Source organism: Rhincodon typus, chromosome 29 (genome assembly GCF_021869965.1).
Source record: "Rhincodon typus isolate 14 chromosome 29, sRhiTyp1.1, whole genome shotgun sequence".
NCBI classification, from domain to species: domain Eukaryota; kingdom Metazoa; phylum Chordata; class Chondrichthyes; order Orectolobiformes; family Rhincodontidae; genus Rhincodon; species Rhincodon typus.
Genome location: NC_063360.1, coordinates 6,447,342 through 6,519,430, shown reverse-complemented (window position 1 = coordinate 6,519,430; position 72,089 = coordinate 6,447,342). Strand labels below are relative to the sequence as shown.

Here is a 72,089-nt window from a genome sequence, read left to right as displayed (position 1 = left end):
CGTTCTTGGTGATGGACAATGAAGTACCTACCCCAAGAGGCCTTGCCTTGCTCAGTGCATCCTCCAAATGTTATGTTGGAGAAGTATTGATTGATGAGATGAGGGAGGACGGCATCTAGTAATCAGCAAGAGGTTTCCCTGCCCATATTTGACCTGGTGCCATGAGGCATCATGGGGTCCAGAGTCAACGATAAAGGACTTTGAGGGCAACTTCTTCTTGACTGCATATCATTGTTCTGCAGACCTTTGCTAGGTCTGTCCTGCCAGTGGGACAGGACATATTCAGGGATGGTGATGGCGGTGGTGATGTCTAGGACATTCTAAGTATAATGCTGAGAGCATGACTACGTCAGACCACTGTCTGACTAATCTGTGAGATAGGTCTCCCAATTTGGCACTAGCCCCTAGATGTTAATGAGGACTTTGCAGAGTCAACAGGGTTGTTTTTTGCCAGTGATTTCTGGTGGCTAGGTCAATGCCAGGGTGTTTTGTCTGGTTTCATTTCTTTGTTTAGACTTCACAGTAATTGATACAACTGAGTGACTTGCTAGGCCATTTCAGAGGGTGTCAGAGTCTCGACCGCATTGCTGTGGTTGCTACAACTACTACCACACAGAAGAACAAGAGCAGCAAATGCATGGGAACACCACTACCTGCAGGTTACCCTCCAAGCCCCAAGTCATCCTGACTTTGAACTATACCACTGCTCCTTCTTAACCACACTTTGAGTTCACCTCCATCCCAAGGACTGCAGCAGTTCAAGATGACACTCATCACCTTCTTGAGAACAATTAGTGATGATCAATGGTTGGTGGCCTAACCAGCAACATCCTCATCCCATAATCAAATATTTTAAAAATTACTGAAGTGCAAATGTTAATTCAGTTCATCACCTGGGACTGTCTCTGTACAAATTTACCTAGCCTTTGAGTCCTGAGTAACCACCACCCTGTATTCGTCCTTGTACACCCATGTCACCAGCTAATGAGACACTGAAAACGGGTTTTCATTTGTCAATAAAACTGTAAATATCCTCAAGATGCTGAATTGCATTTTAACATTAAACTAAAGTCAAATTACTAGTAAGCTTTCCTTGGTAGGAAGCTTTGAAATCAAAATTAAGTTAGGAATGCATTAATCAACTATATTGCCCTTGAGCATCGAGAGAGCATGAAAGCATTGAGTTCGACTTTGTTTTGCTTCGCACATCTCATTGGATGATTTTACCACAAGCTAAAGCCAGAGGCAATGAAATAAAGGTCAAATGTCTCAATTTCTCAACAATTTCTGAAAGTTCAGAAACAGATGGAAGAATTGTAAAATACAAAAATTGCCACATCTTAATTTATGCTCCAGTAAATAGTAGCCCTTTCTAATTCCTTTTCAAAATTGCAGGCAACACCACTGTCTCAGTGAGTACCCTAATTGAGAGGCTGTGGAAGTGTCTATGTGACAGTGAAACTACTATATTAAATAATTCCTGCGGCACAACTCCAAGTGGATCTCTAGTATTGGGTATAAAGTATCCCATCCCTGTGGTCTCACCAAACCCGATTTCAGCAGCAATTCCTTAAGTTTACACTCAATTGCTAGCAAATTTATCTTCCTATTTATTTTCCGTACTTGCATTGTAACTTGAAGATTCATGTACAAAAGGACACCTAATTCTACAGATTAACAATATTAACTAACCACTTTGCTTTTGAAAAAAAGTATATTATTCACTTTTCCCAATTTCACACTATTCATTATACTTTGTCCAATAAATTAACTAACCTACATAATTTTGCAGCCTCTTTACATCCTCCTCACAACTTACTTGCCTACATAGCTTTATATCCTCATCAAGCCTTGGAGGTATGGCACACAGTGTCCCTCGAGTGACAATGTTACTGGAGTAATAATCCAGGCTCCCAGACCAATTTTCTGGTGACGTGACTCAAAGCCCACCATGACGGATGATTTAATCCGAATTCAATAATAATCCGTAATTAAATGCTCATCTAACAATGACCTTGTAACCATTGTTGATTATCATAAATACCCATCCAGTTCACTCATGTCCTTCAGGGAAAGAAATCTGCCAACTTTACTTGGTTTGACCTACCTGTAAATCCAGACCTAAGCAATGTGATTGACTCTTAATTGCCCTCAAATGTTCAACAAGACAAGACATTCAGTTCGGGGAATTCAAAAGCAGACAACTAATGCTGGACTTACTAGCAATGCCCACTGAGTATGTACGAATGAGTGACAGACAGACAGACCGACCTTTCCTCCTAATGGTTATGTAAATGGCTGGGGCCCAAGTACTGATTTTTACCATAATCCATGGGTCAATTCTCACTCCATGTAAATGAAATGTCCAACCATGAGCCCTAAATTTGTTAATTATCTAAATATTCAGATATATTATACCAACTGGTTCCCTTATCTACCTTTACAGTTATAACCTCAAACTAATAGGTGTTTTTTGATCATGATTTCTATTTCAGAAGATCACATTATTGTTACAAACAAAATCACTGGTCCAAATATTTCAGTATCGAGATGGTCAGAGAGGAGACAGATTGGGAGCTGTGCATCAGGACCCTGCACGAAGTCCCGATATACATACATTGAAATTGCCTAAGATTTAACCTTTTATGGGTTGATTTTTGCTATCCAGGACACACTGACCTCAATATCTTAAACTTGGGCCATATATCCATTTAATACCTGGTCTACTTCAGCCAGCATAACTCAACCAAACACAACAGACCTATAACTGACCCAAACTGACACACTGCCACTCCTCCCCACCCAATTATCCACTTGTTTTGTTACAAACTGGTAGGAAGGGGTGAAATAGCCCAAAAGGTTTCAGTTTTTCCAATTAAAGTCTTTCCTCCCCCCCACAAGAAACAATAAAGATACTTTAACAAGGTTTTCCTGAGTGAAAGAATAATTCTATCACCTGATAACTTGGAAATTTAACTAAAAGACAATATCAAGCATATGATTTTTATGAAATCACGTGTGCCCACACACACTTAAGAAAGCTTAGTGTCACGTAAGAAGAAACATAGTTTAGAGGCCTCTTGGGGCGTCCTTGAGGCATAAGGTTTTAACCAGAGACCAAGGTTCATCAGTTGGTGTTAGAACCAGTAACAAATTTGAATTCTTTATGTTCTGACAATTTTTCCCAATCAGGACTGTAATGAGGCATTTTTGCTTCTTGAAAGGACAAAAGAAAATTCTCATCTTGTGTTCAGTGCACATCCTTAGTTTCAAGTCATGTTTCTGTCAGCTGCTTGAGATAGTAGCTGGTTTGTGCATTCCATGTCTATGGAAGATGTGACATTAGGCTTGTTAATTGTAGGCAAGTTCTCTCTCTAACATGTGAACTTTCTTGAAGATATGAATCAAAATAGCAGAAGAGGGCCTTTCAGAGGACTTGCTGGTTGGTATCATAGCCAAGCTGAAATGACCAATTCCAAAGGGCAACCTCATGTAATCCAAGTTGGTTTTGTGATACTTGGCCAAACCTGTACAGTCAGTTAATCGATTTGACCATTTAAATCTGTTTGTGGTCCCTTAATAAAAGGCATTTCAATCCATGGTAGTCCCAGTTATTGAATTGGGCAACGGAATTCAATAATCAACAAGTCCATGTTTAAGGTATTGTGACAATCCGTAACACACATACATTGATTCAATAACCTACTCTCCTACTGTGAGAGTTGGACTTTTAAAAGCTTACCCGAATATGGTAGATGCTATCATGAAAGCAGGTATGTCCTCCATTCCATTTCTTCCTTGGAACTCATTTATCTTTCTCAGGGTGAAGCTGTACCAACCCAATGATGCTGTAGTTGAGGTTGGAAGTTACAGCTGAAAAATTTGTACAATGGCTTGTTACAGAAATCTTCATATCCTGAAGATCTGTGCCATTATCAAATTTCAAGTGCCCTTTCACCTTGTGCTAACAGGAGATCCTAGCATCTGCCCATAAATTATGTTGATTGCCAGTTCCCAGTTTTCTCTTTCCCTCCTTTACTGCATATCAGCATCATGTTTGTTACCTTCTAATCCACAGTAACCATTTTAGAATTTCAAAAACTCTTAAAACCTGTGCAAACAGAATTGAGCTATTCCCCTCTCCCCCAACCTCCAGTGATTCCAAACAAGTTGACTTCTGCAATAAAATGCAGTGAACGGTAGACAGCTACACAATATAGTGCAAACGTGCAACGATCCCAGTCATTTACAACAGTCCCACACAACGTTTGCATCTCCATTCTGGAAATGTATTAGGCATCATTATATGCAGCTGCAAAAAAATACATCGTGTAGTAATTAAAAGTTTGCTCTCTGTAAGTGTAAGGTACATCAAGCTTCTGAAAATAATTCACCACCAGAAGCATCATGATTTCAATTTTCTTGCCCAATCCTACGTGCAGGATTATTGAGCCTGGGCAAAAACCTTCAAATAATTCACTCTCAGGTATGTTACGGAGATGTTTTGTGTAGTCATAACATGAAATCTCAACTTGTATAATATGACAAATCAGAATATGATTGATTGTCATGACACTGAATTCCAAAGAATGATTCTCTCTTAGCATAATTACCCAACTGAGATTGAGAGAGATCTAATGCTTGTTTGCCAAAAGAAAGCAACACTGCAGTGGAAATTTGAGAAGCTTTGTCATGAGCCATGTAGAATGTGATAGCAAATGGGACTAATTTTAAAATGGTAAGTAACTAGAATTAAAGAATAATGAGCCATAAAGCCAAGTCTTTATATTGCTTTGATGCAGAATGATTAAATGCTTATTTTGCATCTTTCAATCACATGCTGTAGTTTGCTCTCTAAGAACTGCAGGCAAATTAGATCACAGTTCATCTACTAATGTGCTTCCCTCTCTCACCTATCAAAAAATCAAACAAGTATGCCATGCAATGAAGGTGTATGGTGAGTGAAGGTATTGATTTGTCATGGGATGATACTAAATCATTGGGGAGCCAAGAAATCATTCTTTAAAATGTACATCTTTGATTCTGTTTAGATGTCTGTCTTACAGAATCAAAGTACATTAAGCTTAGATGAAATGGAAAAGAAGCATTTGACTATTCCTCACAGAGAGTCACAACTTCAGACTTGAAGAAACAGATGCTGATGTGATTACTTAACAGTTAAGTTTAATGGGTAGCACTATGTTCAAGTCCCAAATGAGGAGCGAACATGTAACTTAGTCAGACAATTCAATGCAACAGCCCTGCATTATTAAATAACAAGAACTGCCGATGCTGGAGTCAGTGTGGATAACAGTGTGGAGCTGGAGGAGCACAGCAGGCCAAGCAGCATCAGAGGAGCAGGAAAATTGACATTTAGGGTCAGGACCCTTCTTCAGAAATGGGGAAGGAAGAAGGGAGAACTGAAATAAATAGAGATAGGAGGGGTGGAGCTGGGGTAGGTAGGCGGGATGGTGATAGGTGAGTGCAGGTACGCAGTGGTGGGGATTGGTCAGTGAGGTGGGAGGAGTGGATAGGTGGAAGAGAAGATGGACAGGTTGTGTTGGGTCAAGGAGGCGGGGGTGAGAGGGAGGGTTGGTCATGGGATGAGGTGGGGAGATTTTGAAACCAGTAAAGTCCACATTGAGACCATTGGGTTGAAGGCTCCCAAGACAAAATATGAGGTGCTGTTCTTCCAGCTTCCCGGTGGCATCATTGTGGCACTGGAGGAGGCCCAGGATGGACATGTTGCCCTGGGAGTGGGAGGAAGAGTTGAAATGGTTCGCGAATGGAAGGTGTTGTCGTTTGTCGCGTTTCCCTTTTGGAAAGGGCTTTGTGTTTGAATATTACCATCAAGTTTAATTTTGAGTCATCTACAGATAGAACTGGATCTTTTGAATAGTCATCTTCTAGTGCACAGTTATTTCATCAATCTTGGCAATATCTGTTGGCCAGCACATCAAACAGTTCCATCCATATTTCCAATATGGATCAATTGATACACATTCTTCTCAACATCAGTTGACAAAAGTGGAATTTAATGGCATAGTCATCGCGTTCAGGAGCAGTGTGAATTTTTTTCAAATGAGATTTCAATCTTGCTTTTTCATGCATCATCTAGAATTGTGAAATACCCTTTTTATTGGGTTTGGTTGCCACTGAATTGTATAGCTACATGATTGGTAATACAGTAATTTTGCTGATGCTCATTAACCTTTTCTGCCACATTTAAGTTTACATCGAGTTACATATTGATTTTATTCTATCTCAAAGGCATCCCATTAGATCTATGGTACATATTAATCTTGTCAATTGGTTGGGATAATGCTGCCAGAATTGGCAGGAGGTAAATTTTTTTTTTATTTGTTCATTCACGGGATGAGGTCATCGCTGGCTAGGCAGCATTTGATGCCCATCCCTAACTGCCCTGAGGGCAGTTCAGAGTCAACCACATTGCTGTAGGTCTGGAGTCACATATAGGTCAGACTAGGTAAGGATGGCAGTTTCCTTCCCCAAAGGACAGTGAACCAGATGGGGTTTTTTTCCCCGACAATCAACAATGGTCATCGTTAGACTCTTAAATCCAGATTTTTTTTTAAAAAATTGAATTCCACCATCTGCCATGGCACAATTTGAACCCAGATCCCCAGAACATTATCTGGGTCTCTGGATTAATAGTCCAACAACAATACCATTAGGCCTTCGTCTCGGAGTAACATTCTCACACATGCTATTGAACTAATAAACCATAGCAATTGCCTGTAATTAATAAACTGCAATTGTGGTTTGACTGTTCAAAACTTCGAGTTCACATTTACAGGTATATAAGAATGTGGAGACAAAAAAAAAAATCACCTCACAACTGGGGGAGCACAGTGCCTCAGTGGTTAGCACTGCTGCCTCACAGCACCAGGGACCCAGGTGGATTCCACCCTCGGGCAACTGTCCGTGTGGAGTTTACACATTCTCTCCATTTCTGCATGGGTTTCCGCCAGGTGCTCTGGTTTCGTCCCACAGTCCAAAGATGTGCAGGTTAGGTGGATTGGTCATGCTAAATTGCCCATTATGTTCAGGGATGTGCAGGCTAGGTGGGTTAGCCATGGGAAATGTGTCCTGGGGAGGTGGGAGGAAATGCTCTTTAGTGGGTCAGTGTGGACCCGTTGGGCCTAATGGCCTGTTTCCAAACTGTAGAGACTCTATGATATGTAACATTATGTGTTCAACTTTTACCCAAGGATATGCAGTAATCTGATGGATCATGCGATGCTTCGGAAAGTATTTCAGCCTTCTTCAGTTTAATTATGTTACAAAGATCTTATTCAAAATCTAAGTATTCTTAGGCTTGCAAGTTACTATCCAATAACCAGTACTAGGAAGTGCACGTACATGGCTGTCAAATTAAGGAGTGGTGCTTGTTGTGAAATTCTGCTTAGTGGAGAAGTCAGTCAATGTTTGCTATCTGGGCTCACGTTAAATCATGACTTGAGTTAGGCAACTACAGAACCGTAAGATTAAATATGATTGTACTGACTGGAGGAGGCAGCTTGAGTTGTCAAACGTTTACTCCTACTCCTATTCCATATGCACTTGGGCAATCTATTTGATTGAGTTCTGTACTATCAAATGACCACTGAATTTACATACCCGAGACAGAAGTACAAATATCAAATTTGGGGTAACAACATCATTCGATTTACAGGTTAACCAAGAACAATGTATTAAATGCAAAGTTGTGCCAGTTTTCATTTCCAAATGCTAATGCTAAAGTGAAACAGTTCCAAAACTGAAATGAGCGCTTATGCAAGACAAGATTGAACAGACTGATAAAAGGGTTACTAATTTACATTGTGCCCTATGCTGCACTTGGTTTGTAGTGCACAAATTTCTGTCATTTTTTTTATTTGATCAGTTGATGCTGCTGTATGCCTTCCATAGATGACCACACCATAACCTGTACCTATTTAAAATATACCTGCACCATAACCTCTCAGAAGTGGAAGCAGTTTGGAAACACAATTGAAGGCATCACTAGTCAAGTAATAAATCCCTCCAGCCAAGTACTATCTAAAAACAAGGGATTTGTCCTTGCACATGGTTCCAATCTTGTTTTCAATTCAACTTCATTCCACATTAAAACAGGTTGAGAGATTTGGTGAATTCAAACTCAACTCCCAGCTACCCCACCAAAAACCAGTATCCAAAAGGAGATGGCAAATTGAATGAAGTGAATCTGCAATTAGTTGATCTAATGTGCATCTATTAAAGGCTTCCAAACAACTTACCCAATTTTCACACGCAACGTGAATGTCTGGAAGTGTTGCAAGGCCTCGATGCCAACTTGGACATACACAGCAGTTAATCTAACAAAGGGACTGGGATGGGCATCCTTAAATAATGTGACTACATCAAAAAAAAAACATTCTTAATGCCAGGTCTAAATTTGTATACAGCGAACCTATTGTGCAGCATGACCAGACAGTCTTACTTAAAAGATAGCTAAAACTGCCAAAATCTGTAAAAGATAATGATAAAATTTGCAGGAAAATTAGAGATACAGTATAAAAACTATAGAGTAACAATAATTCAGAACTCTATTTGTTATTAATTTAAATTACTCCAATACAGAAATAGGTTATCTTGGTGTTGATGTAGACATTTGGTCTGAAGTTCATTACAGAGCCAATTGGACACCAAGGTTTCAAGCAGTCTGATTCCACCTTTGCCAGTTGCCAAAAAGAAGAATGGAGACAGTGACTAGAGAATGGAGCTGGTGGCAGGGACTAAAGTTGCTGGCTTTGGTCTTTCAAAGCAAAGAAATTTCTGCTTATCCAGAACTTTACGTTAAACATGCAGTATAGCAAGTTAGAGGTAAACAAACTGATGGCTGTGTTGTAGAGCTGAGTGTTGCCAGTCTAATTGTACAAAGTGATGCTGTATTCTTAGATGATGTCACTATGGAGCAGCACGTAGATGGAGAACAGATCTTTCAGTGATGATGCACGAGTGGGAAGACAGCAATTATAGCTTGGTCACCCTTTGGCTACAATTGGCTGGCTAAGAATGGGACTGGCTAACTAATGGGAACTGATGCCTAACTCAGTCAGACAATGGAGAAGGAAGACTGGAGGAGGGTAATATGGATAATCTTGTCCAACGTCCCTGACAAGCCAGGAAGGACAAGGAGTTTACTTTGGTCACAATTAACTAGCATGTTGTTTTTAAACATTGAGAAGAACTGTTGTGGAATGGTCCCAAAAGTGGGAAACCTTTTGGAGGGATTCAAACATGGAGTTCCATGAAGTTGAGCAGAGATTTGTAAGGCAAAAACTCATTCAAGAAATTGATACACGAAAGGGAGTTTGGAGATGGAACATAAGTTTGCAAGAACGAAAAAGGACATTGCAGTTAACTGCATCCCAACTGCTACCCACTCTTCAGTCACTAATTCAGAACGGATCCTCAGTGAAGACTTTATTTCCAAGCCACGAGTGTAACAATATTTATTATGGCCATCTAGAAAAACTTATTTTTCCTCACCAACTCAGTTTTCTTTTTTAAGTTCATTCATGGGATGTGGGAGTCACCGGCTCAGCCAGCATTTATTGCCCATACCCAACTGCCCTTAAGAAGGTGGTGGCGAGCCACCTTCTTCACTGCAGCAGTCCATTAGGAGGGACCTCCACAATTTTGACCCAGTAGCACTGATGCATGCTTAAAAAGTATTGATAACCATTAAACTCCATTGGTGAAAATAAAAATATTGAGAATGTGTTCTCCAAGCAGACCTAAATTCAGCTTACAGTGATCCGTTTGCAGTTGACATATAGCACAAGGTTATTGTTCAGTAAGGATCAAAGAGAATTGAACGGAAAGCTATATTAATTGCTCAAGTTTCCTGTCTACATCATGTTCGCTTGGAGACAGCATCCGAAACGTACAAGAACATACAAAAGTTATCAACAGACTGGTAAGCCTTCTGGAGTCTGCTCCCCTACTCAATAAAATCTTGGTCGATCTGTTTGTGGCCTTAATTCCACTTTCTGATCTAACTCAGTTTTGAATATATGCAATGACACAGCATCCACAGAATAACACCCCCAGAGAAAAACCATTTCTCCTCAACTCAGTAATAAATGAGAGACCCTAGTTCTTATATTTGGTTCCCTGGTACCAGGTGCCCCCCCCCATAAGGGCAAACATCCTCTCAGGATTAATCTTCCAAGCCCACTAAGGATCTGATGTATTTTAGCAACATCATCTCTTTCTTCTGAACTCCCAGGATGACAGGCCTAGTCCACTCCATTTCTCCTTTATCCTCATCCCTGGAATCCTTCTGAATTCACTTTTACAAATCTACCAAAGAATGAAGTTTTTAAATCATAATTTAGCATTTTATATCCTTCATTGTCTACATTCAACTCGATATTTCACAGGAGAAAAGCAAAAGAAAGTTGAAGGTTAAAAGAGATTATTTTGTGTACAAACAAGCCAACTTCCCTGATATATGTTAATACTGTGTCAGCTTTTAAAATATCTTCTCCCCAGCCCTGACCAAGGGATTAAAAACAAAACAACAGTGGCAGCATGGTTACAAAGCTATCCAAGTTGTAAGAAAGCCAAGTAACTACGAGCAGCAGTCACCATAATTTATTTCAATTACACTTTGAAGGGCTAACATCATTGTCTTTCCCCTCCCTCCCAGTCACAGGGATTTCAGCTCAGCATGATAATAATCTCGAGTCATAGAGCATGGAAACAGACCTTTGGCCCAACTTGCCCATGCTGAGCAGGTTCCCTACACTGAACTAGTCCTATCTGCCTACATTTGCCCATATCTCTCTACACCGTTCCTATCTACGTACCTGTCCAATTGTGTTTTAAATGTTGTAATTGTATTTGTGCTGCAACATCCTGGCTGAGGTTATCATGAAGGACTCTCCTCCTCAATCTTTTCCCTCACCTGAGATGCGGCACCTGTAAGGTTAAATTTCCACCAGTTGTTAAGACCATGGCTTTAATTTTTACGTCTCCCTCACAACTTTGTTCCTTCACCATCAAACCTATCCCATTCTCTGGTCACTGTTGCAGCAAGAATTAACCATTTTTAACCTCAGCTGAGCTTTTGACATGATAACTTCTTTATCTCAAGGGCTGCCAGTTTCCACCTACATACACTGTCCGCCTTCAGTCAATTTCTGCTGAAACTTTCAGCTATCTTTCTCTACTCCACTATTCTAATGCTTTCTGGTCAGCCTCCATGAACTTAAGCTCACTCTGAAATCTATTCCTATATCCTTGTACAAACATCTGTTCACCCATCACCCTTGTGTTTGCTGACTTACATTAGCCCCTACTTCTCAAGCATTTCTAACTCAAAATTCTCAGGCACGTGTTCAAATACTTTTCTTTCGTCTCTCCCTTCCCAAGCTTTAACTTCTTCAAGCTCGACAACCTTCCAAAAGTTGTTTCCCACCTCCCCCAGCTCCAAATGTGGCCTCTTGCATATCCCCCTTTGCACAGTCAATTGGGCTTCCAACCAGATTGTCCCCAAACTCTGGAATTCTCTCCCTAAAACTATCTGTTCTCTTTCACCCTCTAAAGTACACCTTAAAAAAAAAATCACCAAGCAAGTTTATCTTCTCTCCCCAGACCTTTTTGGGGAAGGTCAATTTCAGTCTGATTACAAGGGTGATGTGCCTTTCAATGATTTCCTGCATTTAAAAAAAAGTGCTGTAAAATTAAGTAATTTGTAAAGCATTACACTAAGCTGAATTAAACACAGCCCTTCCCCGAATACTGACAGATCCAAAGCTTCAGGTGTCATTCATTAACAATCAGAAATAAGACCTGTTGATTTTTCTCTCCGCTAACTCTTAAATGTGAAGTTAGCCCTACCATTAACTGGAAAGCGTTAAATCTGGCACCTTTCAGGTCTGTATGGTGGTATACCACATTTTACACATTATTATTTTAGCAACAGTTTCAAATAGGAACCAAGGCTGAGCTTTAATAAAATCTTGCATTCAAAATAACAGCATTGTCATACAAAGAGCAAAGAATAAAGGACAAGCTCAGTGCCAGCTCTCATATACCTCCTCCTATCTTCCCCTGGACCACGATCCCACCATGACACATCAGGCCATTGTATCAACTATGGTTACCGATCTCATTTCATCTGGTGACCTCCCCACCACTGCCTAAAAGCGGATAGCCTCCCAGACCCGCACAGCTCACTTCTACCTTCTTCCCCAAAAATCCGCAAACAGGATTGTACAGGCAGACCAACTGTTTCAGCCTGCTCCTGCCCCAATGAACTCATCTCTTTGAACCTTGACTCAGTCTTCTCTCCCCTGGCCCAGTCCCTGCCCACCTACACCCCTGATTCCTCTGACGCTTTAAACCAGTTTCAAAATTTCCACTTTGCAGGCTCCAGCCGCCTGCTCTCTACCATGGACATGCAATCCCTTTACACGTCCATTCCCCATCAGGATGGTCTTAGGGCTCTCTGCTCCTTCCTGGAGCGGAGGCCTGAACCATGTCCACCCACCACAACCTTCCTCCGCTTGGCCGAGCTCGTCCTCGCCCTTAACTTCTCTTAAGTCTTCTCATTTTCTCCTGGTCAGAGGGGTGGTCATGGATACCCACATGCACCCCAGTTACGCCTGTCTCTTTGTGGGGTACGTGGAACATTCCTTGTTCCAGTTGTATTCTGGCCCCCACCCCCACCCACACCTCCTTCTCCAATATATCGACAATATCATTGGTGATGCTTCCCTCTCTCGTCCGGAATTGGAAAATTCATCAATTTCACCTCTAGCTTCCACCCTGCCCTCACTTTCATCTGGTCTATCTCCGATTCCTGCCTTCCCTTCTTTGACATCTCTGCTTCTATTTCTGGGGATAGACTGGCCACAAATATACACTATAAACCCACGGACTCCCACTGCTACCTGGACTATACATCTTCGCACGGTGCTTCCTAAAGCCCTCCACTTCTTCCTCTCCCGAAGGCCCAAACAGTCCCCCTCCACCAACACCCTCATCCGTTTAACTGAACTCGTCCTTACCCTTAACAACTTCTTCTTTAACTCCTACAGACTAAGGGGGTGGCCACGGGCACCCACATAGGCCCAAGTTGTGCCTGCCTCTTTGCAGGATATGTGGAACTGTCCCTCTTCCGCTACTACACTGGAACTATCCCCCACCCTCCACTATATTGATACCCATTTCAGCACTGCCTTGTGCTCCCATGAGGAGACTGAACAGTTGATCAATATTACTAACACACCTTTCACCCCAACCTCAAATTCATCTGGACCGTCTCCGATACCCCCCCTCTCCTTCCTGGACCTCTCCGTCACCATCTCTGGTGATCGCCTCAAAACTGACATCTATTTCACGCCAACTACTCCCACAGCTACCTGGACTACACCTCCTCTCACCCACCTTCCTGCAAGAAGGTATCACCTACTGCCAATTCCTCCACCTCCACCGCGTCTGATCCCAAGGTAGGGCATTCCAATTCCAGATGTCCCCCTATTTCAAGACTGTAAATTCCCCCCTTCGATGATTGAAAATGCCCTCAATCACATCTCTTGCATTTCCCACACTTCTGCCCTCACATCCCCTCACCCCAACAAAAATAAAGACAGAGTCCCCTTTGTCCTCACATATCACCCCACCAACCTCCACATCCAACGTATCATCTTCTGCCACTTCTGCCACCGACAATCCGAACCAAAAACCAAAGAGATATTTCCCTCCTCACCTCTATCTGCCTTTCGTACAGATCGCGCTCTCTGCAAATCCCTTGTCCGCTCCACACTCCCAAGCCCCACCACCCCCGGCAACCACAGGAAATGCTACACGTGCCCCTACAACTCCCCCCTCACCTCCATTCAATGCTCAAAACAAACCTTGCACATTAAACAGGGGTTCACCTGCACGTCCGTCAACTTGGTCTACTGCATCCACTACACCCGATGTGGTCTTCTCTACATCGATAAGATCAAGCGGAGACTCAGACCATTTTGTAGAGCATCTGCGTTCTGTACACGACAAGCGACACCTTCCAGTTGCGAACCATTTTAACTCTCCCTCCCACTCCCTGGGTGACATGCCCATCCTGGGCCTCCTCAGTATCACAACGACACCACCCAGAAACTGCAGCAGTACCTCATCTTCCACCTCGGCAACCTACAGCCCGATGGTCTAAACGTGGAATTTACCAGTTTTAAAATCTCCCCACCTTGACTTCATCCCTCTGCCTCCGTCGTAGATGTTCAAATTAGGCCAACTTTGACAAGGGAGGTTCCAAAATGTCCACCTTCTTCCTCAACCGAGTATTCCCCAGCACCTTGAGAAGAGGGCCCTCAACCGGGTCTGACCCATCTTCTGCACTTTCGCCCTTAACTCCCCCACCCGCCTTCCCTCCTGCAACAGCAATACGGTTCCCTTGTCCTTACCTACCATCCTACCAGCATCCACATCCAGAAGATCCTCAGACACATAATCCCATCCCATCCCCTCCCCTCCCTTGTCCACCTTCTGCAGGGACGATTCCCTCCGGGACACCCTGGTCCACTATTCCTTCACCCCCAAAACACCTTCCCTTGCAACCTCCCAAGGTGTAACGCCTGCCCATTTACCTCTTCCTTCTTCAGTTTCCAAGGGCTCAAACATACCTACCAGGTGAAGCAACACTTCATCTGCACTTCCCAGAATCTAGTCTACTGCATTCACTGCTCACAATATGGTCTTCTCTACACTGTGGAAACGAAGCATAGACTGGGTGACAGCTTCACAGAACATCTACGTTCTGCTCGCAAAAAAGACCCTAAGCTTCCAGCTTGCCTGCCACTTTAACACACCACCCTGTTCCCTGGCCAACATCTTTATCTCTGACTAGCTGCTGTGTTCCAGTGAAGCTCAGCGCAATCTGGAAGACCACCACCTCATTTCCACTTGGGGACCCTGCAGCCCTCAAGGCTCAATATTGAGTTCAGTAATATAGGGCCCAAACTCTCCTATGTCCTAGCCCCCTACCCCCACATACCAGGCCTTGTTATCACAGTCACTCACAACAGGTAGTGTGTAATGCAGGCTAACAGTCCCCAATAACAGGTATTCACCCTCCTAGCCAGATCGTTATCAACTCCTTTGTCTATCCAACTGTTTTTCTCTCTTTGGGCTCTATCCTTTATCCTATCATTTACTCCCTACCCCAACACCCACCCTATTTTCTGCATATAAACCAACGTTTTCCTGCTACCGTCAGCACTGAGGAAGGGTCACCAGACCCGAAACATTAACTGTGACTTTTTCTTCACAGATGCTGCCAGACCTGCTGAGCATTTCCAGCAGCTTCTGTTTTCGTCCCTGATTTACAGCATCTGCAGTTCTTTCGGTTTTTATTAAAGAATAAAGGACACTTGTCATGAACATTAAGGATAGAGTTTGAAGGAGCTCGAACAGTTCATCCACTTTACTAACACCTTCCACCACCAACTTTAAGTTCACCTGGACCATCTCTGATACCTCTCTCTCCTTCCTGGACGATGTGTCTCCATTTCTGGTAACAACCTGGAAACTGATATCTATTTCAAGCCCACCGACTCCCACAGCTTCCTGGACTACACCTCCTCTCACCCCACCTTCCTGCAAGAATGCCACCCCCTATTCCCAATTCCTCCGCCTCTGCCCGCAAGATGAGGCGTTCCACTCCCAGACGTCATTGTTTTTCAAGGACCGCAATTTCCCCTCCACAATGGTCGAAAACGCCCTCTACCGCATCTCTCGCATTTCCCACACCTCAGCCCTTACACCGCCTCCCCGCAATAACAACAAAGACAAAATTCCCCTTGTCCTCACGTATCACCCCATCAACCTACAGATTCAACGCATCATTCTCCGCCACTTCCACCACCTGCAATCTGACCCCACTACCAAGGATATATTTCCCTCCCCACCCTTATCTCCCTCCCAGAGGGACCGCTCTCTCTGTAACTCCCTTGTCCGCTCCACGCTCCACACTCCCCACTCCCCACTAGCCCCACCACCCCGGCACTTTTCCCTGCAACCGCAGGAAGTGCTACACCTGCCCCTACACCTCCCTCCTCACCTCCATCCCAGACACCAAGAAAACCTTCCACATTAGCAGATATGCAGGTGAACATCTGTTTAATGTGGTATATTGTATCCGCTGTTCCCGATGTGGCCTCTTCTACATCGGGGAAACCAAGCGGAGGCTCGGGAACCACTTTGTGGAGCACCCACACTCGGTTCATGACAAACGACTACACTTCCCAGTTGCGAACCACTTCAACTCCCCCTCCCACTCCTTGGACGACATGTCCATCCTGGGCCTCCTCCAGTGCCACAACGATGCCATCCAAAGGCTGGAGGAACAGCACTTCATATTCCGCTTGGGAACCCTGCAGCCCAATGGTCTCAGTGTGGACTTTACTAGCTTCAAAATCTCCCCACCACTGACCTCATCCCAAGACCAGCCCATCTCGTCCCCACCTCCTTGATGTGTCCGTCTTTTCTCCCACTTATCCGCTCCTCCCACCTCACTGACCAACGCCCACCCCCACTTCCTACCTATTAGCCTCATCCCCACCTCCTTGACCTGTCCGTCTTCCCTCCCACCTACCAGCCCTCCCTCCTCACTGACCAACCCGCATCCCAACTCCCTACCTACACTCACCTATACTGGCTTCATCCCCGCCTCCTTGACCTATCCGTCTTCTCTCCACCTATTTGCTTTTCGGTCCACCTTCTATCATCGCCTCCCCCTCTCTATATATTTCAGAGTCTCCTTCCCCTCCCCCATTTCTGAAGAAGGGTCCAGACCCGAAACGTCAGCTTTCCTGCTCCTCTGATGCTGCTTGGCCTGCTGTGTTCATCCAGCTCCACGCCTTGTTATCTCAGACTCCAGCATTGGTAGTTTCTACTATCTCTAAGGACAGAGTTGTGTTGTATGGTCTTTTACTGTATTGTGTAAAATATTTCTAATAGTGTAATGATTATCGTTTTCATTCAAAACCAGGGTTGAACAAAAGTTCAATGACTCACTTTCATTATGAAGTGTTAATGGAGCACAGCACCTTATCTCATGTTATATCATTATAAGTCACATCTTTCTCAAATTTAAGTTATAAATTTCTTATCGCTAGATAAATTTAAGTTCTCAAAAGTTGCTTAATCGGCTAGCCAACTGAAACGATAGGAGCAAATTACTGCAGACACTGGAACCTGTACTGAACAATGACAGACAGACAACATCCTTGGAGAGATAGCAAGCTAACATTTCAACTGTAGATGACACTTCATCAGAGGTGACGTGAATTGTGGAGGTGCAGCATTTATGTAATGATGGAGGTCAGGGAGAGGAGTGCTGGGGGATAAAGGGTGTTGATATTTCAATCATTTAATCTGCACTGTGAGAAGGCAGAACAATGGTGCATCTGAATGCCAAACTGGAAAGAACAGACAGTCCCACTGGAGATTCGTTCAGGGGAAAAAGAAGACGACGACATAAGCAACAGAGAATGCAACAAGTAAAGCTAGAAGAAAGATAAGGAACGGGATTCCAATCACTTAATCTGTGCTATCAACACCCTTTCTCCCCCAGCAGTCCACTCCTACCAGCTATTGCATAAACACTGCCTCCTCCACACTTCACATCAGCTCTGAAGTAGTCATTGGACTTGAAATGTTAGATTTCTCTCTCTCCATGTATGCTGCCTGAACTGCTATGATTTCCAGCATTTTCTGTTTTCAACTAAAATGACACCTGGAAATTACCAACATCTTCACTATAGTACAATGGCTGCTCGGATGGAAAAGGGCAATAAAATATAGCAATTACCTGAATAAGTGCACATATAAAAATGTTTTGGCACAAGCAATGCCTACCCTTATCACCACCACTGCCAGCCCTACAATGAACTTTCCTCCCATAGGGTTTCTAATAATATCCAGGGAGGAAAAATAGGCATTTTGACACTAATTAGTATTTTTAAAAATCAATGCAGCACTGGAATAACCTAATTTTCTGTACGGCAATTGTCAGATAACAGATTAGGATGAGATACACAAGTTTATAATCCCACTACTGTTTGTAAATCCCAATTTTAAATCCCAACTGCATACTAGTCACAGGGGTATTAGCTCAAGTGTTCATACCAGACATACTGAGCATATTACCACCAATATTGCCTGGGGAATAAAACTCTCGGTTTAGTCACATGCGCTAACACCCATCTTTTATAACAACTCATTGCATCTGTTGCTCTCACCACTACTCACCCCAGCTCTAAAAAGGTTTAAAGAGCTTGAAGATAAAACCAATTGCCAGGCATTTGCTCACAGCTCAAATTTCACAGCATAAATGTCTCAAAAGGTCATAATTATGCTGAACAGAAACCCTAGTGACAACAATGATCCCAAGTGGCTCAGCTGTACAGGAAGACAGCAGGAAAATTGGGAAAGCAACAGCAACTACTTCTCCTAACTACAGAATTTGCAAAGACATTTCTGCAGCAGCCACAAATTCAGGATGGTATGTTGGTTCACTGATACCACGCTAGAGACAAAAAAAAAAACTGCACATGCTAGAATCCAAGGTAGATAAACAGGAGACTGAAAGAACACAGCAGGCCAGACAGCAACTGGAGGAAAGGAGCAGTTCATGTTTTGGGTATTTCCCTTCTTTAGGACATAGAAAGGCTGCTGTACACTAAAGGTGAGGAAGAAGTGGAGGGGTGGTGAACAGGAGTGCTCAAGGTACCAACAGCTTAGATAGAAGGAAGTTTGGGATCCTGCAGGCAGATTTTAAGCAGCTGGCAGTATACTCTATGTTTACATTCTATATTACTAAAGTGGGCCTGAATGACTCCTGGTATCACATGCTAGGAAGCAGAAAAGTAGGATGACAGTAAATCAATACATGTTTTCAGACATCATGCAACAGGGAAGGCTCTTTGATTCTTGGGACATTGGAACCATTTCAAGAGGTGGTGAAGCCAGTTCAAGACAGGGTTTAAACTAACTTAACTGGGGAGGGGGGATGGGAACCAGGGTGTAACATTATTGAGGAAAACCAGGTGTACAATGAATTGGAAGAGACAAATAACACTAGAATAAGTCATGTTAAGATATTAGAAGAAAGGGAAATGCAAAATGGTCTAGATTAGGTTTACAGTGCATGTATGGGAATACAGAGTGCAGTGACTAAGGCTGCTGAGTTGCAACCATGGGAATATGTTGTGGTAATAATGCAATCCTGGTTCAAAAAAGAGAGTTAAGACTATCAAATATACCCAAAGTGTTCAACAAAGATTGGGTGACAGAGCTGTAATGGTTGTTTCTGAAGAGCTGATTCAGGTACAGTTGAGTTACAGTCCCAAGAGGGAGAAAGATAGGACGAACAAAGCCAGAGCTCCCCATATGACAAATGGGAGAGATAGTAAAGCAAAACAGAAAGGAAAGGAAAGGAAAGGATGCATTTAACAGACACCAAGTCAATAGGGTTCTAGACAGTAAATAGGGAGAAACTGTTCCCACTAGCAGATGGCTGAAGGACACCAATTTAAGGTAAATGGCAAAAGAATTAAAGACTACACAAGGGGAAAAAAAATTTACACACCAAGCGATTAAAATCTGCCATTAACATGGAGGAAGCAGTTTCAAATGGCAGCCTTCAAACAAAATGGGAATGTTTCCAGAGTTTTGGTGAAAAGGCAGGGGAATGGGATTTGCTCTCAGAGAGCCAGTACATCTACTAAATGGCCCCCTCTGCGCCCATAACCATTCCTATGAATCTATAAGGAACAACGACAGTAACAATTTTCAAAAATATTCTTTTTCATTAACCTTCACATTTAATACTATTATTTCTACACCGCTGCAGGTACAACTTTCAGTTTTATTCAGTTTATATTGCAACATAGTTCACGTTTTGTAAACAAACTAATCCACCTTCTGTTTCAAACAATTACAACTGGACATCAGGTCTACAAATCCTAACAAATCTGGCAGAGCACACTTGCACATGGATCTTGGACAAAGAACGTAAAACTTGTCACAAGTAACAAAAGACATGCAACTTACATGCATGCCCACACCACAAGTTTAGAAGAATTGACATTTACATGTAATACTCATCTATGCCATGCTCATTTTATGTAAGCTGTTCAGTTAACAAACATATATACTTGGGACTTCCATTTCTCAGTTTAATCGTTACTTTATTCAAAATCTTCATAAGTTCAAGTCACCATACCATCACAATCTCTCTTCTACCCACCTACTTGTTTTTGGCCCCTGACTGAAATACAAATCAATGTCTGGCTGCCAACAGCTTCAGCAATAACACAGGTAAGAAAACAACAATTCGGGGTATAACAACTTTGGTTTATGGAAATGATAATGGTATAAAGACCTGGATGATTATTTTTGCTCACCATTCTTCGCCGGGAGCATGACGACCAATTACACCAGTTACCTCCAGAGAAGTTAAAATACAAAAGGCTTAATTGGGAAACTTCCATGATTAAAACATGTTTGAAAAACAAACTGATTGCTAAAACTTGAAAAAAAAACCCTTTCGAGTTTTGGGTGTAGACCCCTCGCCCAAAATCTTAACATCTGAGACGCTGAGGGAAGCTTATCCTTTTGATTATGGACAGAATCTCAATGGACTAGCCAGGCCATGTTGTAAACCGGCATTTTCTCTTTCCGACTAATCTGCATTTTCTGGTTTTGCCCCAGATTCCCGTTTGACATAGCACCTCCTGTGGAGAGGACAGCAAGGAGGGAAGGAGACACCCATCAGCAACCCCCCACTCCCTCCATTAAATAAGACGCTGATGATTAAAGCCATAATGAGGGGGGTACAAATTAAAAGCAGCCCCCTGACAGTTACTGACACTGACTCTGAGTGACCCTCTCTGGGCCTGACCCTCCGCCGCCCCGACACCAACCGGGTGCACACAACTCGAAAGGCCGCTCTCGGCCGTTACTCACCGGCAAAGGGGCCAGCTGACCACTCACTCCGGTAGCAAACTACTCAATCGGCCAAAGGATAAAGATTTTGGGGGATAACTGGTAGATGGGAATTTGAAGTCGGGGAAGGAATAGCTTCACTGAAGCGCAAAAGATAATAAACGGGGAAAGCAGAGAGAGAGAAAAAAAAACTCCAAGACAACCTAACCTGGTGAAAGACACGCGCCCTATTGCCTTTTCCTACTGGTTGTTCTTAGTGATTGACCGACAGCGAGAGCTGCCGATTGGATAAGCGCCACGTCAATCCATCCCAGGGTACCCGCCCCCAGCGGAGGTGCTTCCGCTTATCAGGCTTGGTTGCAAAGCGCGGAGCCTACGTGAGAAAAGCGGTCCTTGCGCGGCTGACATACCATTCCGCCTTGCGAAAGTAGCACCGCAATTTAGCCCTAAAGGTGTGTTCAAACGCCTGCAAAAACCTCGAGTGAGGAACCCTTATTTTAACTAGGGAATTTGCATAGTTTCCTTGTTTGTGTTCCTGGAAAATGCTTCCTCGTTGTCACATTTAGCAAAGGAGCAGCCCTTACACTATGGCTAAATATTATTTCGCCAAGATGAGTAAAGCCCCTCACCCCAGCTGCTGCCATTGGTGGAAGGGAGGCATTGGCAACATTGGGGAAGGTTGTTGTTGGCAAGGGAAAGGTAATTGGAACTTTCTTCCAGCCACCATGCAAACCTAGCGCCCCATCTTCTGGTCTTGATAGGTTAAAGGAGAGGTGGGAAGCAGCTTGTAGGAAGACACACATACAGCTCCCATCATTAATAATGACGTGCTAGAAGCATCGCCTTCTATTTCCATATGCTTAACATTCCATGTGGGTTAAATGTGCCTCACCATCTCTTGCTAAAAGGTTAACAGCATACCTATGCAACAAGTTCCTTCTGCAGGGACAACTGGAGAAAGAAAATATTTCTATATGAAAATTATCCTAAACTTACAAATGTTTTGCATTCAGGCTCATGAGGTTATTGAAGTTTCCTGAAAAAATAATAGCACAGAGAGTATGGAAAGGATCAAGAATCTAACTTCAGGCACTGCAGATAAGGGGGCAACGGTCAGAACAGGAGATGATCACTGCAGAACTGAGGGTGTACTTAAACAGCATTGGCGTCACAGCTGTGGTAGCAAAGATCAGGGCCAGAAACTTAATATCCAAGGCTACACATGAGAAATGAAATTAAATCAATAGTAAGAAGCGATATAGGGTAGAAGGCATAGAAATTGTGTGGGGAGAGTTGAGGTCCAAGCAAAGGGAAAAAGACACAAAAATATAAATTGCTGAAAAAGCTCAGCAGATCTGGCAGCATCTGTGGAGAGAAATCAGAGTTAATGTTTTGGGTCTAGTGAGCCTCAGAATACTGAGGTTCTGAGTGCTGTTTTTGTTTCTAATTTACAGTACCTACAGTTCTTTTGGTTTTTAAAAGGGAAAATCCCTGTTGGGAGTTACATACAAGCCTCTGAGCAGTCATCAGGATTTAGAGCAGAAAATAAATCAGGATATACAAAAAGCATGTAAGAAAGGTACTAAGACAATAATCAAAGGGGACTTTAATATGCAGATTGACTCAGAAAATCAGGTTGGTAGTGGATCCCAAGAAAACAAATTTGTGGAATATCAACGAAATGGTTTTTTCAAAGCAGCTTATGGTAGAGGTCATTGAGGAACGGGCAATTCTGGATTTGGTACAAGGAGGCAGACTTTATTAGGGACCTGAAGGTGAAGAAACCCCTAGGGTACAGTGACCATAAAGTAGAATTCACCCTGCTGTTCAAGTGAATTGAATAAAGGCAACTACAAAGGCATGAGGGAGGAACTGGCCGGAGTTGATTTGAAGGGGAGCCTAGCAGGGGAGGCGGTGGAGCAGCAATGGCAGGAATTTCTGGAGGCAATTCAGGAGGACCAGTAGAAATTCATCCCAAGGAAGAAGAAATATAAAGAGGAAGACGAGGCATAGCTGACAAAGGATGTCAGGGACAATATTAAAGCAAAAGGAAAAGCAAATAATGTGGTGAAGATTAGTGGGAAGCCAGAGGATTGAGAAACCTTTAAAAACCAGCAGAGGACAACTTAAAAAAAAGTATTCAGGGAAGATGAAGTATGAGATTAAGCTAGCAAGTTTTTTTAAAAAGATATATAAAAGTTGAGAGGTGGTAGAGTGAACATTGGACCACTGGAAAATGAGGCTAGAAAATTAAATTTTAAAAAAGGTGGTGGAACTGACTGGGGGTTTGCATCAGTCTTCACCGTGGAAGACATCAGCAACATACCAGAACTTCAAGAGAGTCAGGGGTCAGAGAGGAGTTTAGTGGCCATCATTAAGGAGAAGAAGCTGGGGAAGCTGAAAAGTCTATAGATAAATCAGCCGGACCAGATGGACTATAGCTCGGTTTCCGAAGGAAATGGCTGAGGAGATTGTGGAGGCATTAGTGGTGATCTTTCAGGAATCGCTGGAGTCAGGGAGAGTCCCAGAGGACTGGAAAATGGCTAATATAACACCCCTTTTAAGGATGGGGGAGGGAGGCAGGAGATGGGAAATTATAGGACAGTTGACGTGGCCTCAGACATTGTGTAAGGATTTTCACTCTTAAATTCTCACCAAAAGATTGCAAAGTACTTAAAATAGAGCTGAGTCAGCATAGCTTTGTCAAGGGAAAGTCATGCCTGATAAATCTGTTTGTATTCTTTGAGTAGGTAATGAACAAGTTAGACAAGGAAGACCCAATGAATGTGATCCATTTGGACTTCCAGAAAGTCTTGACAAGATCTCGCACAGGAGGCTGCTGAATAGGTTAAGAGCTCATGGCGTTAGGGGTAAAGTACTAGCATGAACAGAGAAGTGGCTGATTGGCAAAAGTCAGACAGTGGGGATAAAGGGGTCTTTTTTGGGATAGCAGCCAGTAATTTGTGGAGTTCCACAGGGGTCAGTGTTGGGACCGCATCTATTCACATTGTACATTAACAATCTGGTCGAAGAAACTGCAGGCATCGTCGCTAAGTTTGCCAATGACACAAAGATAGATGGAGGGACAGGTAGTTGGGACAGCCTGGGAGAGCGGGCAAAGAAGTGGCAGATAGAATACAATATTGGAAAGTGTAAGTTATGCACTTTGGAAGGAAGAGTGGAAGCATAGACGATTTTCTAAATAGGGTAAAGCTTTGGAAATCTGAAGCGCAAAGGAACTTGGGTGTCCTAGTTCAGGGTTGTCTTAAGGTTAACACGCATATTCAGTCAGCAGTTAAAAAGTCAAATGCAATGTTAGCATTCATTTTGAGAGGGCTAGAATACAAGAGCAGGGATGTACTGCGGAAGCTGTATAAAGCTTTGGTCAGACTACATTTGGAATATTGTCAGCAGTTTTGGGTCCCATATCAAAGGAATAATGTGCTGGCCTTGAAGGGGATCCAAAGGAAGTTCACAAGAATGATCCCAGTTTGTCATATGAGGAGCGATTGAGGACTTTGAGCTGAGTCTGTACTTGATTGAATTTAGAAGGATTCTGAGAAGAGTGAGAGGCCTGGATGGAGTGAATGTAAGGAAGATATTTCCACTAGTACGGCATGGATGAGTTAGACTGAAGGATGTTTCTGTGCAGTATGACTCTGTGACTCTAGTAGGAGAGACTAGAACCTGAGGGCACAGCCTCCGAGTGAAGAATGACCTTTTACAACTGAGATAAGGAAGAATTTCTGCAGCCAGAGGTGATGAATCTGTAAAACTCATTGCCGCAGAGGACTTGGAGGCCAAGATACGTTCTTGATTAATCTTGATCAGGGATTACAGGGAGACGGCAGGAGAATGGTGTTGAGAAACATAACAGTCATGATCCAATGGCAGAATATACTCAATGAGCCAAATCAACTAATTCTGCTCCTATATCTTATGGTCTTATTCTGAGCAACAAATAGGAACAGAAATATGCCATTCTGCCTGAGTCTGCTCCATCTATCACCATAATCCTTTGTCTCCTTCGTAGATCAAAAGTCTGCCTAATTCATATTTTCAATGTATTTAATAACCAGCCCCCACCAATGTGAGTTCGAGAATCCTACAGATCGAGATCATTAGTGTAGAACTTCTGTATCAATCTTATGTGGAGGATCACTGCCATGTGCAGTAGCAAGACTTGCCTAGTTTATATTCCATCCCCTTGAAATAAAAGCCAACATTCAATTTGCCTTCCTACATTCTCACAGCGCCTGCATGCTAACATTGATGAATCTACAAGGATACCTTGGTTCGTCTGTACAACATTCTGTAACATCTTTCCTTATAAATAATCTGTTCTTCCATCAAAATGGGGGATTTCAATATGCAGGTGGACTGGGAAAATCATGTTGGTAGTGGATTGCAAGAAAAAGAGTTTGTGGAATGTCTACGAGATGGCTTTTTGGAGCAGCTCGTGGTGGAGCCCACAAAGAAACAGGCAATACTGTATTTAGTATTGTGCAATGAGGCAGACTTGATAAGGGAGCTTAAGGTGAAGGAACCCTTAGGAGGCAGTGATCATAAGATGATAGAATCAGAGGTAACGGTATTACAGCTGAATAAAGGTGACTACAGAGGTATGAGGGAGATGCTGGGCAGCATTGACTGGAAGAGGAGCCCAGCAGGAAAGACGGTGAACAATAATGGCAAGAGTTTCTGGGAGTAATTCAGGAGACACAGCAAAAATTCATCCCTAGGAAAAAGCAGCATGGTACAGGGAGGATGAGGCAACCATGGCCAACTAAGGAAGTCAGGGATAGCATAAAAGTAAAAGAGAAACCATATAATGTGGCGAAGGGCAGTGGGAAACCAGAGGATTGGGAAGCTTACAAAGACCAACAAAAAAAAGAAGTAAGGAGGGAGAAGATTAAATAAGGGTAAGCTAACCAGTAATATTAATGAAGGCTGCAAGAGTTTCTTTAGATATATATAGGGCAAAACTGGACATTGGACCACTGGAAAATGACGGTGGAGACATAGTAGTGGGGAACAAGGAAATGGCTGAGGAACTGAATAATTACTTCACGTCAGTCTTCACGGTGGAAGACACAAGGTAATATCCTAAAAATTCGAGAGAGTCAGGGGGCAGAGCTCAGTGTGGTGGCCATCACCAAGGAAAAGGTGCTAGTAAAACTGATTGGCCTGAAGGTGGACAAATTACCTGGACCACATGGACTACACCCCAGAGTTCTAAAGGAGACAGCTGAAAAGATAGTGGAAGCATTAGTGGTGATATTTCAGGAATTGCTAGAGTCAGGGAGGGTCCCAGAGGACTGGAAAATCGTTAACATGACACCCCTGTTTAAAAAGGGAGTAAGGCAAAAGACGGAAAATTACAAGCCGATTAGCCTAACCTCGGTCGTGGGTAAGATTTTGGAGTCCATTGTAAAGGATGAGATTTCTGAATATTTGGAAGTTTATGGTAAAATAGGGCAAAGTCAGCCTGGTCTCATCAAAGGGAGGTCATGCCTAACAAATCTGCTAGAATTCTTTGAGGAAGTAACGAGCAGGGTAGACAAGGACAGCCAATGGATGTTATCTGCCTGGACTTCAAGAAGGCCTTTGACAAGGTGCCGTACAGGAGGCTGCTGCGTAAGATAAGGGCCCATGGTGTTAGCGGCAAGGTGCTAGCATGGATAGAAGATTGGCTGTCTGGCAGAAAGCGAAGAGTGGGGATAAAAGAGTCTTTCTCAGGATGACAGCCGGTGACAAGTAGTGTTCCGCAAGGGTCAGTGTTGGGACCACAACTTTTCACTTTATACATTAATGATCTAGATGAAGGAACTGTGGGCAGTTTGCAGATGATACAATGATAGGTGGAGGGACAGGTAGTATTGAGGTGGTGGGGAGGCTGCAAAAGGACTTGGACAGGTTAGGAGAGTGGGTAAAGAAGTGGCACATGGAGTACAACGTGGGAAAGTGTGAGGTCATGCAGTTTGGTAAGAATAAAAGCATGGACTATTTTCTAAGTGGAGAGAAAATTCAGAAGTCCGAAGTGCGAAGAGACTTGGGAGTTCTAGTCCAGGATTCTCTCAAGGTGAACTTGCAGGTTGAGTCAGTAGTCAGGAAGGCAAATGCAGTGTTGGCATTTATTTTGACAGGACTTGAATGTAAAAGCAGGGATGTACTACTGAGGCTTTATAAGGCCCTGGTCAGGCCACATTTGGAGTATTGTGCACAGTTTTGGGCCCCATATCTCAGGAAGGAAGGACTGGCCTTGGAGCAGGTTCAGAGGAGGTTCATGAGAATGTCCCAGGAATGAAAAGCTTAACGTGAGGAACGTTTGAGGACTCTGGGACTATACTCATTGGAGTTTAGAAGGATGAGGGGGGATCTAATCGAAACTTACAGAATACTGAATGGCATGGACAGAGTGGATGTTGGGAAGATGCTTCCATTGGTACGAGAGACGAGGACCCAAGGGCACAGACTTAGAGTAAAGGGAAGACCTTTGAGAACAGAGATAAGGAGAAACTTCTTCAGCAAGAGAGTGGTGAATCTATGGAATTCACTGCCACAGAAGGCTGTGGAGCCCAGATCATTGAGTACGTTTAAGACTGAGATAGATAGGTTCCTGATTATCAAGGGGATCAAACGTTACGGGGAGAAAGCGGGCGAATGGTATTGAGGAACTTATCAGCCATGATTGAGAGGCAGAGCAGACTCGATGGGTCAAATGGCCTAATTTCTGCGCCTATGTCTTATGGTCTTAACATATCCAACTTGGGTTTCCAAACATTAGAATTAAGGTTAGAAACAACTGAACTCTGGTGAAATCATACTTTCCCAAACAGCTTTGTGTGAGGGAAATCGTGTCTCACAAACAGATTTTTTTTGAGGAAGTAACCAAATAGATTGAGGGCAGAGCGGTAGACATTGTCTACATAGACTTTAGTAAAGATTTTGACAAGATTCCGTATAGTAAAGTTAGATCACATGGAATTCCGGGAGATCTTGCCAATTGGATACAAAATTGGCTTAACAGCAGGAGACAGAGGGGTGTGGAGGAGTATTATTTGGATTGGAAGCCTGTGACCAGTGGTCCACTTTTGTCTGTCACCTATGTAAATGATTTGGATGAGAATTTAGGATGGGGGAGGAAGTAAACGGACAGGTGTTACACCTTCTACGGTTGCAGGGGAAGTGATGGAGGAGTGGACCAGGGTGTCCTGGAGGGCACGGTCCCTGCAGAATGCTGACAAGAGAGGGGAGGGGAATATGTGTCTGCTGGTGGCATTGTGCTGGAGGTAGCAGAAATGGTGGCTAATGATCCTCTGGATGTGGATGCTGATGGGATGGTAGGTAAGGACAAGGAGGGACACCATCACCATTGCAGGAGGGAAGAGAGGAGTTGAGGGCCGAAGTGCGGCAGATGTGCTGGAACCGCCTGAGGGCCCTGTCAACAATGGTGCTGGGGAATCCTCGGTTAAAGAAGAAGGTGGACATTTGGAGGCTCCGTTGTCAAAGTTGGCCTCATCTGAACATATGTGATGGTAAGAGCAGGGTGGAAATTGGTAGCAGAATCAATAACTTTTCCAATTTAAGATAAGAGGGAAGTAGCACCGATGGTATTATCAATATACCAGAGAAAGAATGGATGGGGGCCAGAATAGGACTGAAACAAGAAATGTTCCATATACCCTGCAAACATACAAGCATGACTGGGACCCATGTGGATACCCAGTGGAGACCACTCTCACCTGAAGAAAATGAGAAGAGTTGAAAGGAACGTTGTTCAGGGTGAGGACAAGCTTGGCCAGGTGGAGGAGGCTGGTGGTGGATGGGGACGATTCAGGCCCTTGTTCCAGGAAGAAGCAGAGCCCCAAGACCATCCTGATGTGGGATGGATGTATGAAGCGATTGCTCGTCCATGGTAAAGAGGAAGTGGCCAGAGTCCACAAACTGGAAATTCTGAAACTGGCGTAAAGCATCAGAGAAATCACAATGTAAGTGGGTAGGGACTGGACTGGGGAGAAAAGACCAAGTCAAGGTAGGAAGAGATGAATTTGTGTGGCAGAAGCAGTTTGAAACAATGGGTCTGCCTGGGCATTCCTGTTTGTGGATTTTAGGAAGGAGGTAGAAGCGAGCTATGCGTGGTTGGGGGACTATCAACTTGGAGGCAGGAGGATGCAGTGTCACCAATTGACATGACGGCACTGACTAATTGACACAATGTTCTGATGTTCCATAGTGGAGATCATGGTCCAGGAGGAGCTAGGAGGTATCTGAGAGCTCATGCTCAGCCTCTGCAATGTACAGATCAGTGCACCCGACTACAACCGCAGCACCCTTATCAGCAGGCTTAATTACAAAGTCAGGGTTGATCTAACAGCATGGAGTGGAGTCAGTTCCCAGGAGGATCAGTTGGAATGGATATGGGGACACAGAAATTGAGACAACCTATGTCACATCGAGAGTTCTCAATGAACAGGTTGAGGTCAGGTAAAAGGCCAGAGGGAGGGGTCCAGGTGGGAGGGGGGTAGCGAGGAGTGTTGGAGGTGGGCGAAGGGGTCTATGGGACAGAGAGAGGACTCTTGTCCAAAGAAATGAAACAGGGGCGAAGGAAGAAGAATTCAATGTCACATTGTGCCCAAAATCTATTGAGGTGGGGACACAGAGGGATAAAAGTGAACTTTGCTGAGTACAAAACATTCAGTTTCAGAGAGCAGAACGTCAGGAGGGGTGGTGAATACCCAACAGGAGGTGGGGGTGGGGGAAGGGATAGAGTCAGAGGGAAGGGGAGGGGAGGAAGGTTCCAGAGGGCCATGGGACCTCTAAGTTGTTACATCTTGTGTGTCTTGATGCCTGAAGGGAAATAAAAAGCTCCTTATTAGCTCGTCAAATGAGCTGCAGAATGAGGTGGAACTGGAGTATGGTGCAGCCCTGAGCCAGCATGATGCAATGCTGTTGAAGAGAGAGGTCAAGAATGTGCATATGACTATGCATGGCACTGAGTGTGGATCTCAGAATGCAGCAAGAGCAGCTGTCTATGGAACGTTGAACATCACAACAATACCTATGATCCTGGGTGGATTCAAAGCACTAAGGATAAAACTTGAGTTGAAATCCATGTAGGGTAAGCCTAAGCTGGAGGTAGTCACTGAAGAAAGTGATGGGGCTATGGAAATGAGTTTTAGCGAATACGTCAAACACCAGGAGCAACAGGGAAATTAATGATGGTGGACAAGAAAAAAAGATTGGAATGGAAATCTTGTCCGAGAGAACAGCAGAACGTCTTCAAGGTGGGCATGCCAGAAGAGAAGTGGCAGTGAGTTAAATACTAAATGAAAACCAAAAGAACTGCGGAGCTGTAAATCAGAAACAAAAACAGAAACTGCTAGGAAAGCTCTGTGGAGAGAAATCAAAGTTAACATTTCGGGTTGAGTGATCCTTCCTCAAAACTCTAACAATAATAAGGCATTTAATGCTAAGATAAATTACCACCACCCTGTTTTTGACAGAGAACTTATCAGACTATGTGCATTAAAGGTCAGTCTAATGAAGTGTATGCATTGGTATTATGCTCTGTCTATACTGCATCGCAAGAGATTATTTGTCGAGGTGAAAATACTGAAGATGTGTCCCTAAAGTTTAGTACAAGGCTGGCTAGAAAGAAAAATCAAGACTACAGACTACATTCAAAATGATAGGTTTGAGTACTATCGATAAACTATTGATGCATCAATTTAACAGTTACTTGAGTAAAAGCCCACCAATGTCAGTGTACTTAACATCTAAAAATGAATTCTACTATATACTGCCAAAGTCCAAATTTGCAATTTGGTTATGTTGATCATTGCATTATCCTCACATGAAATCAGAAAATAAAAGGTTGATCTGTGGTCTCTTGAATGATGAAGAATCCAGCAGTGATTGGTGTATTAATTACATTCACACTAAGCTCCAAGAAATCTTCAGGCACAGTTCTGGTGCAACTTTAGGAATCACAACAAGCTCAAGCCTATCCTCTTAATGCTCCAATTAAATGGGCTCACCAGGACCTGATGAAATGGCAAATTTGAAGGTTCAAACTTCAAAACAAAAATCAAATATGAAATATTCACCATCTGTACACGCAAAAATCTGTTTGATCCGAAGTAGAACTCTTAACCTATTTGGTGCTTCTCAGATAATGAAAGCAGCCATTTGATCGTACAGTATATTTTATTTTACCAAACTTATCAGTTGATGTGACAGTTCAGCAGGAGATAATTTTTTAACAATCCAGTCCATGGTACTTTCCAACAAATGCAGAATAGATCATACTTGCTTAACTATGGACCGGTGAGTTCACTCTGCCATAGTGAGGAAACCGCCTACCATATTGTCATACCAAACCTTACACAGCACAATATCATTAATCTCAAGCCAGTATCAATTGGGGCACAAGTTAGACTCTGAACAATGAAGGAATGGAGCAGAAAATGGTGGAATGTTTACTGCCTGACAGTCAGCAATGAAGCTAGCATCAGATTAGGTACCTTTCAAAGTCAAGTATACTCACAATTGACATTTAGTCTCAATTTAAGCTCAAAAAATGTAATTTTGCCATCAGGTAGCAGGAGGCCGGAAGTAGTGAAAAAGGCAGTTGAAAACAAGTTACTGCTGAGCTGAAACAAGTACTATCATACTTCCTTTCAAACTTTTAAAGAAAGAAATGGAAATGGAGGACTGCTTGATATCTTACAAGAAACAGTGCACATTGGCACTAAACTTATATATTGTGGGACAATGCAAGAACTACATGCCAGCATGTTCCAGCTCTGATGCAGTGAGAAATAGATGATAGGTACTACAATTGCAGTGAAGCGCATATTATCCTGGCAGAATTTGTGCATTACCCAATGATAACTCAAAAGACAACATGTCCTCCTGGATGGCCTCAAAGCAAAGGCCATTTTTATACCATATAAATTCTTCATCCAGAGTCAGAAAAGGATAATTAAAGCTTAAATATCCAAAATTAACCGTAACAATCAGGAAAATAAAGAAAGAGGTCAAGATCACAAAACTCATCCGATTTTCAATGCAGACTAGGATATTTAATATTACTACCCACAAAGCTGACACTTCAGAGATTCACACAAATAAAACCATAACTGAAAAGCAAGAAACTTTATTTTAAGGCAGCATATAGACACAGTATATACCGAGTGAAAAAAAATTCTGTTGAAGTTCACAAGGTTCCACAGCCTTTTAGTATTGATTTAGCACCCTTAAACAACATTTTATAAAAAGAATTAACAAATTAGATTATGTATGGTCTAACTCCATAAAAGCCTAAATCATGTATGCAATGATGTCTATGCAATGTTGAGGTACCATACTGCATCCTTTGGTATTGCCATTGGAGAAAGAGGGTGCCTGTATGAAAAATAAATTTACAAGTACAAACATATACGTTGCAGGTCCTCTTTTGCCCAGGTTACATCCCCCTTTCACAAATTTCAATTAATAAAGGATTGCTTTTCACAGTTAACCAGGGTGGAAAAAAGACCATTAACAGTTCAATAAGTATCAATAAGTGATGAAGACCACAAATAAGAGGTTACTGTTCTATATAAAAAAAAACAGCAAAAAACCTGTATATTCCCTGTTAAAATAATTTTGACCTGCACAACTAAGTTTGTCAACAAATGTGCTATTTGCAGTTTAAAACAAAATCAGTGCTAGGAAGTCAATCACAGCCCAGCCTTCAAGAGGACTAAGGCACTTAAGTGATGGCTTAACTTATTAAGCAAAGAGAATCAAGGCTGACTAGATAGGCAGTGTTCAGCTGAACCTACACTGGCCAAAGAAAATCCCAGAAAATTATCACCACTTTGAGGTAGCAATTTTTAAAAGTTTTTTTTTGTTACACCAATAATATTGGTCTGCACATCTAGACAAGCTCCTAGACTAAAAACAAAAAAAAAGCACAAAGATTTTGAAGTTCATATGTGCTATACAGAAAGATTGCAGAATAGAAAGTCAGTTACCCTGGATTCATTCGTCAATCTTTCCTCCAGTCAAATTACACAGGCCAGAATAGCCATGTTCTTTAAAAAAAAAAATCAAAATCAGCAACAAAAAGGCAAGAAATAATCTGAAGACAAAGGCATCACCGTCCATTACCATATCCTGGAAATAGTTGGGTAAGAAGAGTCTGCAGGCATTTGTTCACTGCCATGTTGCAATTTTTGCCAATGTCATAGCGGCAAGCAGGACAGGTGTACACATCGGCCTTGAAGGAACGTTGTAAGCAGCTCTAGGGAAAAGTAATAATTCATAAACAAACTTGCATATCATTGTCAACCAGATCACCAATGCACTCTAACAGGAAATCCTTTCACAGCACATAATGATCATATTTCATACACTTTTAAGATTCCAGAGGATTTACTTAAAATGTCAGGAGGGCTGGATGCAAGACAATTTCAATCCTAAAAATACAACACAAGAGCTAATTGTGATACCAACCTGGGAAGCTATGTTTTTAGATACCAGACAGAGCAAGAAATGTATGTTCAGCGGCTACTAGATGCTGAAGGATTGATAAGACAACCAAAAAAGTCGGAGGTTGAGAGGTTGCTGAGTTTGAACTGGATAACACAAGCAAACCTGCCATCAGCAGTTTCTTGTCCCACTTTTATTCTGTTACCCAGTGATTCTATCTTGATTTCAAATTTCTATTAACCTGTGGATCAAACTTGGGCCTTCCTTGCACAGTATTACTCAACTGTACTCTTTTACCATAGTTATTCATACATTTACATTCTAATACTTCTATTTGCACAAATTGATTTTGTAGAGGTGTCATGCTTGAGTCAATGTTTCCAGACTGTTCCCAGCACCCCAATTTTAGAAAATAGGTTTCACAAAAAGCAATCCATAACCAGAATGTCACTTGTGACAAGGCAATATATGGATACATGCAAGTTTCAGGTCTCCAGAACGCAAATTTATTACACGCAAGCTTTTGGTTATCTAGATTGCTTTAATCAGTCTGTTCAAGGGGGAGTCTGTTGATAAATTTATTTGCTGGGTAATTCTTGATGTACATAAAAGCACTTGGGGCATGTGGAGGACTGGAGCAAGTGATGCATGTGTTACTGTCAATAGTTGCCAGAACAATAGCTGCCACCTAGACTTTTAATCCAGAGACCTAGGTAATGTTCTGAGGACCTGGGTTCACATACCACCATGGCAAATGGAATTAAGGGTCTAATGATGACCATGAAACCATGTGGATTGTCATTAAAAAAAAAAAATCTGGTTCACTTCCTTTGGGGAAAGAAACTGCCATCTGGCTGATTTACCTGATCTGGTTTACATTTGATCCAGACTCATAGCAATGTTGGCTCTTACATGCACTCTGAGCAACCGGGGACTAACCAATGACACCCACATTCAATGAGTGATTTTTTTTTTTAAATTTCACGAAACAAAAAAATGCACTTCAAGACTATTGGGAAAAGACAGCGTTTAGGACTAGATGGAAGCAGAAGACCAAGCTGAAATCTATCCCTTCCATGACTCTATGAAAATTTGTCATTGGGAAATCATTTAAATGCTAAAATTATAAATCAGCAGTTTAAGATGCTAAAATAAAAGAAAATAAATACTTATCCTTCAAATAATACTGATGCATTCAATAGCAAAATCTGTCTTTTCAATTCAAGGGAAAACAGTATCTAATTAAACTTTCATATAGTCACAAGACCAAATACTTGACCAAACTTACATTTAATTCCTGGGTCTGATATTTTACTTGAGACAGCTTAATGTAGCTTTCACCAGTGTGAGTAGTTTTGATTTTATTAAGGTCTTTTGTGAATGAATAACTATAAATTTTGAATTGAAAATAGCACTGCTGCAATAAAAGATACCAATCTGATCACAAATGTTTTGCGGGTCTCTGCTAGTTAAAATACAATTCAGTAGTCAAAATTATCTAAAATTAGTTTTGCTAAGTGATCTTCATTTAATGGTTACAGTACTTACTTTACAGACATTGTGTTGACAGTCTGTTGTAATTGGCTGGAATACCACTTCCTGGCAGCAAATGCACAAGAATGCTTCCTCCAATTTTGATAGGAATTTCTGGAAAAAACAAATTTCAAATGATCAACATTCACTGAATATTTACAGATCATATCCACACCATCTCACAAATATATGTTTATCAAGTCAATAGTTCAGTATTTTCACTTACAGTTCCTTAAAATGTATGTGACCCCTGGTGCAATTTAGAAACGCTAAATTCAATTATACTTGCTTAGGACTATTTCATCGAGAAAATTTTAGAAAGCACCTTTAATATAAGAATTCAGTAATCAAAAGACCCCAGGTCAAGGGAAAATTTGCCTCATAATTCCAATCTTATAATACAAAATTTGAAGCAGAAAGCAATCCTTACTGGACCATCCTTAAGGGACAGAAGTGCTTCATCCCATACTTTCTTGTTAACTTGATCATCTTTTATGAGTTTTTTCTGTTCCGCTGTCAACTTGAATGCTTCCACCTTCAGTTTTTTGGGTGTGCCTTTTGGTGATGGGGTTGACGAACACCTGTCCATACCTGAAAAAGCATTAACATTTCCCAAAATAGGTATCAAAATACAAGAACTGGACCATAAGACATCACACAGATTTTGATAATAAAAATGTCACCAAATATGTCATGTTTCCAGAAAGCATTTGGTGGCATGAGCACTCACATGCAGGGGTGTGACAGATGTTGGAGTTCCTATTCTTTGTTTATATGTTGGGTTTCAGCAACTTGAGTAACTTGCAATTTTTCACCTAAATATCCAATGCTAACATGGAAGTTAATTCTCAATCTAAAAATTCTATAAACCTCACTGCAAACTCTTAGATCAATAATTATTCCACCCTGTATAAATTTTGTTTGTAGGTATCAACTTGCAACTGCTAAAACATTTCTCAAAATTCATATTACTTATTCTTGTGGCACTCTTACTGATTTATCAATCTGCATGTGCAATTTATTAACTAAGAAAATTGTTTTCAACTGATTTGCTATCATGCTGAAATTAGGGAGGGGTTGTGAAATAAACCCAGTCTATTTGAGACGGAGAACGATAACAGCAACAAGGCACATTACAATTTCAACATTCCACAAGGAAAGATGTAAATCAAATTCATACTCATGATTATTCACATTCAACTGCTGTCTCGTCAATCACATTGATATGGTTTGGTAATATTGTTAAGGCTAAGAGAAACAGGGTTGATAGTAATTAACTTTGAGCATACATAAATAGGGAACAGCAATGATGCTGGGGATGTTATGAAAGTTGCAAGACAGAGGAGATCAATAACTTTCTCCACAAAGAAAGTCTGTGTGCTTTTATTTCCATATCACCATCCAGCTTGGATTCTATTAATGCAAACTTCCCATCTTAGTGAGTTTGTCTCTGAAGTATAAACAAAATCAGATCTTGGAGTGACTACCTGCACGCTGTTAAATTTTACCTCATTGGCATACTTGTCTAATTAATAAGGTGAATAAGGTGGTGAGAAGTCTGGTATATTTTTAACTATCAAATACTGTTATATAGCTTCAATAAAGACACGTGTCCTTCAGGAGTGAAGTGAAGGCATAGATACATCTGTACATTTTGGCTCCACCACATCTAACTTAGCTAAAGAAAAAAATCTAAATAATGATTGGTCAATGGGGCCTGATATTCAAGGAACACACGTCAATGATAGAAGTTTATAGTTTAACAGTTAGAGGGCCCTCTTGTGGTACAATTGTAGTGTCCCTACTCCTGAACTAAAAGGCCCATCTTCAAGTCCCACCTGATCGAGTGGAGCGTAATAACATCTCTGAACAGTTGATTAGAAAAATAAGTTAAAATTTTAAAAAGCAGTCAGAAGGCCACTTGTGGCCAAATAGTTATGTCCCGAGCCCTGGACCAGAAGACTCAGGTTCAATTCCACCTGTTCCAGGTGTGTAATAACATATCTGAACAGGTTGATTAGAAAAAAATACGTTAAATTTTAAAATTTAGCAGTTGGGAGGGTGGGGTTTTGTGGCTTTATGGTAGCATCTCTACTTCTGACTCAGAAGCCTGAGTTCAAGTTCCACCTGCCCTAGCGGTGTGTGACAACATCGCTGAGCAGGTTGATTAGGAAAATATTGAGCAATTAGAAGGGATGGACTGTTGTGGCACAGCAATAGCATCCCTACCTCTGAGCCAAGAGGCCTTAGTTCAAGTACCACCTGCTCCAGAGGTGTGTGATAACATCTGAACATATTAATTAGAAAATATCTAGTAATTACAGCGGATGCAGATGCAGCAAATCTGATTGACTATAAGAATGACCTTGGGACTAGTTTTGGGGAAACAGATGTGTTTAGGATCTCCTGTTAGAGGAGATACAAATTAGGGTCAGATTGTTTACGGAAGACGGAGTACTCTTCCAATAGGTGAAGAGTTATAAATATTTGACTAAAAGTCTTGTTGTGTTGACAAGGGTACACAAATTGCGCTAAATATTTTAAAACTACCTGCTTTGTCTCATGACACTTGCTGAGATGGATATATCCATAGAATTAGGAGATCTTAACACTTGCTAGGAAGTTAGCTTTTGCATAGCAATAATGACAGTCAGTTGTCTTGCATTGAGGAGTTGCAGTAAGAAGCCAACACAAGATGCAATTAGAGATCAGTCAATCCAGTACAGACCTGGCAGAAAAGGGGAGAGAGGGACACCAGAATTGCAATCTTAAAACTGCAAATGAATTTGTATGTAGGTTGTAGTTAATGAGTTGAGATGGCTAAATTAAATTCCAAGGATGTGGTGAATTGAGATTGTTCAAGGAACCTAGATAATAAGAGTTTGTAAGTTCTAGAATCCATGGGAAAGATAGTTTAACAGGTATAACCTGGCATACCTTGACTAGTGAAATGTTTAAATATCAATCTTTATTTTGCAATAAAATCTTGTTAATTTTCATTCTAAATTCACAATTTTATTGCTCTGGGGGTTAGTATGGATTTGAAATCCCTATACTATTCAGAATGTCACTAGGAGACAAATTTCACATTTGTGTATGCAGCATGCTCATCCAGAATATTACGGATGGAGGTATATAAAAGTATTAACTTTGGAATATTTTTCTGCACAATCAACCATTTATGCTAAACATGCATGCTCATGAAAAAACAAAGTGGTCACAGTTGCCACACATGCTGCCAAAATGATTAGTTTAGGCACCTGGATTAGAAACTCAGTACACTACTGTAAGCTTTCATTTACTATCCCTTAAATGGAAAATAAATCTTGAAAATGCAATGAGGGGCACTGCATAATAAATACAAATTCCTCATTTTCCTTCTCGTCGTTCTCAATCTGAAGTCACAAATCTTCTGCAGCCAGCAAGGCAATCTCAGTGAAATCAGTAACTGAGAATTGCCTTTTTATAAAGTGTGAACTTAAAACTGAGTGATTTTTTTTAAGTGCCAAGACAAGGTGGACAATTTCAAGTGTCATTCTAATATTACATAAAAAAAAATACAAAACTGAATATTGAAGCTGTCCCCCACCTCTACTTTAGAAAAAGGTTTCGTCAATGCAGTACTCCCATTCTAGCAAGATTTGCTAAATGAATATGAACAACAGCTATTTAAATATGCACAGCCATTCCTAACTACACATGGTCTACGGATGGTCAAGAAGACCTTAATTAAGATCAGAATCTATGCAAAACAAAATTTGTGTTAGTAATTTATGGATACATACTGACAGAAGTGCTCCACCAGGCCGAACGGTAGGATATTTGCCAAGTGAAAATGCAGCAACACAGCTTGGAGTTCTCCAACTTTAAAAATCAAAGCTACAAACCTGCATCAGATTTTCTTTTCCTTTTGTTCGGTGTTGGCTCAGGATCATCATCCCTCTTTTTATTCTCTTTCTCTTTCTCTTTATTGGCAACTGAATCAAGGTAACCTTCGGGGTACTGTCAGATAAGATTTATTAATGCAACACATTCCACAACTAAAACAACTAAGTCACAATTTGCTGTCTAAGTGAAAAATTTTGGATAACCTGCATAGTTAAACCTAGCTTTTTCATCCTCTCCTTGCCATCTTTGGTCCACGGAGCTGGTTCATCATCATCCCTTTTCAATAGGTACCTCCATACCAAAAATCCAGATTTTCCCTTCTCAGGCCAGTATTTCACCACCTAATTCAGAAATACAAGGATAAGCAAGCCGGAAAGAAAAGGAATTATAGCACTTTATGATCTCCACTAAAGAAAAATGCTTCTAAGCCACTTCACATGGTCTTCCCTTTATTTAACTTCTATCACCATTAAGACTATGGGCCAATACCACAGTCAGTGACTGAACACTCCAAGAAAAGGCACAAGAATGCTGCAAATTTTATTTGTTCACAGAACATGGAGACTGACTATGCCAGCATTTATTTCCAAAGCCTAATTGTACTTGAGGAGATGATAGCAAGCTTTCTTCTTAAACAACTGCAGTTTATGAGGGTGGGTACACCCACAGTGCTGTTCTAGGATTTTGACCCCCAGTGACAATGGAATGGCAAATGTTTCCAGATCGCATTGATGTGCCACTTAGACAGAAACTTATTCCCATACGTCTACTGCTCTTGCCCTTCTAAACATTAGAAGTCGTGGGTTGAAAAGTCTTGTCAAAGGAACCGTGGTGAGGTGCCGGAGTGATCTGTCAAATAGTATACAATGCTAACACTGTGCATCTGTGGTGAAGAAAGTTACTGTTGAGGGTGATACATTATTGACAATTGAAAGGACTGCTTAGTTGGCATCAGGATTTCAGGTAATGGATTTAGGCTCCAGTCTCCTAAAAGATCCCCTTGTGACTCAGTGATAGTGTCCATACCCCTGGACCAGGAGACCCAAGTTCAAGTCCAACCTGTTCCAGAAGTGTGTAATAACATCTCTGAACAGGCTGAATAGAAAAATAGGGGGAAAAAATGTTCCAGAGTGGTGTTGCAGCTGCATTCACCCAGACAAGAGGACAACATCACATCACACGCCTGACTTGTGCCTCCCAGATGATGGAGCAGCTTTGGGGAGTCATGAGTTGAGTTAATTGATTCAGAATTCCTAGTCCTTTTTTCCTGCTGCGCCCTTGCAGCTACAAAATTTATATGGTTAGTTCAGTTGGACATCTGGTCAACGGTAACCCCCAGTATTTAATAATGGAGAATGATGTAATGTTAAAGCTATTAACTGTCATCGGGAGATGGTTAGATTTTCTCTCCATAAAGATGGTCATTGCCTAGCACTTGTCAGCTCAAATGTTACTAGCCAATTACAAGGAAAGTCAGTTCTGAAGCACCCTGAATAAAACTGGTGACACATTAGCAAAGCTTGTACTTCAAAAGAAATTCGAGAGATCTATCTTTGTTGTATCAGCTATTTAGTGCAATTTATATTTACCACAATATTGCTTGTTAATGAACGTTTAATTTTACTTTATTTTGAAGGTTATCAAGTGATGAAATGTTATCTGTTGGCTTTTCATTGATGTCATTCAGTAAATTTGATTCCTTTGATTGACTGATCTTCATTGTAACATAATATAAACCAGTTATAGGTTACAACTTCCACCCAGAAATTATTTAGACGTAACAGACAAGAAGTCAGTTATTTGTGTTAATAGATTAATACTACAGTCCTACCTAGGGATAAATGAATTTCAAAAAGCAAAATTCAAAATTAAAATGCAGTGACAAACATCTGTTTGACTTAGTGCTAATGACTAGAGGAACTAAGCTCGTTGATCCAAGAAAACTTTTTCCATGACTACCATTCTCAACAAAAATGAAAGCAAAATTACTAGCATCAGTGTTATTAAAATTCCAGGTTCTGAAAGATAAAGGAAATGCACAAATTGAAATCTTCAGTTAACTGGTACACACCTTATAAATACCATCATAACGGTTCCCTTCTTCTGGTGCATACTTGCTGTGTTTACGGCCTTTGGCACTTCTCACAACCCTTACTGATTTTCCAGCTCTCCAATCTTTAGCATCGGCTCCCACTTTATCATTAATGGGAGCGTTACAGTTAAGAGCTAGAGCCCTTCAAAAGAAAAAGTTTATCTCAATTATTTATTAAAGCAAACGGTACATTCACACACATGACAGTGTTTAATCATAATGTGTAATTTCAAGATACATGTCTAGTAGTATTCTGGGATGTATAAGATATTTGGAAAAGAGCTTACAGTTTTTGATGGGGAAATTCAATATTTTACCCATTCTCATAAGTCAATCTGCAATTCGTGAGAAGTTGGGGTGGGAAGTGGATATCAGGGCATGAACTAAACTAAATTGTATTGTAAGAAAGAGAAAAATAAAAGGCTTGAATATCAAAAACTCACGTATTTTTATCATTTAAAACGAGAGCAAACCATGTTCTCCAGTAATAGGCATTTATCTCTGAATCAACTCCTATGTATAGATGATGATGTAAATCAAATTGATAGTCCAACCCATTCACCAGAATGAGACTAAAATCTGGGCTTTTTGTTTTAATATCAACTATCAGCAAACCAGCACCATAAGTGCACAAATACATAACAAAAAAAGTGCTGTTCAACATTTTCTTTATTAAACAATGGCAAAATTAAAACTCATTAGAGAGACATTATAAAAAAAGGGCCAACCTGTTCATATTGGTCAGTTTCTGATCACATGATTGTTCTGCTGTACGTTTGTTTCCAGAAAGGTCACGTCCACCACTTCCTGTATAGGTGAAGTCACTGCCATGATCCTGTGAAAGAAAAGGTTCAACAGTCATCTCCACCTTTTCAGCAAAGTTCTGAGTTTGCTGAATGTATTTGTTTACTAAATGTATTTGCCAGTTTCTACAGGTTCAAATGACAACAAAAAAGTCACTGTAATCAGCTCCCATACAGGGCCTGCATATCCACTACTGTCAAATCACAATCAGTTGAATTTTGGGAGAATTTACAAGAATTTCCCTGCCAGCCTCCCCCAGGTAAGCAGAAAGAGCCCAGTCATCTGATTAGTTGGTGTCAGCCTGCTCCTTCTAGTTGTCACTGTCTGCAAGGAAGACAATGCCTTGCCTCATCTTGATAGGTAGGTCCAGGAATCCTTCGCAAGAAAATTCATCGTGGCCCATTTTTTTCCCTATGCAGTAACACCCCTTTCCTGTAGAACTGTTTTAGGGATGGGAAAATTCACTAGTTGAGCTACAGCAAACCACTTTAGCAGAGCTTGTTAAATGGCAGAATAGGCAATCATTCTCAGCATCTTCCTTGCTAGAGAGAATGCCAATTTGTCAAACAGTTCTAAAATGTTTGCATTATTCTTCAGAGTAGTTGACAAGACGCTAAGATGGAATCTTCCATTTCTTTGTGATCTCCATGTTATACTTTGCAGTACCATTTTCCATTTGTCGTAAGACCTTCTCAGTGTAATTAACAGCATCTTTTACTTCCTCACCGGAATACGCCATCTTGCAAGTTCACTCTAACTTGGCTCATTTTTGTTGTGAGTAGCTGGTGCTGACAAATCACAAGTGCATGTGTTTGGCTAACCTCCAGTTGCCATCTAGAACTTTGACGAATCACTGATTACCTTCTATTGAATTTCCTATTTTCCTGACAGGAACAGTTTAAAACTTCGCTACAACCAGTTTTCGGTTATCTGAATTTGACTTATCAGACTGACTGTACCTTCAATTGAAATTCAATATCCATCTCTTAAACCACCCCCAACTCTCAATGCAAAGCTGGTCTGCTGAGATTTATGCCAAAATTACATTTTTGTTATTGAGTAGCTATTATCTCTTAAAGTAATATTTGAAGACTCCAAAGCTGAGGAAATAATTCAAAATTGATCAAAAAATAAATACTGCTATATACAGCAAGTTAATGGCTAGTGGCAGTAATAGCAGTTAAACACTTTATAAAAGTTTTCACAATGTTCTGCCCATAATGCATTGCAGTTTGATAATCATTATGTTTAGATGATGCAATTGCTTATGTACAACATACAAAACAATAGTTTGGTCTGTCTTTGGGTAAAACCAACTAATGTATACTTTGCAGACAAGCTAAGTCACAATATTGGATTCAATTTCCAGAAATCAGTACAGCAGAATCAAGTCTCAAACAATTATGCAGTTAGCTGAATTAAGAAATTGCCAATATGCATTGACAGGGAGTTTAAACAGGTCCCAAAGTTTACAACGGAAGGGCTTTCTCTCAAAAGAATGCTTACTCTATTATCTTTCTTTATTTTACCACTGACTCTCTGGCTTAGTTTCCTACACACATCAACTCTAGCTGACTCAAAGCATACAGAAAACTGCATCACTTTTAACTGACAGAAGCAACTGTCTGTCCAAAGATAGCACTGCAGAGATGCAAAACAAAGCAGATGCAACAAAGTCAATGGAATTACCATCACTGAATCATCATTATCATCATCATGAACAGGGTGGGGGTCACCAGTGACCAGAAACATAACTGGACCAGCCATATAACTGTCATGATTACAATCGATGATCAGAGGCTGGGAAATCTCCAGCAGATATTGTGGGTGACACAGTGGCTTAGCACTGCTGCCTCACAGCGCCAGGGACCCAGGTTTAATTACAGCCTTCGGCAACTATCTGTGAGGAGTTTGCACGTTCTCCCTATCTCTGCGCAGGTTTCCTCTGCATGCTCTGGTTTCCTCCCACAGTCTGAAGATGTGCAGGCCAATGTGTGGATTGGCCATGCTAAAAGTTGCCCTGTAGTGTCAAGTGATGTGTAGGTTAGGTGGGTTAGCCATGGTAAAAACCATGGGCTAGAGGGTTGGGTCTGGGTGGGATGCTCTTCAGAGGATTAGTGCAGACTAAAATGGGCCAAATGGCCTCTTTCTGCACTGTAGGAATTCTATAACTTCTTATAATTCCTTAAAGCTTGTGCATCATTTTACAAAGCACAAGTAAGAGAGCGGTGGAATATTCCCTACTTGCCTGAATGAGAGCAGCTCCAACAGCCCTCAAAATAAAGGACACTCAAACACCCCACCAAAACAAAGCAGCCCACATAATCATCAGTCCAAAACTGTAAACTTTTATTACTTATAATATTACTGCACCACAATGGCAGATATGTGTACTGTACCATCGACAAAAGTGCCCTACAACAACCTGCCACCACTTTCTATCCCGGTAGGTCAATTTATTATTTCCCGTTAACTACATCTCTATTCTTTGATTTACCATCTATCTTACTAAATTTCATTCCTTGAACCCACTATTCAGTTTCAAGCCCAATACTTTTAGTTATGTGGCTTGCCAATACACTTACCCGAGCACAGTTTAGATGTAGTCCATCCCAACAGTACAGATCTACTTTTCATTGTACCAGTGGCAGTGGCCGACAACCGAAAGTGACATCTACCGCATCAGTCTTTGAGACACATACTAATTTTTTTTTTATCTGGTTCGGTCTATGCTAATTTGCACATGGTATGGTTTTAGTTTTTACTGCCTAGCTACTCATGCTTGCTATATAGTATATCTTTCCTGGTACTGCCTATGTCAATGGTACCACATGGACTATGATGACAAGATCCTACCTCTCCCACTGTATGGTCCTCTCCAACCCTGAGCAGACAGCCAGAACTCTGGCAGACAGGCAACACTGACTTCTGAACTCTTGCTCTTTGGTATAAAAAAGTGTCAATCACCCTCACTATACCATCCCCTTTTACCACTACATTCTTTTTAATTGAAATAACGACACTAGCCCCACCCCACTAAATGGTTACTTGCACAATGGTGTCACAGCTACTTAGTTCACCCAGCCTGCAGTACTCAAACTTGCCAAACAAGCTGAAAGAACCCCAAATCAGTTGGACAAATGCAAATGCTCAGGCTTCCAACCGCTGGGAACACCAAGGAGTCAGTGAACGCACATCTGACCAAATGGCCATTTGCCATTCCCAAGATTCCTGGTGCACATTTTGCCAGAAGAATATATGCACAATTTGGAAAAAAAAAAAATTCAGATCTCTAGCCTAAACAATAATTCATTTCACTCACCACATCATCTTCATAGCCACCGGCAAGCACAAGGGAATATGCTCCATCATTACTTCGGCCATGAATTCCTGCCACATGCGGCCTGTGAACACCAGATTCACTCACCTTCAAAATTAAGAAAACGAGTGAAAAGATCATAACAAGATACATTATAGTGCAAGCAATAAAACAAAACAAGCTTATCCAATTTCCTTCCCCACAATTACACAATATAACACAGCAAGTCTGCCAAGAGGGCAGGTGGGCTAGCAATCCGCAACTGGGCTTTACTAAAACCATTCTGAAGCACAGGAGGGCCAGTCTCTGCTGAGAAGTCCTGTTAAAATTGTATTCTTTACATACTGCAGAACCCTAAGTTTAATTCTTATATCAGTTCATACAACACATTAGGATAAGAGAATATAGCTAAACCAACTAAATGAAGCATTTTCTTGCATTGACTAGACATTTGATCATGGCTGATATGTTTCTCAACCCCATTCTCGTGCCTTTGCCCCATAATCTTTGATCCCTTTACTAATCAAGAACCTATATATCTATCTATTTATCTTTACCTTAAATACTTTAAACAACTTGGCCTCCACAGCCTCCTATGGCAATTAGTATCACATATTAACCACACTGCAGCTGAAGAGATTTCTCCTCATCTCAGTTCAAAAGGGTCGTCCCTTCACGCTGAGGCTCTGTCCTTCGGTCCTAGTCTCTCCTACTAATGGAAACATCTTCTCCTCATTCACTCTATCCAGGCCTCGCAGTATTCTCTAAGTTTCAATCAGATCCCTCGTCATCCTTCCAAATTATATCAAGTGCAGACCCAGAGTTCTGAAATATTTCTCATATGAGAAGCCCTTTATCTCCAGAAACATTCTTGTATACCTCCCTCAGACTCCATCCAAGGCCAATACATCCTTTCTTAGATATAGGGCACGAAACTGATCACAATGTTATAAATGTGCTCTGACTAGAGTCGTATAAGACCTTAAGACCATAAGACATAGGAGCAGAAATTACGCCATTTGGCCTATTGAATCTGCTCCACCATTCAATCATGGCTGATCAGTTCCTCAACACCATTCGCCCGCTTTCTCCCCGTAACCCTTGATCCCCTTGATAATCAAGAACCTATCTATCTCAGTCTTAAATGTACTCAATGACCTGACCTCCACAGTTTTCTGTGGCAGTGAATTCCATAGATTCACCACCCTCTGGCTGAAGAAGTTTCTCCTTATCTCTGTTCTCAAAGGTCTTCCCTTTACTCTAAGCCTCTGCCCTTGGGTCCTAGACTCTCCTATCAATGGAAGCAGCTTCCCAACATCCACTTTGTCCAGGCCCTTCAGTATTCTGAAAGTTTCAATTAAATCCGCCCCTCATCCTTCTAAACTCCAATGAGTATAGTCCCAGAGTCCTCAAACGTTCCTCACATGTTAAGCTTTTCATTCCGAGGACCATTCTCGTGAACCTTCTCTGAACCCGCTCCAGGGCCAGTCCTTCCTTCCTGAGATATGGGGCCCAAAACTGCACACAATACTCCAAATGTGGCCTGACCAGGGCCTTATAAAGCCTCAGTAGTACATCCCTGCTTTTACATTCAAGTCCTCTCAAAATAAATGCCAACACTGCATTTGCCTACCTGACTACTGACTCAACCTGCAAGTTCACCTTGAGAGAATCCTGGACTAGAACTCCCAAGTCTCTTCGCACTTCAGACTTCTGAATTTTCTCCCAATTTAGAAAATAGTCCATGCTTTTATTCTTCTTACCAAACTGCATGACCTCACACTTTGCCACGTTGTACTCCATCTGCCACTTCTTTGCCCACTCTCCTAACCTGTCCAAGTCCTTCTGCAGCCTCCCCACCTCCTCTATTGTGAAGGATAGGTCGTGCCTCACAAACCTTATTGAGTTCTTTGAGAAGGTGACCAAACAGGTGGATGAGGATAAAGCGGTTGATGTGGTGTATCTGGATTTCAGTAAAGCGTTTGATAAGGTTCCCCATGGTAGGCTATTGCAGAAAATACAGAGGCATGGGATTGAGGATGATTTAGCGGTTTGGATCAGAAGTTGGCTAGCTGTAAGAAGACAGAGGATGGTGGTTGATGGGAAATGTTCATCCTGGAGTTCAGTTACTAGTGGTGTACCTCAAGGATCTGTTTTGGGGCCACTGCTGTTTGTCATTTTTATAAATGACCTGGATGAGGGCGTAGAAGGATGGGTTAGTAAATTTGTGGATGACACCAAAGTCGGTGGAGTTGTGGATAGTGCGGAAGGATGTTGCAGGTTACAGAGGGACATAGATAAGCTGCAGAGCTGGGCTGAGAGGTGGCAAATGGAGTTTAATGTGGAAAAGTGTGAGGTGGTTCACTTTGGAAGGAGTAACAGGAATACAGAGTACTGGACTAATGGTAAGATTCATGGTAGTGTGGATGAGCAGAGAGATCTCGGTATCCATGTGCATAGATCAGTGAAAGTTGCCACCCAGGTTGATAGCGTTGTTAAGAAGGCGTACAGTGTGTTAGGTTTTATAGGTAGAGGGATTGAGTTTCGGAGCCATGAGGTCATGTTGCAGCTGTACAAAACTCTGGTGCGGCCGCACTTGGAGTATTGCGTACAGTTCTGGTCACCACATTATAGGAAGGATGTGGAAGCATTGGAAAGGGTGCAGAGGAGATTTACCAGGATGTTGCCTGGTATGGAGGGAAGGTCTTATGAGGAAAGGCTGAGTGACTTGAGGCTGTTTTCATTAGAGAGAAGAAGGTTAAGAGGTGACTTAATAGAGACATACAAGATGATCAGAGGATTAGATAGGGTGGACAGTGGGAGCCTTTTTCCTCGAATGGTGATGGCTAGCATGAGGGGACATAGCTTTAAATTGAGGGGTGATAGATATAGGACAGATGTCAGAGGTAGGTTCTTTACTCAGGGAGTAGTAAGGGCGTGGAATGCCCTGCCTGCAAAAGTAGTAGACTCGCCAACTTTAAGGGCATTTAAATGGTCATTGGATAAACATATGGATGATAATGGAATAGTTTAGGTTAGATGGGCTTCAGATTGGTTTCACAGGTCGGCGCAACATCGAGGGCCGAAGAGCCTGTACTGCGCTATAATGTTCTATGTTCTATACTACCTGTCCCTCCACCTATCTTTGTATCATCTGCAAACTGCCCACAGTTCCTTCATCTAGATCATTAATGTATAAAGTGAAAAGTTGTGGTCCCAGCACTGACCCTTGCGGAACACCACTTGTCACTGGCTGACATCCTAAGAAAGACCCCTTTATGCGTTTTCTCTGTTTTCTGCCAGACAGCCAATCTTCTATCCATGCTAGCATCTTGCTTTTAACACCACAGGCCCTTATCTTACGCAGCAGCCTCCTGTGAGGCACCTTGTCAAAGGCCTTCTTGAAGTCCAGGTAGATAACATCCATTGGCTCTCCTTGGTCTACCCTGCTCATTACTTCCTCAAAGAATTCTAGCAGATTTGTCAGGCATGACCTCCCCTTAATGAAACCAGGCTGACTTTGCCCTGTTTTACGATACACTTCCAAATATTCAGAAATCTCATCCTTTACAATGGACTCCAAAATCTTACCCACGACCGAGGTTAGGCTAATCTGCTTGTAATTTTCCGTCTTTTGCCTGACTCCCTTTTTAAACAGGGGTGTCACATTAGCGATGTTCCAGTCATCTGGGACCCTTCGTGACTCTAGCGATTCTTGAAAGATCACCACTAAACGCTTCCACTATCTTTTTAGCTGTCTCCTTTAGAACTCTGGGGAGTAGTCCATGTGGTCTGGGTGATTTGTCCACCTTCAGGACAATCAGTTTTACTCACACCTTTTCCTTGGTGATGGCCACCATACTCAGCTCTGTCCCCTGACTTTCTTTGAATTTTTGGGATATTACTCGTGTCTTCCACCGTTTCCTTGTTTCTCCCTATTATCTCTCCACCGTCATTTTCCAGTGGTCCAATGTCCACTTTTGCCTCTTTTTTGCCCTTTATATACCTAAAGAAACTCTTACAGTCTTCATTTATATTACTGGCTATCTTACCCTCACATTTAATCTTCTCCCTCCTTACTTCTTTTTTTGGTGCCTTTTGTTGGTCTTTGTAAGCTTCCCAGTCCTCTGGTTTCTCACTGCCCTTCGCCACATTATATGCTTTCTCTTTTGCTTTTATGCTATCCCTGACTTTCTTAGTCAGCCATGGTTGCCTCACTGTAAATCTCTGCTCTTGAAATGAATGCTAACATTGCATTTGCCTTCCTAACTGCCAACTTTTTTTTTAAAATTGACTCACATGAGGTGGGTGCCTCTGGCCAGGCCAGCATTTATGGCCCAGAGGGCAGTTAAGGCTCGACCACATTGCCGGGCTGGAGTCACATGTAGGCCAGACCAGGTAAGCCTAACATATTTCCTTCCCTACAGGGCATTAATGAACCAGATGGGTTTTTCTGAAAAAACACAAAATCAACAATGGCTTCATGGTCATCATTAGACTCTTAACTCTGGAATTCTTTATTGGATTCAAATTCTACCATCAGCCATGGTGGGATTTGAACCCAGGTCCTCAAAACATTAGCTGAGTTTGTGGATTAATAGTCCAGTGATAATACCACTACGCCCTTGCCTTCCCCAAGAGAATCTTGAACTAGGACTCCTATCCTAAACCTCTTTGTACTTTGTATTACCAAATCCTTTTCCCATTTAGAAACAGTCTGCACCTGTATTCTTCTAGCCAAAGTGCATAACCTCACACTTGTTGCCATTGTTTTCCATTTGCCACTTCTTTGCCCACTCATTATGGAAAAACGACTCAGACTTTTAAGGCCTGGCCATTTTCCTTACCTTTTGGCTTTCTTTTATTTTTGTTGTTATTTTTTTTAATTTCTGCTTTTGTAACCAATGTGGTGCCAGAGAATAGTGACCTTGTACTCTTTTCACTATATTAATGTACTCCTATATTTGAGTACACATGACAATAAAATCTAATTCTACTTCAGTGTCATTCATGCAGGTTTGGATTGTGAAACAGATTCAGATATCAAGAGAAAATTTAGAACAAAAGGAAATAATCTAGTCCTTCATGTCTGCAGTGGTGTAGTCCAAGCAGAATAGAAATCATTTCAGGTATCATTATTTTTACACCCACCTTGAGATCACTGCACAAAGGTGTGTGCTAATCACAGTTTGTCATGGTACGCTTTTTGACTGCTGGAAAGAGCTAGTTGGGCTAAGAACGGAGCTCCAATCCTATTCCAGTGCAGTATGTACATTCAAGGACGTCTGTAGAGATTTCTGAATAGCAACGTAGATATAAAATCCCAAGTGATCTTCCTCTCTCCTCAGGTTGACTTTAGTTAACCCATTTTAGATCTTTAGAGATCAAGTGCATACCGAGGTATCAGAGCTGATGGCCTAGTTACATTATTGCTAGATTATTAATCAGAAAGCCAATAACATTACAGGGACCCAGGTTCAAATTCCACTATGGCAGATGGTCGAATTTGAACTCAATTAAAAAATACTTGAATTAAGCATCAAATGATGACAGTGAGACCATTTTTTAGAAAAAAAAATCTGGTCCGTTGATATCCTTTAGGGAAGGAAGCTGCTGTCCTTACATGTGACATCTGGCCAACATATGACTCCAGATCCACAGCAATTTGGTTGGCTCTCAAATGCCCTCTGGGTGGTTAGAAAAGACCAATAAATAGCCAGTGATACTCACATCCCATGAACATTTTTTTAAAAAGGCACATATCACAGAATTTATCACCCCTAATTTAATGCAAATTTGAAATTGAATAACAAGATTGTCAATGATCTCTCCACAATGGTATAAACAACTGCCACTCTCAGTAATTGTTCACACTTTTAACCTTTATCTTTTGATTTACATAAAGTAGAGCTGTAGAAATAAATTGACTGAAGCCAAATAGATTGACTAAAATATGCTTTAATGCAAAATTTCCAGCTTACTTCATCTATCCAAAACCTCAGCCAGAAAGCAAGCATACCTGGACTCTGAATTTCCATTGAGTGCCGACTGGAACACCAGGAATAGGCCCATAGTGGTTAGAAGGAACAATTGTACATTCTTTTGTGCGGCCTACACAGGCCATTCCCTGAAATAAACCATATTAATTAGTTGCATAAAAAGGCTATAAATGCATAGCAAGGCCCTGATTGCAGATTTATTGTTGGGTGTACATGAAGGTGAAACACAACAACAGAAAATCAAGATAATAATCATAACTATGTGTATCACTATTATGGGTATTAATGCTGCTCACACTTTTAAGTTTTACTATAAAGGCTAAACAGAAGCATTATCAACTTCAGGTATTTTAAGGTTAAGTGATCACTTAAAATCACTTGATCCTGGAGAAATTCGCAGTTTCAGAAATGAAAAATGATTGTGTTATTCAAAGTAAATCTTTCCTTTTCTTTCATTTCTGCCTTCATTAAAACTTCAACCTCCGTTTGAAATATAGTTGCTTCAAACTTCTGGCACTATCACACCTCACTTTAAATTTTACTCACCTTGCCCCAGTCTCTCTGGCAGGCAGAGTTAGCAGAAGCCATCTTAGCCTTCTTTTTGCTCTCTTTCAACTTCTCACCAGCTAGCACCACTTCATTAGCATCATTCTTGCACAGAGGGCAATACCTGTGATCAGACATACATTATGAATTGCCTAACAAGGTTAGTTACAATCTGCTCCACAAACATGGCAAAAAAGACAATTAGCTTTCAATGGGCTAAAATCCTCAACATCAGCAGGAAGTGTATATATGCATTCTTTGAACACCACAATTAAATGTTTTTTTTTTGATTGACATGTTCCATTGCCCGGGGAATTTCCATAGACCAGTAGGCTATACCAAAGGAAAAGAAACAGCCAAAGATGTGGGTTTTAAGAGGGTTTCTTTTAAAATTCACACGATGAGCACATCACTGACTAGGCCAGCATTGATTGCCCATCCCAGAGGGTAGTTAAGAGACATCCACACAGCAGTGGGTCTAGAGTCACATGTAGACCAGACAAGGGCGGCAGTTTCCTTCTCTAAAGGACATTAGTGAACCAGACGGGTTTTTCAGACAGTTGACAATGGATCCATGGTCATCATTAGACACTTAACTCCAGATTTTTATTGAATTCAAATTCCACCATCTTGCATGGGATTTGAACCTGGGTCCCCAAATCATTATCTGAGTCTCTGGATTAACAGTCCAGCAATAATACCGCTAGGCCAGTGTCAAAGGAGGAAAGATGTAGAGAGGTGTTCCTAGAACGTAGGGTCGAGGTAGCTTAAGATACAGGCACTAATATTGTAGCAATGAAAAATGGGAGCAGCTAGAATTAAGACAAGCACAGATATTTAAGGACTGGGGTGGCTGTACGACATTACAAAGATGGGGTGGTAAAGTAAAGGTCATGAAGAGAATTAAAAACAAGGAAGAGAATTTTAAAGTTGATATAGTGCTTGAAATGGAGCAGAAGGGTGATAGCTTGAACTAAACCTAAGTAGTGGGCAGCAGAGTTTAAAAGGAAGATTGAACATGGGAACCAAACAGCAGTGTATCGCAATAATCAAGTGTGGAGGTGAAAAGGCATGAATGAAGGTGAAGGCGTGAACGAAGGATTCAATTATTGAGTTCAGGGAAATATGCGCACAGATTTGACAGTAGCCAGCAACACGTTCAAGGCGTTTAGAAAAGAAAAAAGATATTAAGGATGGTGGGAGAGTTGGTCTCATCAGTAAAGGAGCAAGGATGGCAGATTTAAATGAGTGACCAACAATACCTGAAGGGAGAGAACCACTAATAATATCTGGACCTGGAAGGGAAGTTGGTGGTTAGCAGTTGTGGGATTGATGGTGCAGGCGATGGGTCTCTTAGGCAAGATGGGCCACGCGATTGTATGAGAACAGATAGAAAGTAAACTAGAGAAAGATGTGGTTTCTAAGCTGGGGCAAGGCAGCTTTAAGGAAAGTTTGGCCAGAACAGCAAATGGGAGGGTAGGACAGGACATGGAAGGGGTGACTGATCAACAGTCTTGATCATGGTGACACGAGCTCCTAATGCTTACAATGAGAAAAATGTCTACAAATGTGTACCCTTGGGAGAACTGATAATGGAACTTTTGTAATGTATAAATTGGCATCAAATTTGTTTACAAAACTGTGACTACACCCTACGAAGCACTTCGGCTCTAGTCTAAAATCTTATGTGGTTGAGCATAGATAAATGCAGCTCTCCAGTTATAGCAGAAATATTATTTAAGGGGTTGCGTCAGAACTGCTTCTCAATTGCCATTCCCACAGGTAGGAAACTGTTCTCAAAGACAAGATGGTTTTATAATCATGTTCAGACATAAATCAGACACACGTCTCTACTGCAAGCAAAAGGTCCAGGCTAATAAAACAAATTATCAGCATGCTCCCCCACATATTTTCACTGAGTTGTGAGCTACCTGAGGAACTAACAATGCAAGGAGCATTAAAGCTTATTCAACACACTAGAAAAGGTTCAAACTTTACTCATGTTCTTTTCTTTCCTCAACCAAAGCAAAACTAATGCAAGAGCTGAGGCCAACATACCAGTCTTCAACTTCTGGAATACTAGCGAGAGGAGGATTGAGGCAGTAGGTATGATAGGCCATATCACACTCATCACACAACAGTTGCTTCTCTGGGTCACCCTTCCCACCACATATGTGACAGGCACATTGTTTGCAGTCCTTGTTAGGGTTATCTTTGCAATGCTTGCACTCAGGTCCATTTTGCCCTACAGGCAAAAAAAGTATAAAAACACAAAAGAAGTGTAATCTAATATGCAGTAATGAGATTCTATACACCTCTAAAGTTACTTGGGAAGGAAAGTCGGCAAAGTACAATAGGCATCCATTAAATGTTCCATCTGCTTGACCTTCCGGAATGTCCTCAACTATATAATAATAATAGAGTTCAAGTGCAAACTGCACTTCCTTAAGAGGTATAAAAGCTGGCCTACACTTGGTACTTTGACAGGGATAGGCAATTCACTGTGCACAATAGTACACATTAACCAGTATCCTACTAAAAGAATTCAGAATCATAGAATCCCAACAGTGCAGATAGATTCCATTCAGCCCATCGAGTCTGCACCAACTTTCCGAAGACCATTCCACCGAGACCCACCCCACCAATCCTCGTAACCCCATATTTAGTATGGCCAATCCACCTAGCGTGCACATTCTTGGACTATGGGAGGAAACCAGAGCACCCAGCGGAAACCCACATTGTATGTTTTCCTCATGCCTAACTCCATAAAGGCAGTCAGCTCAGTTCAGAAAGCTATTATATTACATGGCTGCTTGGAGTAACAAGGACATGTGGTCTCAGTACAGAAAGAAAGCCTAATATTCACTAAACGAAACAAGTAAATTGAACAAAATAAGTTATCGTTTCAATCAAAGGACCCACTTACATGCTGAAGATTTAATACATCCCATCATCTATATCAATTAGGGGCGGGGCAATCGTCATAGAGGTGTACATCATGGAAACAGACCCTTCAGCCCAACTCGTCCATGCTGACCAGATATCCTAAATTAATCTATTCCCATTTGCCAGCATTTCGTCCATATCCCTCTAAACCCTTCCTATTCCTGTACCCATCCAGATGCGTTCAGGACTGGAAATTCAAAACTCAAATTCAAATGCCACCATAGTAAAATGTGAAAAGGAATTTTTAAAAGTAGCAATTTAGGTCAGCACCACACACACACAAAAATAAAATTTAGGTTTTCACGGAAATCGAGCTGTTTCATGTTCATGAACTTGTCGTCCCTATTCAATCTGGAATTTGTAGTTTGACAGTATTAACTGTCAACTACTATTGACTAAGAGTAATTTCAATAGCATGAGAGTAAATCTTCAAACACAAAATGCAGATGTATGTATACTATACGTTAAAAAGATGATTTCTACAAACAGGAAATGTGAAACTTTTGTCTTTTTTTAAAAAGTGACATTGATCTCCAACAGCTCAACAAACATGATTCATTTGTGCTTTTTCTTAGATCCAAGTTTTTACTTAATAAACCAAATCAACAAACTTTCTCCTATATAAACTCTGATACCAAATCCAAATTAAGATATGTGAGAAGAATACCCATTCTTCTACTCAGTTCAAGAACAAGTATATGACATGCCAACAATCCTCAGCAAACTTACTTTTCACAGGACTTTCAGATCCATTGATTCCATTACTTCCTGGCTCCTCAATCTTGTAGACTTCATCCACCAGTGAGATCCTACAATCATTCAAAGAATCACCAGCATCCCTATGTCAAAAATCAAAAATGATTATGTACACGAAACAGCAAAAGACAATATCAACAACTTTTGTTCCTGATTTACAGCATCCGCCGTTCTTTCGATTTTTATATTGCAAAAGACAATACGTCTGGCTACTACGTGCTGTCAGCTCGATTCCAGCATACATCCATTGGATACATCAATGGGAGAAATAAAACTTTGACATTAACATTACAACAATGCAACCGTTTTTCTGCAAACATTGTGGCAAATCATAAGTATTCTAGTCAACATTTACAAATATTTAATGATGTTCCTCATGGCACATGAGAATGGACAGTGGTTTATAAAAAAGGGTATGCTGCGTCTGTGGTGGTATAGACGAAACGGATTACAGATTTGCAAGTGTGTACCACCTAATGGAACATATTGTAGGATTTAAAGCTCAAACAAAACAGCCCAACATAGATGGCAATCCCAATTCGTCTTTCATGAAGACCATCCAATAATTCACTGACTAGCTCAGTAACTGTTATTTTGTCTGCTTTGTGAAACAGACGAACATGAGTTTTAAAATATTTTCACAATAGACTATTCCGAAAAAGAAAATGTTGAATGAACATGGGCAAAGGCATGGAGTTTGCAAAGTAAAGGCAAAGGTGTTGAACTTCCCAATGTTTGTGTGTAATACATTTGTTGAAGCCTCCAACACTTCTAAATACACCAGAAAATCTGTTCAAATCAGACTCTAAGTAAGACAATCGCCCCATTTTAAAAAGCCAAATAATTCATAATTCATAATTCATCAGCAGCTTAATATGAATACTGCTGAAACAAAAGTCCAACATTTACAATAAAATATTCAGATCCTTACCCCAGAAGAATTTTTGCATAGATCTCTTTTGTAGTCCTGGTTTCCCTCTTCCGCAGAATTTCTGCATCATACCAGTATCCTCGCTCTTTAGGCTCATCTGGGTTGTAGTTCACCATCACCACATGTCCAACATGAAGCTGGTGCCACTGCAAGACCACCCTCGCTCGCGGTCGAATATCTTTCGATCGCAGCTGCACAATTCCATTTTCTGGGTAACTTCACAGATTTAAATAAATAAGTTTAGCTTCACAATTTTTATTTTACATTGTTATATATAACCACGTAGAGTATAGCAAAAATATTAATGACATTTTGCTTCAACCTTAACTCTTGAAGATAATGCTCAATGTTCAAGACAAAAATAAGATTGGTATTATCATAGATGAACAAATTAGGTAGCATTTAATGCAGACAGTAGGGATTTCACCTGTTAGCTGGGGAGCAGAAAGAGCCTTGTGCCAGTTCCTTCAGAGAAGGCCCAACATTAGTAATTGCCACCCAGGCTTTTAGTGGTCAGCAGTGAGCTTTCTGAGGATTAAGGGTGATATGGGGGTGAAAAATCTATCCCCTAAAACTGCCAGCCAAAGGGCAGTAGCTCTCTGTTGCAGGGAGCACCACTAGGAGAAGTGGCATCTGCCATCAATACATGCAACTACAGGTAAGCAATGGCAGGACTTTTTATTTGTATTTTTCGGGGGTAGTCAGAAAGAAAAGTGTCAGATAACTGTCACCAGCCTAGTCCCGCCACTTCCCAAGCCATTCCAATTAAGAAGCACAGATGCTGCTAGTGGCAGTGGCACAAGGGCAGCACAGTGATTAGCAGTGCTGCCTCAGTATGAGGGATCCAGATTAGATTCCAGCCTCGGGTGACGATCCGTGTGGAGTTTGCACATTGTCACCGTGTCTGTCTGGGTTTCCTTCCACAGTCAAAAGATGAGCAGATTAGGTGGATAATGTAGTAAACGTGGGGTTACGGGCTAAGAGGGGGGAAGCAGGTCTGGGGGGTTGCTCTTCAGAGGGTCGGTGCAGACTCAAGAGTGAATGGTCTCTGTTTGTATTGTAGGGATTCTATGAACAAGGGACACAGATCTGTTTCCAGCAGCCATCAAGCAGCTCTGACAGAGTTTGCTTTTCAAGCTTCCCAAATGACAATTAACCTGTCTGCTACTGGCTTAAAGCCAACTGTGGAGATATTAATTGCCTGATTAAGGTCCTCAAGAATCAGCAGGGTGCAAAGGCTGTCCAGAAGCCATCTTGTCACAGATTTATATAGAGCAGAAACTGAAAGTTACTGGCATCCCTACCCAGCATCCATTGCCCGATTAATTATCTCCTACCTCCAAACCCACCTCAGCCTCAAAGTCCACCCATGCTACTATTTCCATTATTTTTAATAGCTCACATGAAATCTAATTTATAAATTCACCAGATAGGAAATACAAATCAGAGTCAGAAAAGTAGGTGGAGAAATTGGAGAGTGCTGTCCTACTCCCAGCACTTATGAAAAAAGCAATAGAGGAAATGAAAATAGTGTTCCCTTTATTTAGTCATTTTAACGTACTCTTCATATTTAATGTGATAAATCACATCTTCAGCAGCAATCTTTGATTCTGTAGCTTTGCTTGAATGTGCAGACTCTTCATTACTGGTTTTAGTTGCACTCTCATCCTGTGTCACATTAACGACAACAGCTTCAAACCAAGCACCCATATGCATGTCTCGAGCATCAATCAATTCATTTATCTAAAAAAAAAACACAAATTCAAACTCTCAAATTGCTCTGCAGTCACATATTACTAGGCTTCCCTGTAAGAAGAAATTACTTAGCCCTCTTGAAAACACAGACCTTCCAAGGCAATAATATACAGCAAAAGGACACATTAGCCATTACTAAAACCACCCAACATAGTTACACTGCCAAATCTTCCATTTAAACCATGCAGTCTCCATATTTAATACAAGAACAGACAATTTCCAAATTAGTGCTGTCTGGTGTTATATGGGTTTCTGCATTATCAGCAATTCTGCCTGCTACTAATCATTTCCATAAACCAATCAGAAAAATGTTCTGCAGCATTATATTTCTTCAGGAGATGTCACAATCTGTGAATCCCAACTTTTCCAACCCAGTAACATTCAAAGTACAGGCATGCTTCAGAGCTGAAGGCTAGAAGAATAACTTACATATATGATACCACAACACAGTTGCCGTACAGTCATATTTATGACTAATGTGGAACTCTGAGTCTAAACAGCAAACTGCCCTACATTCTGGATCGCACCTTTACCACTCAGTAGAACTACAAACTCGCTAAATCAACACAATGTTTTCCTGGCATTCGTCAATGCTTTTTCCTCCAGTATCTACATGCTAACATCAAAGTATATCAATAAGTTATCAAATTCTGTTTAGTCAATTATGGTAAGACCCACATTATTGAGTTCTGTCAGAACCACGTAACTCCAGATCTTATTGCATTGGTCTAAAAGTAAACAAAAGACTTGAATATCAGAAGTGAGGTTAGGGCGGGTTGAGGCGACATTTGACCATAGTGGCACTATGGTGTCCAGACACAGGCAGGCGAGAAGTATGTGGTTGCGCACTTTAAAGAAATATAAAGAGAGAAATCAAAAAATGCTGGAAATATTCAACAATCTGGCAACATTTATGGTGAGAAAAACGGTATTAATATCATAGCTCTGGGACCTTTCATGAGGACAGAGGAAGGAGTTATCCGAGGGTCAATCATCTCAGACAGTTTCTGAAGGCAGTGTCCTGCTCGGACCAGTATCTTTCACAACAACTTGCCTCCAATATAAAACTAGAATTGTTCTCTGATTGCAGTGTTTAGTTCAATTCACAACTCGTGAAACAACTTGTTTCTGAATGCATAACAAGTCAAAATCCAGGCAAACATTGGTGAGCATATTATAAATGCCATTTGATAGCATCAATGACAACATCGCAACTACGCTAATGAGGGAGTTATCTGATGGAGCTGTAATTGACCAGATTTGATTTGCACTGGTCATACTTAAGGACGTTTCCACTGTCAGGCAGATGTCACTGTTGCAATTGAACAGAACAGATTGACTACAGGTGTGGCTAACTCTGAAAACAGGTCTTCAGCACGTTCACTGGCATATTAATATATTTCTGTATTGATCTCTAAAATATTAAAGACAATACCCTTGTATATTACAGAATCGACATGACAAATTCAAGATTTCCAGGCAAACTGCTAATGTTATTTCTGCAATTATGATAGTTTGAGACGCATCTTAAAATTGAAAACTCTGATTCTTTAACGATGTACAATTACTTAGTAGAACTGTACGTTGATAAGACAGACTTTTTGCTTACCTTATATAAGCCAAACCCTGGGTCAATGAGATCTGACTGAGTGGACGTTCCTGCCTGTCCATCCAAGTCCATAGCAGCTTCACCACTATTAGAGTTCTTATCTGATTCACTTTGTGCAGAACCACATCCAGAGTCTGTGTCAGAGAGCTCTGCATCTTTTTCCTTTCTCGTGGTGCCTTTCGATACAACTTGATCAACCTGACGAATTAGCAGCTGGATGATGTCATTAAGTCCCACGTTATAGTCAAAAAGTGAATGGGCATCCTCCATCTAAAGAGGCAAAAGAAACAAGTTAGACATCTACTAAGAAACTTTCTGAATTAAGGCTCTCTAATCTTTTTTCATATGTAAAAGCTACATCCCATGGAAATTTTCTATGTTCAATTTCATCAAATTACAACCACAAATTAAAGACAGAAACAGGAAAGGAAGAGAAAATATTTAATTTTCTTAACTATCAGAACAAGTATTACAGTCTTTGGTAGAAAAGGCATTTACCACATGAAAATAACTTGCATTACAGAACAGTGCCCCTGCCATTTAAAAAGAAACATCCAGAATTTTAAAACAAAAAGCAGGCCACTCACAACTACCTCAAGAATATTGCACTTTTATCCACATAACCAACTCTTCTACTACCATGATAAAAGATGGGTTGAAAACAACGTAACCAACCATCCTTTAAACAATAAAGCTAACATTTAGGAGAGCTGTCAGGCATCAGACTGCAAAAGAATTTACAGAATAACCGTCATTGCATAATCTCTGGACTGTTAACAATAATTGCCTTTAAGATCCTAGGCTAGGGAGAAAAATATTTACTATAGCTATGACGCGCAATCTGGCCTCATGGAACCATAAACCTACAGGGAGCTGACAGTTTACCAAGGCAAGATAGTTGGGGGAAAAAAACTGGAAAATTAACCTACTGTCCCAGTGAAATCAAGAAATTAAATCCAAACTAGCAAGTTTAATAGCTGGTGAAAAGAACAGTAAGACAGTTAATGCAATACTTGGCCTTGCCGACCAAGTTTCCCCAAACTAAACTAGCCCGATTTGCCTGCATTTGGCCCATATCCCTCTAAACCTTTCCTATTCATGGTACTGTCCAAATGTCTTTTAAATGTTGTAATTGTACTCGCCTCTACTATTTCCTCTGGCAGTTCATTCCATATACAAAGCACCTCTGTGCAAAAGAAGTTGCCCCTCAGGTCCCTTTTAAATTTCCTCCCATGAGTCACAACCACAGACTGTGGAAGAATGAGCTGCTGTCACACTAGCTCATCGTCGGTACTTCAATGATTTTGTTCATGATGTCAGTAGGGTTCCAAGTAACATTACTTTCCTGTTTGTAGTCATATTACTGGAGGACAAACTGTAACCCCACACAAACACAGGAGGTGCTGGAGAAACTCAGCAGTTCTGGCAGTATCTGTGGTAATTTATGTCCATTAAGAATCTTCTTCAGAACTGGACTATAACCCCACAACTGGATTTTAATGAGGTTTTTTTTCTCATCCTGGTGAAAGGTCAACAACCTGAAATTACAACTCTCATTTCTTCACATATGTTATCTGACCTGCTGGGGTACTTCCAGCATTTTCCTTTTTATTTCAGATTTTCAACTTCTTTGGCACTTTGCTTTTGTTTTATTTAGGTGTTTATTCTTGCATTTAGTACATTTCCAAGATATGAAAGGAAACACAGTTTCTTTGGGAACAATGAAAAGAGTACAGAAAACAGCATGGTGAGACAGCGGTGGAGTGGTAATATTACTAGATAAGTAATTCAGAGGTAAGAGCTAATGCTCTGGAGGCACAGGATAACATTTCACCATGTTAATTAATAAACCTGATGCCAGTGTTGGACTGGGATGGACAAAGTCAAAAATCACACAACACCAGGTTGTAGTCCAACTGGTTTATTTGAAAACACAAGCTTTCAAAGCTCAGCCCCTTCCTCAGACACTACGCCGATAATGCACACAGATAAATTATGTTGATCAATACAAGTCTTTTAAAGGGACAGCTTAGACAACATGGGCTAAAAGGTCAACTTTAGTGTTGTATGGTTCTATAATCTAGTCTTTACTTTAAACATTAATGTTTTTAATGATGGAGGATGTATATACTTAAAAGTTGTTTATCACTCCCATCTTCTGTTTCTGATAAAAGATCGGCCTGAAGCACTGAGTTCCTCTCTCCAGACACGGTGCCTGCTCTGCAGAGTATTGCCTGCATTTTCTGCTTTACCACCAGATTTCCAATATCTGCTGCATTTTGCTTTTGTACCTTTTAAAATTGCAGAGGAATACAGCACAGCAGACCACTTGGCTTATCACCAGCTCTCACTACTGAATCACAAGGTTCTGGGATTGGATCCCATTCCAGAACTCGAGGACAAAACAAGGCTGACTTGACAGCGCAGCATTCTCAGAAGTGCCATACTTCAGATGAAATGAAGCCTCATCTACCCTTTTGGTGGACATAAAAGACCTTATGCCACTATTTTGATGAACAGTGGTGTGCTCCTGGCATCATGGTCAATATTTATCCTTCAATCAACATTAAAAAAAATGGATTATCTGGTTATTATTACTATTTGTGGGATCCTGCTATGTGTATATATGCTGCTGCATCTCCTTAAATTGACACAGTGACTACATCTCAAAAAAATTGTATGTTGTTGGTTGCAAAGTACTTTGAGATGTCCAATGGGTGTGAAAAGCACTATATAAATGCAATCTTTCTTTTCTATTTGTTCAATTCTCTTCTGAAAATTATTTTGGATCTGGTTTTGCTACCGCTTCAGGCAACTGATGCCAGCTCACAACTCACTGTCCACTGTGCTTAAACTAAAAGGTTTCCTCCTGTTGTCTCTTTTTGACAATCATCCTAAATACATGTTCTCTGCTTATCGATTTTTCTGCCATTCAAAACAGTTTTACCATTATTAATTCAAAGCCATGATTTTCAACACTCTGTAAAATCTCCTCTTAATTTCCTTGGCTCTATGGAGAAAAATTCCAGCCTCTTTACTGAACTCATACTTCCATTCTCTGCAGTATATTGCTGTCCTTAGCAATATTTCATGCAAAACATTTGATACTGTGGCCCAAAGTATTTTAGCTCTTGCCTAGTCACTCACCTGGCATTCCAACATCACCTTTGCAATCTGTTCAGCTCTGAAGTGGAGGTTTTATATTTGAAGGACCTCCTGGTTGCTAGTGACTGCTCCACATCCTCTATAAGTGCTCATAGTTTTAGGATAAGAAGTAGCAGATTTAAGATAGAGACAAGGACAAGTTATTTCTCTGGCATTCATTACCCCAGAGTACAGTGGATGCTGGGACATGGAGTAAATTTGAGATGGGGATAATTTTTAATTAGTAACAGGCTGAAGCGTTACGGAAAGCGGGCAGGAATGTGGAGTTGAAGTAGAGATGAGATCAGCCATGATCGTGCCAAATGGCAGAGCAGGCTTAAGAGTCTGAATTGCCTATTCCTGTTTCTAGTCCTTCTCTTCTTAAATGATGACTTCAGTCTCCTTCTGTACCACATATAATCTTGGACAGTCTCAAAGGAGGACAGAGGACATCTGAAGTACAGTCACTGTTGCAATGTAGGGCACAAGGCAGCCAATTTGTGCACAGCAAGATCTTACAAACTGCAGTGTGATGGTGGCTGATGGATTGACAATGTCAAGTACGTCAGAGACCAGACATTCAAGTCAGCTAATTTAAAAATCTAATTTTTAAATCGTGTGCAGGATACTACATATTCGCAACGGACAGGACTATCTTCCTCTGATATGGCTTACTGATCAGAGTCTTCGGAATAATTGAGAAAAAAAAAAGCATATCTCCATACCTGATCATTACAGCCAATAGAAAATGAATATATATATACGTTATTTAAATATACTAACTATCCTATGATTGCAGTCATCATCGATTAAAAAGCAAATTTCATTATTGTAGGAATGAAGTTTAATTCTGTGACAATATCATCCTGTGGCAAGGATCTAACCTTTCACCATTATGGTTTCTCTTCGCTCTGGAATATGAAACATTAAACGAATGGGTGCCACACGTGCAATTATTTAATTCTTCTTAATATCTATGTTCTGCCAAGCAAAAAAACTATTCAAGAGACAGGGGCAGCTAATCCATTCCCAAATTTTCACCAATCCCTGTGAATTACAAATAGAAGCTGCAAGCAAGCACAGATCATCTATTCACCACACTTCTGTTCTCTCATGGGAGATAAAAGCACAAATGCTGCACTGAAGCAGTACCCAAGAATTGGTGACACTCTAAATCCAACATTTTGATACATGACTCTTCAAGTATGATTGGAAGTAATGCTGCTAAGCTGCTGTTCAAGTTTTCTTTATATACCTTATCATAATTACGTTGCTTTAATATGGCCAACTGAACTGTCACTTGCCAGACAATGTTGAACAGAAATTGGAGAAGCAATAGCCATTTAAAGATTTTGAGAAGATTTGTAGCTCGGGTCATGGATGAGGTTGCAGACTAGCTCGCCGAGCCTGTGTGAATGATTGCAGATGTTTCGTCACCCTGATAGGTAACATTGTCAGTGCGTCTCTGGTGAAGCGTTGGTGTTCTGTCCTGCTTGTTATTTATATGCCTCGGTTTGCTGGAGTGGTTGGTATTACTTCCGGTTCTGGTTTTCAGTGGTTTGTATATCGGGTCCAGTTCAATGTGTTTGTTGACGGAGTTCCGGTTGGAATGACAGGCCTCCAGGAATTCCCTGGCGTGTTTCTTTTTGGCTTGTGTTGTTATGGATGTGTTGTCCCAGTCAAAAGAAGGACACTAATTCAACTGGGACAACACATCCATAACAGCATAAGCCAAAAAAGAGACACTAGGGAATTCCTGGAGGCCTGGCACTCCAACCGGAACTCCGTCAACAAACACATTGAACTGGACCCGATATACAAACCACTGAAAAACAAAACCGGAAGTAATACCAACCACCCCAGCAAACCGAGGCATATAAAATAACAAGCAGGGCAGAACATCAGCACTTCACCAGAGGCGCACTGACGATGTTACCTATCAGGGTGACGAAACGTCTGCAATCAAACACATCAGCTTGGCGAGCAAGTCTGCAACCTCAAGCAATAGCAATATGGGTAGTTGAATTGTTTTCATGAGTGGGAAAAGCCAAAAACACATGCAAACACCCTGCGATCTTTCACTACAACTTCAAATAGTTTAAACAGATGCAAAATTAAAACTTAAATCTTGAAACTATGTCAAATTAAATATCTACCCAGGTTTCGAATACTATCTACAATCTACAAGTGAATCAGCAAGTCACTACTTACCAGTTTGTTGAAACAGATATTGAACATTGAAATTGTCACAACACATTGATGTAAGTAAAATTTTTACACAATGTGCATCAGCGAAACATGGACAGCAAGGATTTAGGTGCTATGCCAAGTCAACAGGAGATTGTTGAGGCAAATCATGCCAAGAATGCATTAGCAACAACTATTCATGTCAATTTTGCTGATCTAACAAAAAATTTTAAAATCAAATTTGGAACACTGGTTCATACATATCTATGAGGACTAAAACAATAGCAATGATTCGAGCTGGAGAACGCTCTTGGAATTAGATTTATCATTGTTAGAAAACACAACAATCAAAATGTTCAGCCACGTGAACTGACATAAACAGCCCATTCTACTGCAGCTGTGCACATCGACCTGGCCAACAATAAATATGGCAAGCCTTGGCCTATTTTCAGATTGAAAGATTCATCTCTTTCTTTCCTCATAAAGCTGTGAGAACTACCATTCCCATTACTTGAAACCATCCACATTCCAAGAGTATAAACTTCAAAAGGTGAAAATATCTCACTGAAGTCCATCTAATGGAATGATTATTAGCTTTATCAGTTGTAAATATCTCGGTCAATTGCCGATGTCCAGAAGTTGTTTTCAGTGGCTTTGCCGAATTTGGTGCCATCGGAGAATCTCTACGGCTGACGTGAGAAATCAAAAATATCAATTGTGTAATAGGTTTTTTTATGCTATAAACAAGACTAAAGGAATCGTTTCATTTTGTAGCTGATTGTGCTACACTTGAAAGAAAATCTGGCAAACATACCAGGTTGTTCCAAAGAGTTTTAAAACCAGATTTAAGTGTAGTCATTATTGTAAAGTAGGAAATGTGGCGATCAACTTGTATGAAACAAAATCCTAAAGGGATGGAATTTATTTCTCAATTCTAACGTCCCTCACTTGATGAACACTTAAAAAAGTGGTTTGGAAGCATCCGGCTAGGATCAAAGGAGCAAGTTGTATGTGCATTTATTAAATGTAGAAACACACATGCAATAATCTGTGATCCACTGTCACGAAGAACCAGCCGTTCATGAAGATGAACGTCAGATATTGAACTAGGTGGCGCACAAAGATCCTTTCTACAGTTAAAAGCTTGGAGCAATAAAAAAAACTGTCACTAGTTTGCCCTACCGCAATATATATTAACGGCACATTTTCTTCGTGGGTGCATCAATTGCGGTAATGGTGAGAATGCTGTCTGCAGCAGAATTATTCTGAAGAAGTAGACTCTAGTTCAATATGATCCTGTACCTAAGAAGTTGCCAAAGAGTGGCGCCAACTAACACTTTAATTTTCCTGGTACCCGTGCATTTGAATGAAAATTGCTGATGATTATTTCAAACATGATAAAAATATCAAGATGAAAAGTTCAGCAAAATGTACAATCGTTCAGAAGAGTACACATTCCTTCCCCCCGCTCCCGAACACGTTGTGGTGAAATTTTATCCCGGTGAATTATTGAGAATAAATCGACAAACGGGTGGACGGGCATTTAGCGCCTTTTTAAGCACCAACACCTCCCCGCGCAACCAAACGCGAGGGGGCGGAGGGATAGGCGGGACAAATTGTGACGGACAGGTGAACTAGCCAATCAGACACAGGGGAGCAGGAGACAGGACCAATAGTAATGTGACCGTCAGCAAGCTAGGTTGTGGTGTAAACAGCCCGCCTCTGGATGCAGTTGGAAAGCCATGAAGTGTTTAAACCATTTAAAAGTAGATTTAAAACAGAATTATAATGTCAAGGAGCGGATGGTCAGCACACAAAGAGACAAAGAGTAGACCTCTTTTAGATCTATTCGGGGACGGACGTCGTTTTTACAGAGTGCTATCCCCAGAGAAGCCCCGCTCAGTCGATTATTGCTTAACGGAGGCGAATCCTCTTCTCCCGCGCGTAGCGGTAGATATTTTAACCCTCTAGTGCCAGTTGCCGAATACTATCTTATGTGGACGGCCGTTTGTTCCCTATTCGGTTTTCCCATTCAAACTGGGCGCCCTCCTGTTAACTTTCTACTTACAACCCTCTCGTGTAGAATACCTGCTTTCCCCGATAGAAGAGCCGTTGCCGATCCGCCTCCACACCAAACGCTTCCCGGATCTTTTCCCTCAGCTCCTGCACTGGGGTTAGTTTGGAGAGTCCGTCAATGTGCCGCGTCTCCCTGCCGTCCATAGTTCGCACCTGGATCCACATCTTCAATCACAATCACTTTAACAAAAGCGAATAATGATAATCACTTCGGACGTGCTAATGTTTGTTTTTCCCCCAATCTCCTTCTTAGTGGCGGGGGGGGTGGGAAGCTTTCCCGCGAATTCAATTGTTTTTTTTTTATCTTTCCCCCCTCTCCTTGAATCCAACGGATCTGCTCCGCGCGCGCAGCGTCCGATTCAAACCCGCGTTCTCCCGCCTATTGCAGCGCGCGCACTGCAGCCCCGCTCCGATTGGACGACGACCCCAGGCGTCCTCACCGTACGCTCCAAAGATGTCTCCGCGCCCGGCCGATGACTTCACTGCGTCGGACGGCAGTCGCTCTTGCCCCGCCCTTTGAGGGGCAACTCGGCGGCGCGAAGCAAATCACGCGAGGGCATGAGGACCGCCAAGGGTTGACTACCTGAGGAAAAGTACTCAGCTGCCTTAGAGAGCGAAAAAAAACTGACCGATCTAGGCCGAAAGATGATGAAGGAAGGACGAAAGCCTTCACAAAACAATGCCACGTGTGAAACATGTCTGAGACAAAAAGTAGATGTCACCCATTCTCTATCAGCACACGCTTTGGCGCCAAAATCTCAGGTGGTTTTGTTGGCTTGGCGGGAAATGCCTGATCCCAGTGAGTCAGATATGGAGCCGCTCCTCTCACATAAACCACAAATATTCTATTGCGGAACATGGTACAGTATGTGTCATTGAGAAAACAGCACAGCAAGGACCCTCATCGTTAACTTTGGCTACACGCCTCTGGCAAGTGTTCGTAATTCTGCTCCAATGACTCACAACAATTTAGTTACATATTATCCTTTTCAAACCTTTTTTCTGATTTTCTCGCTCCTCTGCTAGTAGTTTTGTATCCGATTTTGTTCTCGAGATTGTCAGTTTACAGTGATGCACATTTTCCTCTGAAATAGATTATGAGATGTGTGCACTATTTGAAGTTCCAATAAAAAGAAAATACCATTTTGACACAAATGAATTTTATACCGCACCTTCAGAGGAATGAAAAAACTATAAAATCCGTTAAACACAGATCAAAGCATATTTTAAGGTGCACCTTTCTAAATAGTAGAACCGTAAGATTAAAATGCTGATTTTTGTTCTGATTAATTGTAGGAAAAATCTGTGACAGGGTGAAATCATGCAATACGGTATATTGGAATAGTAGTAAACTGTTCACACCAACAAAACAGACAAAGGACATTCATGCAAACATGAAGAGGCAATTACTCGGGTGTAGTAAGTGAACCTGCACATAAGCCTTGGAAGTGATGCAAGGCCAAAATGGGGCTACTTTTCATTATCCTTCACTTGTTAGCTGATCCTTCAGACTTGTGAGATTTACTGAGTGATATTCAGAATATTCTGAAGTGTTTGATGGTTACTGTAGACAATAGTCACATTGAACTTTAAAAGTCACAGAGATATACAGCACAGAAACAGACCCTTCAGTCCCACTCCCACACCAGATATCCTAAATAAATCTAATCCCATTTGCCAGCATTTGGACCATATCACTCTAAAACCTTCCGATTCTTGTACCTATCCAGATGCCTTTTAAATGCCGGTAGTTCTCCTATAACGCAATAATGTTGCTATGTGACTTCATGCTAATAGAAAATTGCTATACCTGTACAGCAGAAAGTTTGCGTTGTCCAAACAGCGTCCACTATTCATTAATCGCATTAACGAAACACGCATTATAGCAGAACTAACTATTGTAATTGTACCAGCCCCCACCATTTCTTCTGGCAGCACATTCCATACATGTACCACCCCAGGCCCCTTTTAAATCTTTCCCCTCTCACCTTAAACATATGCCTTCTAGTTTTGGACTCCCGAAACCTGCGGAAAAGACCTTGTCTGTTTACCCTATCCATGACCCTCATGATTTTATAAACATCTATAAGGTCACCTCCCAGACTGAAACACTCCAAGGAAAATAGCCCCCATCCATTTAGCCTCTCCTTATAGCTCAAATCCTCCAACCCTGGCAACATCCTTATAAATCATTTCTGAACCCTTTCAAGTTTCACAACATCCTTCCTACAGCAGGGAGACCAGAATTGCTCACAGCATTTCAATTGTGGCCTAACCAATGTCCTGTACAGCCACAACATGACCTCCCAACTCCTATACTCAATGCACTTAGCAATAAAGGCAACCATACCAAACGTCTTCTTCACTATCCTATCTACCTGTGACTCCACTTTGAAGGAACTATGAACAGGCAAGCCAAGGTCTCTTTGTTTAGTAATGAGTTGTACAACTCATTGAGAGGTTTCTATGCAATAGTGATCCACAATTACTTTCACTAATAGATCCTTTGTATCTCTTCCATCTATGACACTCAAAAAAATATACAGTATATATTTGCTTACAAGCTGTGGGTGCTGTTACATAGCTAGCATGTATTGTCCATTTCTATATTTGCACTTGAGAAGGTGATTGTGTTGTAGGCACATCCTCAATGCTATTACACAGGGAGTTCCAGGATTTTGACCAACAGCAGCAAAGGATTGGCAATATATTCCAAATCAGTGTGCTGTGTGACTCGGGAGGCTGGGGGTCTGGACAGCTTACAATTATTAGTGTTCCCATGCATCTGGATTTATTTGGACTGAATGTTGAGTTACTCTGGCTAAGTCTGTTTTTTGGAGGAATTTGTGCCACAAGGCCCAACACGTTCTCTCATCATAATTTACCAACTTGCTTCATTAATCACCTACCACACCTCCATGGTGTCTGTCATGTCCAGGTACTGCCTCAGTTACCAATTATCATTCCAGAGACAACTTGCCAGAGCGGATATCCCAGAATTCACTGGCATCCCTGCACCTACGCCATCTTTAAAAGCGTGTTGTGCACCGTCACTCTGAAACTGCCCTGCGCCATTGCTGAAATTTGGCCTGGACATGATAGACAGGGGGAATATGGCACCCTATTTTGACGGTAGGAACCTAGGGTGGTTTCAGTATGAGACTTCCTTTTCCTCAAGGACTGACACTGAAGATGATACAAACATAGTCTGAGGTTGCCAGTCTGGTTAAAGCACTCCACGCTGTCTGGAGGAATGCCCAGCACTGTAGGAAGAAGGTCAATGAATGTCTTTCTCTACTCCCCCTGGGTAATTGCCACTATCTTCTCTGGAATACCTCATACTCACTCGATCTTTGCTGTTATATCTATTCCCATGGTCCTGCTCTCCCACTCTTGTTATTACCTTCAACATCTTCCCCACACATTCTCACCCACCCCAACCTTCACAATACCACTAACCCTGCACACTATCTGTGCTCTTTACTCACTCGTGCAGGAGACCTAACCCACAGTAACAGCTGTACCACCCAGTTTCATCTCCCATAATACCCAACTTTCTCATTCCACAAGAAAATCAGCCTGTAACGTGTCAGAAAGCATCAAGACAGGTGTTGGATTGTCTGACATATGGCTCTTCATCCCATATGAGGAGAGAATCTTGATTAACCACCTGAAGCATGGCCTGGATTGGTATTAGAGGCTGCCCATCACTTAGAGCGCAGGGAACCCCTGACCGAAGGCTTGCCCTTGACATGCCCGAGGCTTGTTGACAGCTGTAACAAATGTCCTGGCTTTGCATCCATTAAATGGCACAGAATGACAGCAGTAATATGAGGTGCCAAATTGCAACAAGACAAGGCAGAGATGGTGCGAACATCTAGGTAGGCTCAGAGTGAGTGAGAGCTATAAGAATAAGCAGAGAAGCTTGAGGTACGGCTTGATCCAGTTCATGAGCTGAGAACGTGCTCCTGAGCACACAGTGTCCTTGCTACAGTGTTAACAATAGTTACCTTTGCAGCCTAAGGTGCAGCATTGAAGCGAAGAAGCATCCTGTATGTGCCATGAAGTTGTTAGAGGCTGCCACATGTAGATGTCAGTGGAGGTGGGGTGCTTGTGGCTGGCGCACCGAAGCATGCCCTCAGATGTATGAATTCATGTATATTTGGAGCAAACAGTGAGCTGAGTCTGCCAAGTGCTTGTTGTTGTTTCCTTGTCAAGTTTTCTGGACTAGTTTGTTTGACAAGTATGGTAAGGTGGGAGAGGAAAAAATTGTGAGCTGTTAATAAGTAATTTAACAAGTAAAAATCCCTATCAGTTGACAACTTTCCACTGTCATATGGGAATGTTGCCATGCCACTTGTGAAAAGCTTAAAAGATGGAGCAACTTGCTCCCAGGATTGAGACGGACCTTGCTACACTGGTCGCTCAATTCAGCTCATGAACTGGATCAAGCCGTACCTCAAGTTCCTCTGCTTATTCTTATAGCTCTCACTCACTCTGAGCCTACCTAGATGTTCGCACCATCTCTGCCTTGTCTTGTTGCAATTCAGCTAAACATCACAACATAGCCCATGTCACTCAGACCCTACAGGTTTCTGCCCTTTAAATCAATAAAAAAATTAGACAATGAATCCAAAAGAAAAGTGATTTAACTTATTTGGAAAATTGATGAAACAAATACAACTTTAACAAAATGTAAAATGTTTTGATAAAATGTAAATATAATCAATGACAAGTCTGTTTATTTATGTATTAAATTGGTTTGCAATAATCAATTTATTTACATTACATTGTCTTATGTGAAAGGTCTGTTTCCATGCTGTATGACTCTATGACATATTACTTTAGATCCAAATTATAGAGTTCTGCAGCATAGAGACACGCCCTTCAGTCCGACCCGACCAGATTTCCTAAACTGATCTAGTCCCATTTGCCAGCATTTGGCCCATATCCCTTCCTATTCATCCTCCAGGTCCCCTTTAAATGTAATTGTATCCACCTCCACCTCCTCTGGCAGT

At 41.3% G+C, this 72,089-nt stretch overlaps 2 protein-coding genes across 5 annotated transcripts in view; both read right to left on the bottom strand.

The window, feature by feature from the left end:
• Positions 1-21,303, bottom strand: part of LOC109911348 (lysine-specific demethylase 4B-like) — a 91,322-nt gene extending 70,019 nt beyond the window's left edge. The window contains exon 1 of one of the 3 annotated variants that reach the window (XM_048614302.1): positions 21,215-21,303. The gene's annotated coding sequence lies outside the window, so the exon portion shown is untranslated. The other 2 variants (XM_048614301.1, XM_048614304.1) reach the window with 2 other exon arrangements.
• Positions 21,304-32,151: 10,848 nt separating this feature from the next.
• uhrf1 (ubiquitin-like with PHD and ring finger domains 1) lies at positions 32,152-67,807 on the bottom strand. Of its 2 annotated transcripts, XM_020510641.2 has the most exons (17): positions 67,512-67,807; positions 67,084-67,251; positions 59,665-59,934; positions 57,862-58,043; positions 56,301-56,516; positions 55,343-55,452; positions 53,726-53,912; positions 51,668-51,791; positions 51,142-51,249; positions 45,126-45,230; positions 41,728-41,834; positions 40,979-41,141; positions 39,111-39,248; positions 38,907-39,021; positions 35,450-35,610; positions 35,035-35,133; positions 32,152-33,298 (listed from the first exon to the last, which is right to left on the bottom strand). In XM_020510641.2, the coding sequence occupies exons 2-17, from the start codon at positions 67,234-67,236 to the stop codon at positions 33,152-33,154; spliced, it is 2,385 nt and encodes a 794-aa protein (XP_020366230.1). In that variant the 5' UTR covers positions 67,237-67,251; positions 67,512-67,807; the 3' UTR covers positions 32,152-33,151. The 2 variants fall into 2 exon arrangements, with proteins under 2 accessions (XP_020366230.1, XP_048470112.1); XM_048614155.1 differs by lacking the exons at positions 57,862-58,043; positions 67,084-67,251; positions 67,512-67,807 and having other exon boundaries at positions 59,665-59,924.
• Between the last annotated feature and the right edge of the window lie 4,282 nt (positions 67,808-72,089).

Bases quoted from the DNA above. Each gene is read 5' to 3' on its own strand.
- uhrf1 (XM_020510641.2), bottom strand. From the start codon at position 67,236: ATGTGGATCCAGGTGCGAACTATGGACGGCAGGGAGACGCGGCACATT. The intron at 41,835-45,125 runs GTGAGTGAAATG...TTTCTTTCACAG, and splicing joins GTGGCTATGAAGATGATGTG to GATCATGGCAGTGACTTCAC. The intron at 33,299-35,034 runs GTAAGTACTGTA...ACTTTTCCCTAG, and splicing joins GTCAACACAATGTCTGTAAA to AGCTGCTTACAACGTTCCTT.